At 36.9% G+C, this 72,089-nt stretch overlaps 2 protein-coding genes across 3 annotated transcripts in view; both read left to right on the top strand.

The window, feature by feature from the left end:
• The window catches only part of LOC148950763 (recQ-like DNA helicase Blm), a 225,769-nt gene extending 223,930 nt beyond the window's left edge, over positions 1–1,839 (top strand). For both annotated transcript variants that reach the window (XM_089091738.1, XM_089091737.1), the window contains one exon: positions 1,555–1,839. In XM_089091738.1, the coding sequence (XP_088947864.1) occupies positions 1,555–1,738 (184 nt within the window). In that variant the 3' untranslated portion in view covers positions 1,739–1,839. The remainder of the gene's footprint in view (positions 1–1,554) is intronic.
• A 28,932-nt stretch (positions 1,840–30,771) lies between these two features.
• Positions 30,772–63,673, top strand: LOC148950762 (uncharacterized). Its single transcript, XM_089091939.1, has 3 exons — positions 30,772–30,857; positions 38,595–38,678; positions 63,210–63,673. Exons 2-3 carry the CDS (start codon positions 38,648–38,650, stop codon positions 63,671–63,673), a joined length of 495 nt encoding a protein of 164 aa, XP_088948065.1. The 5' UTR covers positions 30,772–30,857; positions 38,595–38,647.
• The last annotated feature ends 8,416 nt before the right edge of the window (positions 63,674–72,089 follow it).

Raw genomic sequence — 72,089 nt, 5'->3', positions numbered from 1 at the left:
AATTGTATAGATAAACAATCCTTCATCGGAGACGGTGGAGAGGGGGGGGTATTCCATATGCCGCAATGTTAAAACGTCTTTCAAAACGCTGACGCTCAGAACGTACATTTCAACTAAAATCAGTTTTATAGTTAAAGGGGTACCAGCAAGTTTTGATATTTCGTTATACACTGCAGATCCAACTAGGTCTTGATCAGTTGATAAAAAGCATACTGACTGAGGGAATTTTCAATCTGTGAGACTCAGTTCGCAAAATCACTAACCTGGAGGTGAAGTTCACTTGTAATGTCAGTTCTTGTCTTGGAAAAGGGTTTGAGTCAACTGAATGGTTGTGGCAAACTCCTTGACATCACACTGGAAAATAATCAAGGAATTATCCATAATAGACGTTGATTTTACTATCAAAGCCTGGTCACTGCTGGGGGGAGGGGAAGGATTAACTTTTCAAGCTGGGCAAGACCAGGTACAAGTAAAGGACTGTATCACTTTGCTTAACAGTTTTTATATTCACCAGGAGATAGGTCGAAACACTCACCACAAATCAAATTTTTAAAAATGTCAAACTCTATGGGTAAGGATCTTCCTTAGAACTAAGTAGAGCATGCTGTATACGTATCATGGCAGTTAACAGGGCCGATGTCTTTGCCCTGTGACTTGCTGTATATAATAATTCTAGCTAGACCTGGTTATTTTAAAACTAAATTTTGGCCGGGTAGGGGCTAGGCTCACCATCTCGTTAATTTAAATTATTTTTTCGAATTTTCTCTTAGATTAATTAAAATATTTCTCTTAAATTTGCTTCTCAAAAATTGCGAGCTCATTAATTATTGTGTTGTATCGGATTAATGACGCTTCTTGACTGCTATGGTCCTTGTGTCGGCCCTGTGGGAATTGCTACATCCGGGTTCGATCTTTGGGTCCTGTATCAAGAAGCTAAGACCAAATCCACTGCGCTACCACAGGACTTAGAAATTCACTAAAGGATGTTCAAGTCTAAAATTTGAAAGAGACGTTAGAAATAGTGCTACGTATTCAGCATAAATAATAGCATTACATATTCAGTGGAAATACATGCCGGTTTTTCACCGTATTCGTCAATTTTTTTTTTTTTTTTTTTTTTTTTTTTTTTTTTTTTTTTTTGCAGATAATTAATCCTGACAGTAGCTACTGGAGCAAAGTGAATAATATTTCAAATCCAAAGTAAAACATTTGCTTGGTAAATTCTGCAGCTCTTGATATGTCTTTTCACTGGCGTAAACCACTCAGTCACACCAACAAGTATTTGTGTTATAAAATTCGATTACTAGCCTCAAGGCAATATTTTAGTATTCTTGTCACTTGATGATAGTATTTGGGAAGCTCTTCTTACGTACTATTTTAAGGTTTTTAACAACTAAACGCACTTTCTGGAGCACAAATTCATCCTCGGGCTTTTAATATATTTTGAATCATATTCGGAGCTAAGTAACAGCAATCAAGGATTCTTAACATAAATTAACTGCCTTAAAAATGTTTCGTCAGAATTTAATCAGCTAAAATTAGTGTATCTTATAGTTTATTCGCTGGATCAAGTGGTTTTGGCTCTCCTAAATCCAAACGTGGAGCTAATGGCGGATCTAAAAGAGGTGGATCAAGGTCGAGCTTGGTATCTCGGATGCTCATTCCTTCAAATCCAGCTTCAGATGTGCCAATAAAGAAACCAGGCTACCTCTGCAAAAAACGGGTCATAAACTTGTGAATAGTTTTGCCCTGACACATTTTTTCGTTTATCATGATTTTTCTTATTATATATATTTGAGCAAATAAATATCATATTTGAGCAAAATTATATATATTTGAGCAAATAAATGGTATATCACATACTAATTAAACCTATTTGTTATTGTTTAAGTTGTTTTGCTATCAACGTTTGATGTTTTTTGCTTCATAGATTCGTTTGGATAGCTTGGTGTGTCCACAGAGTTTAATTGGTTTGCCCAAAAATAATATGTAGCAATTATGTACGGCATACTATCCCACAATGTAAACAATTGCTGGTTCTAAATTTAAACCTATTTTCTAGTGAAATCAATTGTTTTAAAAGCCAGCATAACAACAAAACTATTTTGTCTGCAAGAAAATGCTTAAGTGGAGAATCATCGAAGAGGGACTCAATCTTCTGGAACTAAGAAGATGCAGCCAAATTTATTCCTCTATATGTATGTTGATTAGCGAACGCCTGCCAAAGCTCAAGCACTGGTCTTACATTTTCTACCAGAGCAAACTTCATCAAACTAAAAACATGAGAATTAATATGGATTTTCTCTCTAAGGGAGATGGAATTGCAACAGGTCATCTAGGACAGGGGAACTAATTCTACTTGAATTATAGAACTTTGCTTTAAACCGTATTTGAAGATTGTTTTTTATGAGAAAGAAGTACTATCAAAGGACATCAGAGGGAGGTATTGTCCTCCTTCAATGAGCAATTATCCATAATAAAAAAAGTTGTTCAATCGTCCCTTATGACTAAGGTCACTAAGAACTTAAGGCCTTATATGTTTTTAGTCACCTTTTTTTTAACTAACGCGATTTTTCTTTTGAATTTTTGCCTGAGGTAATCGACGGATAGATTTTCATGTATACCGTAACCTTGGAGATCGTTTCATCGTTTCAGTGCTACAACTCCCTCTTAAACCCGTCTTTTGGATCCTTGCGATATTTCTATACGGTTTTAGGAGCTTCTGCATAAAGCATGTGTCCAAATTTAGCGATAGGCCTAATGCAAGACTTACGAGAGATGATTTACTAGGAGGTTAAACATTGTCCCCCTCCTTTAGCTACTCCTAAGCTATTTTGATTACCTATTTGGGTAAATCTATATCAACAAACCAAAATGTCTCTAATCTGGTGGTTGTACACGTAACGGCTAATTCAGCTTTGAAAACCGTATTTGAATAATTGTGCAACTTTTCTTAGTGTGTTCGAGTTTCCTATTGAGAATGTTTATCTCTCTGAAGCAAATCATTGTTTTTTATTCTTACGTAAATTAAATAGACACGATAAAACTTAAAACTAACAGGAATTACCGTTAATGTCTAACTGCTTCTTAGCCCCCTGCTCTTAATAACAAAGTTATGTCGTGATCTGCTATAAAACATTTTGAAACATGAGCTTTTTAGAAATGACGAATTTTTTGGTTTAAAAATAATGGGACAATAATACAGTAGTAAGTTTCAGCATTCATATATTCAATATATTCCAATAAGTTTCCAGCGAAATATGTGGTAAACTTTAGCGTATAGAGCAGAAAGCTGAAAGTTTGACCACAGCCTTACACGTTTACAGTACTCCTGTTCGTCTTAACTTTGGATGTTGCTCTTTAATTTCTTGTCTTAAAACTGATGTTTGTTTTTATTTAATTCAGAGGCTATTTTTAGTTTGTTCAGAAAAAAAACAAGATCAGGATTACTCTATAATATCTTTAAGAAAGAAGCCCATGGTCACGCATGGCTGTACTTCAAAAATTCTATGGATTTTGGTATTCCAAGAATTTCGGAGATAATTTCTTTCTGCAGCAGGAACTGGCAAAAAACAGTAGTTTGTGCAGATGTGAATTTTTTTTTTCTGCCTAAAAAGGCCGTTGCAGTTAAACAAATTTTATTTGAGAGATCCTTTTTCTGTTTTCGTTCGTTGCAATTACCCTTAAGAACTTGTAACCTTAAGAAAATTTATGAGGAAGTTTGAAAAATGAAAAAAAAATCTCCAAGTTATAATTTTCCAGGGGTGCTGGGTTTTCTTATAAGTCTTATTCTTGGAGGATACCCTGCTCTTTACACCTTTGTGAAGCGACATATGTGAAAATAATCTTCTTTTTCAAGCTCAAAACATTGCCGAAGTAACTGGGGCATGAACAGCCTCCCTACGCACTTGTCTGCCAAGAAGCGTCATTCTTGGGTGCTCCTCGATTTAATAGTATTTTTTCCGACCATGTTGATACAATTTTCTCTTCTAATATTGTAAATAAATAAATATGCGCACAATTTATTATTTTTGTTTCACGATAACGCTTAGTATAGAAGGATATGTCGTAGAAACTTCAGAAGGAGCTTATTCGATTGGAAATTGAAAGCTCTAGTGCCCTTTTAAAGGGCCTAAAGTGATTTGTGGACACCCAGTCCTCCTCCCACTCCTAAAGATCCATTAACTATGTCTCTGAGGAGGTTAACCCATACAGCCCTCAGGGCAAGGGCTGTAATTTGAGCAATGCGTCCATTGTTTTTACGTTGTACTTTTTACTGAGAAAGAGACGTTCAGAAAGACCAAAAGCATTCAGAGACTGTTGAGGGGAGACTTGAACTAGATAAAAAGAAACATTATGCCCATACAGGTTTTCAAAAGGTCATAACTCAGGAATGACTGAGGGTATTAACTTGGAAATTTTAAAGAACGATGAGGGTGATTATCAATTGACCAAAAAGGCAATATTTGCATGCTACTACTATTACTACTACTATCACCACCAAAACTACTGCTTCTGTCGTAAATACTATTAAAGCTGAAGATATTGAGGTAATAATTTGCTGAAGTTGGGGGAAAGTTGAATTAAATCCAAACATACTAAATGCATACAGAATGTCAAAGTTTTGTATCAGCAATGTGTCAGTACCGGCTTACCGTATCAAGCTGAAAGTTCCTGGGCATCATAGGGGGGGGGGGATGTATAACTGACTAAAAGGCAATATGTGCACACAGCTACCAATACTGCTGCTACTACTGTTACTACTACCACTAATACAATACTACTATTAATAGTAAGTTTAACTAAATCAATAAAAACTATATGCATGCAGGTTGTCAAAAGGATGTTTTCAGGAATGGCTTAAGGTATTAATTTGAAACATTCAAAGAATGCTTGACCAAAAGGTAATTCGTGCACGTTACTAATAATACTACTAACACTGCTACTCCACCTACCACTTATATTGCAACTATTACTAAGGCTAGAGTATTAAGGTTAAAGTTTTAGGATCTGTTGAGGCGAAAGTCGAACTGAATTAAAACCCACCCTGGGGATACAGATAATCATATTGTATCGGATTAACGAGACTTCTTGACTGCTAACCTTGTGTTAGCCCTGCTGTTTGTTAATACAGTAGGATTGATCTCTGGCACACAAGTTAGCAAAAGGGTATATCGGCAATATCATAACAACATTTTATAGTATTAATTTCAAACTTCCAGAACTTGATGAGGGGGATATTCAACTGACCAAAAGGCAATATGTGCCTACTACTAATACTACTAGAACTACTGTCAATACTACTTCTAATTTTATTTCCCCTACTAGTAGTAATACTACTGCAACTATTGCTAAGGCTTTGAATATGTAAATCTCAGAGAATATTGAGGAGGAAGTTAAACTGAATCAAAACACACTACGTGCGAGCAGGTTGTCAAAAGAACGTATTAGTATTATCTTAGGAACGGCTTGGAATATAAAGTTGAAACTTATAGGGCTTGTTGTAGGGGATGTTGAAATAGCCAAAAGCCAATATCTGCATGCTATTGCTATTACTGCTACTAATTCTATAATTATTACTGCTAATGTTGCTTCTGAAGATAGGGGTATTAAGGTGACAGCTTCACGGGATGTTGAAACAGAGTTGAACTAAATTAAAACAAACTATGTGAATTTTAGCGTGTGTTGAAGGGAATGAAAAAAAAGGTGCCACATACATACTACTTATAATACTGCTGCTACTACTAGAGCTAAGATTATATATGTGAAGCTTTCAGGGAATATTTAGAGGAATGTTGAACTAAATAATAACACACTATGAGAATGCATGCTGTCAAAGGGGTGCACTAACGATATCTCAGGAAGCGCTTAGATTATTCAGTTGTAACTTTCAAGGTATGTTGACGTAGAATTTGAACTAACCAAAAGGTGCTATGTGCATACTACTACCACTGCGATTACTACAACAAGTAAGACTACTGGTGTTAATAAAACTTCCAAGGTATTTTGAGGGGGAATTTGTACTAACCAAAAGACAATATGTACATGTTACCAGTATTGCTACTATTACGAGTGCTACAACTTCTTTTGAGGCAAAGGGTATTAAGGTGAAACGTTCAGGGAATATTTAGGGGGTATTGAACTAAAACACAATCTGTGCATTCTGGCTGCCAAAAGGATGTATGAGCAATTTCTCAGGGAGTTCTTAGAGTATTAAATTGAAACTTGTAGGGCCCATCGAGAAGAATGTTGAAACAACCAAAAAGCACTCTATTCATCCTAACACTACAAATAATGTTGCTTCTTCTCCTACTGTTGCTATGATTACCACTACTGAGGCTAAGGGTAAGAAGGGAAAATTTCAGGGAATGTTTAAAAGGAGGTGTTGAACTAGATAAAAACACAGTGTGCATGCTGGTTTTCAAAAGGGTATATCAAGAATATCCGAGAACTGGTCTACGGCAGTGGTTTCCAAAGTTGATAGGGTTTCGAAACATATATATAAAAAAAATCCAATCCTGGGACCCACCTTTAGCTCTCTTAGAGAAAATTGTTAATATTGCTCATGCTCAGATTCCGTAGTGACAAGTTGAATTTATTTTTTCTAATTAAAATGAAAAAAAAATTACTAGTGCTACCCATATGAATGAAAGACTATTGAAATTAGAAACAAGACTTAAATAATTTTTTATTACTTACATAACTAAACCTGCAATTATTTGACAAAGTCATTTCAATGGAAAGGATGTATTTGATTCTGATTTTTCCTCATCACAGTTTCAAGACCATTTTCAACTTTAGTTACTTTTAATCGCAGTGAGTTTGATATATCCAATTTATTTCCGTACTTATTTTTAATGTAAACAACAGCCGAAAATCCAGCTTCAGATAGATATGAAGTAGGAAAGAGGAGGGAAACTTTTTAGCTTCATCAAACAGGAATGGATAGAAATCAGCAACTGAGACCCAGAATTCGATAACTGTTTACTATTACAAATATTTTTTCATTGACATATCTTCTGAAGAATCAATGAGTTTGTCATTTGCTTTTGTTGACTCACTAGTTGGTAAGTCCTCTTGATATAGGTTAAGAGTCCAACTCAACGAATAAAACTTGTTCATTTCTTCCCCAAGACAGTCGTCAAAATTGTTTTTTAACAGTGATAAATGACTGGAAATTTCAGACAGTACTTTTATCTTAGGCTGCACTTGGTTTTCAATAATAAAAGTTTTTAGTGTTTCAAAAAGATCATGCTTTCCATTATAAATGCAGATTTTCCACAACAATTCATTTCTGATCTGGCGATTCTTAAGTCAATAAGAAACGAGTCATACGCATTTTCAAAAATATTCGAAATGGGAAACAATATTTTTAGAGACGTCATGTTCAGCAATTGACGTTGAAAAAAATCTAATGATTTGTTTTTACTGTAAGAATTCATTGTTTCTATATGACGCGTCAACTTACTTTGGTGCATACTTTCGTTCACTAATGTTTCGGCGCAATTCATTCACGAATTGAGGAACTAGTTCTATCGCATCATGATCCCAAATGAATCCTTGTTTTAGATATGCAGCTTGCATGTTGGGTGTGGCAGTTGAACAGTTGACTGTTGACTGGTGTATGATGGTTCCGGATGATTGTGGTATCTTGTTGTGGATGTTGTATGTGGCAGCTGGATAGTTGGCTATTGAGTGGCTTACGGTGGTTCTTGATGAGATTAATGGTTTCGGCCAACGACCATATCGTAACAGTTGGTCTGTATAAAATGACCACTGGAGTCGCTTCGCCCCTCCTTGTCTTCCTAACTGGGTAGGGGGAGTTCTGGGAAGTCCTAAAAAAAATTAGTTTCTTTTTCATGAAAAAATATTGAAAACATCAGTCCTCATGAATAGGAGTATGGGTATGCACAAGAATATGTTTTAAAATTTAAATCAAAAGTGTCATTCTATTTTTCTGATATGATTTTAATGCATTGAAAAAAAAATTTCAATTCCAAAAAAAATAGTCACTACAAACATTATTTTTCTAATAGTAAAGGTCACGACATACATATCTATATCATCCCCATTTTGAAGTTGGAAAATATTAAATGTGATTTTTTTTATGTTTTAAGTATGTTTCATGTCATTCTAAGAGATGTAAAAAAAAGTTAAAAAAATGTAAAAAATCATGGTTACTAGAAACATTATTTTTCTAATAGTAAAAGTCGCGACATACATATCTATATCATTCCAATTTTGAAGTTGGAAAACATTAAATGTGAATTTTTTATGTTTTAAGTATGTTTCATGTCATTCTAAGAGATGTAAAAAAAATTTGAAAAAAACTCCAAAAAAGGGGGGGTTAAAAGTAGGGAGGGAGGGGAGGGGGTTTGAGGGCTGGGGGATAGAGGGGGGACTTTGGGCCAGAATAAAAATAAGTATGATTTACCTCATGTACTAAGCTCGCAAATCATTTAAATGCAGTGTTTACACACTTTTTTTGTTTTGATATTGCTCTTTACCGACCTCTGAAGATCCAGATTCAAAAATATTTAACAATTCGTTAACTATAATGGGGACTGTATGAACCACTCGATAAATTATATTAGAATTAATTTCTTTACCCACTAAGAATATAAATGAATAACTTACTTCTTACTTATAGCTTTCATTAATATTACTTTTGTTAGAATGCATGGTGTTATTTCAATTGCCAATTTTGAACTGAGATAATAACTTATTATTAGAGTTTCTATACCCGTGTTCAAGGCGAAACATAAAAAAAACCACGCCTAACATATTGCCTAGAATTTTGTAACCATTAAGTTCGTTTAACTATACCAGGAAAACAACCATCGATGTTGAAAACAGTCATGACTTTTAACAAAAACATGAAATTTTAATATAAAAATCATTGTACTGTGAACAGCACGAATTTTCATGGTATGTTGATTAAAATTACAACATAATAAAAAAAAACAACCAAAGATATGACTTTTTAGAAGTGGGGTTTGTTTTATGATACATGTATAAAAGGTAATATGGATTTTTTTTACCTGTATTATCTCTTAGATTAATACAGTAATGTCCCACCTGCCCGCTCTGTTTCATTGACATAGTAAGGGAGTACTGTCCGCTTCCTTTAATTGACACAGTAATGGCCTATCTGCCCTCTCTCGTTAATTGATACAGTAATGGCCCACCTGCCCTCTCTCTTTAATTGACACATCACTACTGATGGGGTGTCGGAGAGTACCAGGTGGGCCAAGTAGTCAGGCTACCACCTGAGAAGGATACTCCCACTGAAACCCTTGGCCAGTCGCCCTTCCAACCTACTTCTAAAATTCTTCCTAGAACCCCCCCCCCCCAACTACGCGGTCCAAAACAGTTAGCCACTTGTCAGGAGTTCAGGCCTTAGCCGCAACTAACTCTAAAGAAAGAGGTGAGATGCCTGGCAAAAAAAGGAAAAGGGATGAAACTCGTTCACCAGTGATAGTGCAACCCCTCCCTTCAAGTGTCCCAGAAACTAGTACTACAGATTATCCTAATTATTATACTGTCTCAATCAAGAAAACCAATATACAACCCTTTTCAAAAGATCGAATAATGCAAATTAGGAAAGCTGTCCTTCTGATCGCCAAGGTCAATTTTGAACTTGTTTTCAAGCAGGAAGAGTCTATTGACTTTACGTCTTCTCAGGCCGCAGACCATGTCCTGTCAAAATACAAAGAAATAATTCTTGATGGCTCGAAAATTTTAGCTACAAAAAAAAGATGTGGAAAAGTTACACAAATATGTGCTTTATGGTGTTGATACCAGTGTAAAAGTGAAGGAAATACAAACTGAACTAATAGATTCTTCAGGCCTTCTCATAAATCCTTCAACTGCAATAATGCGAAGTTTAAACAACGAAGGAGTCCTTCACCCAAGCTGTTGAATCCTCATTTCCTGCAAAGTTGAGCTAAACAGAGAAATATTCTTGTACGGTATGTCCCTTTTTTACAAGATTTATAAGCCTAAGCTCCTACAATGCTCCACTTGTCTGGCCCACGGCCATAGCAAAAAACACTGCAAACAGTCCCATCCGTCTTGCTTTAAGTGTGGGAAAGCTGGCCACGCTATTAGTGAATGCCCTGAGTAAGACCCTTTGTGCGGAAATTGTAACCGCAAGGAACACACAGCCCTCCAAAAACAATCTTTCCCGGCTCACAAAAAGCAAATCGTAGGCTAATCCTTAGAACATCGGATAAAATGAACCAACCCTACTCAGTTGTAGCTGCAAGAAACCCTCGGCAAACCACACCCCATCGGCCCAGTAGAAGCCAAGCAACAGTTGTTGTAGAAGATGCAAATACAGTATCATTTCCCAAAGAGGCAAACAATGTTCATACTCAAGGTATTAGTCAGTCTCCACATCCCTTACCTAAGTTTACTTCAACATCCTGCCCTCCAAAAGATTCATCCGAGAGTTGCCAAGAATGGCAAAGACTTGCAATATATCTCAGAGTCAGTCACTTAATTGAGGTTAGTAATGAACCTGAGGAAACCAAAAAATATTCTCAAGAAGAAAGTTATCACTAAACTCCTAGGTGATGACATCTTACAAACAGCTATAGCTCAACTATCTTCCATCAAAAAGGACATAGATTCCACATCGAAGCTAGTTAAGCCAGTTGACTCAGCTGCAAATCAAATCGGTGCCACTTTCCAGGTCAAAGGCAAGAAATCTAAGAAAAAACGGCAAACTTTCCATCCCAGTCTAAAATTACCACCAATGATAATTCGTTGGCTGAAAAAGAATTTCAATATTCAAATCAAGCAAATGATGAAACTCTGACCACAATGGATATTTAAATGTGTACTATGCAAGATTTTACGTTTCTCACGAATTTATCACTGTGCAAAAATGTTGTTTTTAACTATTACAATGACCAAAATAATTTGTCCACCAACCCCTTAGCTAGCCCCGATAGCCCCTTAAACCAAATTAACTGTGAATATCTCGACACTTTTGATTTTGTAAAAAATGTAAAACCTAAGCTAATGAAGGAGACCCAACTTAATATTAATTGCTTTAACATCAGAAGCATACGAGATAAGTGGACTAATTTTAAAGATTTAATTTTAATTAACGGTTACTGCCCTTTCGACGTAATTGGAATAACGGAGAGGTGGCTTCAGAAATGGATGATACTAATGAATTTTCCCTCCCTGGCTTTCAAACAATTCATATTGAAAGAAAATTAACCAAGTCCTCTGGTGGCATTTCTCTTTACATCAGGTCAAGTCTAGAATTCACCAGGCTATTAGATTGTGAATCATAATTCTCGCAACGTATAAATAATTCAATTCAATTCAAAATTTTTATTTCCTCCGAATACGAATAGTAAAAACAATAAATAAAAATAATAACCGCTAATCAACAGGCCATACAATTATTTTAAACTATATAACAACAAGTATGCAAAGGCCTTCAATCAAAATTACCACACAAATTAACACTTCATTCAATAGATAATAAATTAACACTTTACAAATTAACACTTCATTCGAAAATTAAATCAAATAAAATAAATGAAGCTTCGTGCGCAGCTCTATATAAATTATGAGAAAAAATATTTAATTTGGATAAAAATTTCTTTTGCTTTTTCTCCAAAACATCAACAGGGTTTTATATTTTTTATGTATTCATTAAAAAAGTATTTGATTCAGATTTAGAAAAGCGGCAAAGGAACTTAGAAAAGCGGCAAAATTAAAAAAATGTGGTTTTTACATGCGCAATATTACTAATTCTAAAAAACGGGAGAAGCGATGAAAAAACTAAATTTTGAGGAAAAGCGACTGTATTATATACCTGAGCCAGGGATTTCCGAGAAAGAAGATCGCGAAGACAAATTACTGCCCCGAAAATAGACGCTATTCTACTTTTAACTGCTTTAGAAATAGAAGCACGGCATAGAGCTAAAGTTGGTCTATAAGGCACACCAAGATATAAAAAATATTCCAAAGGTTTTAAAATACTATCATAAATACGGACAGAAATTTCTGAATTAACGAGATCATTAGCCTTAGGACCAAGAATTAAAAACTGACACTTTTCAGGGCGAAAACGAAGTCCAAGCTCACAAAAAACCTTTGCTAAAAAATCTACATTTTGTTCAAGTGACTGAAGCGATCGACTCAAACGGAGTAAATCATCTGCATAAGCAATCTACAACAGAACATAGCCTTTACCATAAATAAAAGTCAACTGAATTTGATCAAATAGCCCCGAAACAGTAATATTGAAAATCAAAGGAGAAATAATGCTTCGTTGTCTTAGCCCCCTACATAACTTAACATTATAATCACTAAACTGATTCTTCCACTTAATACGAATACGAGAGGAGCCATACCACTTTTTTAAAACCAAAACTACTGGTAGTGGGACATTATTCTTCAGAAGCGCAGTCATAGCCCAAGAATGGATAATACGCCGCCGCAAAATCTAACGCAAGTGTATAAACTCTATCCCATTGCTTACAAAAGACTATTATTCTTGAAAGGAGGGTATGAGCAACATCCATGCTTAGACCCTTGCGGAACCCAATTTGATTCAGGCCTTGGTTACAAGACTCCAAATACTTTAATAAAACTAACTCAAAAACTTGGCTAATCTGGCACGAAACAGTAATCGGCCTGTAATCAGAACATCGATTCGTATTCCCTCCCTTTTTTGAAAGGGGTGAAGTGGTAGCACGAGAAAAGCTAGTTGGAAGAACTCCAGAAGAAAGTATAGTAGTAAAAAGAGTAGCGAGGAGAAGGATTGCTTTGGGGGATGGCCATTTTATATGGTTTGAATGTATACTATCATGATCAAAAGAATACTTACTTTTTAGAGCTTTAATTGCTACCGTTACATCATCAACAGAAACAGATATTTTACTATTTGGGCGGGGCTTTGAAATTTCTTCCGATAATAAAGAGGCAAGCCGTGATTCAACTGCCGCATCACCGGATGAAAAAACTTGATTATAATGAGTTATCCAATCATCTAGTTTCGGAGAACTATTAGAATCTGGTGAACAATTATTATTACGACGTCTAGAATTAACCAAACTCCAAAGCGCATTCCTATCACTAGTAATCCTTCAACCAATTTCATCTTTTATAATTTCATTATGCAAACGCAACTCAGCCCGAAAAACGCCTTTTTGTTAATTTCATACCATCATAAAATGGTCCAGATCGCGGTTTTCCCGCGCAATTCCAAAGGTAACAAGCTTGAGATGCATTCTTTTGGCTTTGCTTTAAAATCGGGTTAAGGTTCCAACCTAAAACACGAGATCCACGACGGAAAGAATCAGTCGTAAATTTTTTATTAGCCCCGACTTTTAAACTATGAACAATTTCAAGGTAAAATAGATCAATATCAATTTGATCAACATCCTTAGAATAATTTACTATTATTTTAGCTGAAAGTGCATCTGATTCTTCATGATATTTGCACATTTTTTCCCGATCCCAGATCATTTTATTTACAATTTGACTAGAACGATAATTTGGATAATTTTAAAAGATGGAATTTGAATATTTAAATGAAAAGAAAGGTAAAAATGGTCACTAATAGGCATATCCAACCCAACATGAACAGGCTGTGGTAATAACGCTGCATTTGAAACCAGCACATGGTCTAGATTAGAACAAGAACCAGAATTATGGACATACGTAAAATCCGCATCTTTTGAAACTATAGTAAAAACCGAAAACAAAGATAAAAGAGCGGAGGAGCGGACATCAGAGATAGCAATGTTGCAGTTAAAATCCCCGCAAATAAGCCACTGGAAATCTGATGGAACTTTCGCCACAAATCGCGAGAATTCTAAACATGCAAAATTGAAATCAAAATTCGAATCAATAGTATGATAATTTGTTGGTAAATAGCACGAAAAAACAATAATCCCTGGGATTCGAACAGCAACAAAATAACGATTACCGGCAAACACTGAAACTGGAATATTCTCTCGAATAAAAATGCAAACGGCTCCGGATGGGCGTCCACCTGTAGGTGTAGCTGGAGATATAAAACACTTAAACTGCTGCGACAGGCTCGAAAGAAGACTAGTAAAGTAGTCCAGAAGATGATGCTCTTGCAGACACAAAATATCCAGATCGCGCAGCATAGACTGCAATACATGTTGTTTATCATCAAAACCATTCAGATTCAGAGATATAATCTGTGCACTAATAATTTTTTATTCTTTGCAACTTTTTCGGTTTACCGTTTGCAGCGAAAGCTAAATCCAGTATGCTCATGAGATCCACAATGGAAGCAACAAGGTTCATTCTGGCAAGGGTTGTTCCTAGAATGAGAGTGTCCACTACCAAGGCACTTGAGACAACGTTCCACGCTAGAGCAGCCTGACGATATATGCTCTAGCGACCCGCATTTGTAGCACATTCGCGGTAAAAACTTATAATCAGTAAGCCAGAAATGTTCGTAGCCAATGTGAATCCCATGACGCAAATAATAAGACTTGGCCGTCACCGAACGGAAGTATACACGATATGATTTCTAAACACCGATGCGCTGTATCTCTTCGATACCTTGGTTAGAAGCACACACACTCTCTGGATTGATCGGGAAGTCCACTCGTGATAATAAACCAACAATTCTCGATTTGCGAACCTCAGTTTTACCGACCTTTTCATTCAAACAGGCTTTCAATTTTTGGCGTTTTGTCTTTTCGTATGAATGACCCATTTCTGTTGCTGGAATCCTGATTCCTTAGAAAGTGAAATCCGCACTATACCATTAGCTCCATCCAACGATTTCAGAAAAGCTTCACGCTTTAAGGGATCATCACAATCTTGCGGTGGTGAATCTACTACAAGACCCACTGTTTCTGAAACGTTATTCAGCGGAGGCCAGGATTTATCATTGAGTTTTTCTTTATTTATACAGCTCAAAACCTCGCTCTGTACTCCGTCACAACACTCTTTCTCCAAAGCAGGAGTCTCTGCTACCTTACTTGTGACGTAATCAAGTTTATCAATTATTCTAAAAAGATGCCGGTCCTAGGTTTGAATGGCACGGCTAAAGTGAGCATTTTGATCCGTATCTATCGCAGGTATCGCATCACTTGCAGTCATAACGAATTTCAGATTTGGCAAGCGAGGGGTTGCATCCTCAGAAATAAGAATGTCTAAAATATCCTGTGATAGGCTTTGCTTAGCAGAGGGGCCGCGACGTGCAAGGAGTTTATGCGTGGGGTTCACTAGAGATGTTAGGAGGCTTCTAGCTTGATCAAGATGATCATTACAATAAAAGTTTGTACACCAAGATATACAGGTGGCGGACAAAATTCCTGACTGTAGACAGTGCCGGAAAAAACTTAAAACTGGTGAATAAACAAGAGTTTCTTAAGGCGGTGGGATCTTCGGGGAAGTAGGTTTATCAGCAAATTACTCGCCGCAGTCAGAGCACTCATATATTATAATACTGTCTTTCTCAATACTCTGAAGAATTTCACAGCGGTTATGGCGGAGGCGACCACAACCCCCAGCAGATGTGTTGGAAATAACTGGTCCTCTGGTTGTGAGGCTGAAGCTCTCTTTGCAAACTTTGCACCCTGTCTTGTGAAACTTTTCAGAAGTCACGGCAGCCATTTATCAATTAGTAATAATAACATATAAATATTGACTTGGTACTATGCGCTAAGGAAATGCAAGGGGGCTACCCCAAACCACTACCCCGCCTTCGCCTGAGTAAAACTATTACCAGATAAAATCTCTGCTTACGGAAGGTGTTCTCCTCGGTGATCTTATATCCAAAAATAAAAGTTCATAAACGCTCACAATCTATCACCGCGGGTCGCGCCAAAATTCATTTCATTTCACATAGCATCCTCCTTCACGCAATTTAATTTACTGTAATTTATTTCAAACTTAATCCTTATTCCAAACTAAGTCGCTGAATTAAATTCTAGCTCAAGCAGTGAATTAATGAACATGAAGAAACTAGGTCAAGTTCAGGTCAATTCACCAAAAGTCGACTGTTATTTATTCCAAACTAAGTCACTGAATTAAATTCAAGTTCAAGCAGTGAATTAATGAACATCAAGAAACTAGGTCAAGTTCAAAGGAACTGAATTAATATATTTATTCAATAATTGTAGACATAAGTGTTGACGACAATTCTTTTATTTTTTCATTGTTTTATAAACCACCCTCATTTCCGACACATTTCTTTTGTAATCTGTTTGATGACTTTTCTAGTTTTATTAATTTACCACAAAAGAAGGCAACAGTTTTTGGGGACTTCAATTGTAATTTACTAAATGTTAGCAATAATAATGATTGTGATACCTTCTTTGAAACATTTACCTCAAGTGGTCTTTTTCTAACTATCCTTTTTCCGACTGGAGTTGATCCAATGAGGTCTACCGCTACTATAATTGATTATGTATCCACTTCCCAGTGAAACCACCTGTCGTCCAAAATAATATTCTCTGACCTGTCAGACCACTTTTCAATCTTTCTCTTCCTACCCTTCCTACCAACTACTCAACCCTCTAGAACTAATACCCCTATATCTAATAGAATATATAATATTGTGAATATGAAGCGGTTCACGGATCGTTTGAAATCCTTTGACTGGTCCAAGGTTCTGGATTATCGGGATTTTAATTCAGCCACAAATGGTTTTACGCAGGAACTGAGTGATCTTATCAGTTCAACCTTTCCAATCCGTAATTTAAACCGAAAAACTACCCATATACACCCCTGGATGTCTACTAGCCTGATAATCTCTTCATACCGTAAAAGTGACCTATATAATTATCTTTTGTACTGTGCTGTGTTAGATTGCGCAATTAACTTACGGATTTAATTGTGAGGGATTTTCCACTTCATACAAAGTGAGTTATTATTTATCATAGTGAATAATTTAGTTCCATAACTGAATATTTACTTTTGGTCAAGTAACCTTGAATTAAGACTGATTAACAGTTCGTGAATATGCGGTGTCTCGTCAGAATAAATGTCGGTAAAAAAGCAGCCCCTAAGGCTACCACCTGAGAAGGATACTCCCACTGAAACCCTTGGCAAGTCGCCCCTCCAACCTACTTCTAAAATTCTCCCTAGAACCCCCCCAACTACGCGGTCCAAAACAGATAGCCACTTGTCAGGAGTTCAGGCCTTAGCCGCAACTAACTCTAATGAAAGAGGTGAGATGCCTGGCAAAAAAAGGAAAAGGGATGAAACTCGTTCGCCAGTGATAGTGCAACCCCTCCCTTCAAGTGTCCCAGAAACTAGTACTACAGATTACCCTAATTATTATACTGTCTCAATCAAGAAAACCAATGGACAACCCTTTTCAAAAGATCGAATAATGCAAATTAGGAAAGCTGTCCTTCTGATCGCCAAGGTCAATTTTGAACTTGTTTTCAAGCAGGAAGAGTCTATTGACTTTACGTCTTCTCAGGCGGCAGACCATGTCCTGCCAAAATCCAAAGAAATAATTCTCGATGGCTCGAAAATTTTAGCCACAAAAAAAAGATGTGGAAAAGTTACACAAGCATGTGCTTTATGGTTATGATACCAGTATAAAAGTGAAGGAAATACAAACTGAACTAATAGATTCTTCAGGCCTTCTCATAAATCCTTCAACTGCAATAATGCGAAGTTTAAACAACGAAGGAGTCCTTCACCCAAGCTGTTCAATTCTCATTTCCTGCAAAGTTGAGCTAAACAGAGAAATATTCTTCTACGGTATGTCCCTTTTTTACAAGATTTATAAGTCTAAGCTCCTACAATGCTCGACTTGTCTGGCCCACGGCCACAGCAAAAAACACTGCAAACAGTCCCTCCGTTTTGCCTTAAGCGTGAGAAACAGGCCACGCAATTAGTGAATGCCCCGAGTCAGACCCTTTCTGCAGAAATTGTAACCGTAAGGGACACACAGCCCTCCAAAAACAATCTTGCCCGGCTCACCAAAAGCGAGTCGTAATCCTTAGAACATCGGATAAAATGAACCTACCCTACTCAGTTGTAGCTGCAACAAACCCTCGGCAAACCACACCCCATCGGTCCAGTAGAAGCCAAGCAACAGTTGTTGTAGAAGATTCAAATACAGTATTATTTCCTAAAGAGGCAAACAATGTTCATACTCAAGGTATTAGTCAGTCTCCACATCCCTTACCTAAGTTTACTTCAACATCCTGCCCTCCAAAAGATTCATCCGAGAGTTGCCAAGAATGGCAAAGACTTGCAACATATCTCACAGTCAGTCACTTAATTGAGATTAGTAATGAACTTGAGGAAACCAAAAAATATTCTCAAGAAAAAAGCTTTCACTAAAGTCCTAGGTGATGACATCTTACAAACAGCTATAGCTCAACTATTTTCCATCAAAAAGGACATAGATTCCACATCGAAGCTAGTTAAGCCAGTTGACTCAGCTGCAAATCAAATCGGTGCCACTTTCCAGGTCAACGGCAAGAAATCTCAGAAAAAACGACAAACTTTCCATCCCAGTCTAAAATTACCACCAATGATAATTCGTCGGCTGAAGAAGAATTTCAATATTCAAATCAAGAAAGTGATGAAACTCTGACCACAATGGATATTTAAATGTGTACTATGCAAGATTTTACGTTTCTCACGAATCTATCACTGTGCAATACTGTTGTTTTTAACTATTATGATTACCATAATAATTTACCCACCAACCTCTTAGCTAGCCCCATGAGACCATTTAACAAAATTAGCTGTGAATGTCTCGACACTTTTGATTTTGTAAAAAATATAAAACCTAAGCTAATGGAAGAGACCAAACTTAATATAATTTGCTTCAACATCAGAAGCATACGAGATAAGTGGACTAATTTTAAAGATTTAATTTTAATTAACGGTTACTGCCCTTTCGGCGTAATTGGAATAACGGAGGGGTGGCTTCAGAAATTGATGATACTAATGAATTTTCCCTCCCTGGCTTTCAAGCAATTCATATTGAAAGAAAATTAACCAAGTCCTCTGGTGGCATTTCTCTTTACATCAGGTCAAGTCTAAAATTCACCAGGCTATTAGATTGTGAATCATAATTCTCGCAACGTATAAATAATACATACATTTATTTAATAATCGTAGACATAAGTGTTGACGACAATTCTTTTATTTTTTCATTGTTTTATAAACCACACTCATTTCCGACACATTTCTTTTGTAATCTTTTTGATGACTTTTCTATTTTTATTAATTTACAAAAAAAGAAGGCAACAGTTTTTGGGGGCTTCAATTTTAATTTACTAAATATTAGCAATAATAATGATTGTGATACCTTCTTTGAAACATTTACCTCAAGTGGTCTTTTTCTAACTATCCTTTTTCCGACTGGAGTTGATCCAATGAGGTCTACCGCTACTGTAATTGATAACATTTTTGTATCCACTTCCCAGTGAAACCACCTGTCGTCGAAAATAATATTCTCTGACCTGTCAGACCACTTTTCAATCTTTCTCTCCCTACCCTTCCTACCATTTACTCAACCCTCTAGAACTAATGACCCTATATCTAATAGAATATATAATATTGTGAATATGAAGCGGTTCACGGATCGTTTGAAATCCTTTGACTGGTCCAAGGTTTTGGATTGTCGGGATTTTAATTCAGCCACAAATGGTTTTACTTAGGAACTGAGTGATCTTATCAGTTCAACCTTTCCAGTCCGTAATTCAAACCGAAAAACTACCCATATACACCCCTGGATGTCTAATAGCCTGATAATCTCTCCATACCGTAAAAGTGACCTATATAAGTTAGCTTGTAAAACCAGTAGCGTTATTGACCTAACTAATTATAAAAATACAAAAACTTATATACAAAACTGGTCTGGGAAGTAAAAAAATTATTATTATTCAAAAATCTCTCACTGCAAAGGGAACTTGCAAAAAATTTGGTCCACAATAAATGAAATTCTTTAAAAAAAGGAATTCAAGATCTATATCTATTAACCTTAAGGACGTCAGTGGCAGATTAATTGACCCAATTTCAGTATCGGATGCTTTTAATAATTATTTCACCAATATTTGAAATGCTAACTCCTGTTCCCCCTCCGAGTCAGTACACCCTAGCAAGAATCCCAGATCCATGTTTTTCTCTTCAACTGATAGTAAAGAGGTGCTTCGAGTTATCGAATCTCTCTCTAATGGTAGTACACCTGACTTCTTTGGCATAAGTAATAAGCTTCTTAGGACCGCATCTTTTTATGTTTGTGAACCCATTGTGCACATAGCAAACCTGTCTATGATCAATGGAGTCTTCCCAGAAATATTTAAATCAGCAATTGTTACTCCGATTCATAAAGAAGGCGATCCGTCTGAGATAAGTAATTATCGTCCAATTTCACTTCTTGCAGTTATATCCAAAGTACTCGAGAGAATTATCTTCCGACGTCTTTCTTCCATTTTATTTGGGATTAATCCTTCAGATTCGTTGATTTCTTCTCATCCATATGGCTTCCGTTCCAAATTTTCAACTGCTCATGCACTAATCGACGCCACACAGTTTATACGTTCCGAACTTGACCTTAAAAAATACTGTATTGGGCTTATTTCTAGATTTTTTTAAGGCCTTTGACATGGTTGACCACAGTGTTTTATTAAGTAACCTCAAGAACATAGGGATTCGTGGAATTCCTTTCTCATGGTTCGGCTCTTATCTCTCTGGTAGAGTACAGAGTGTGAGTCTGGGCGGCATGACCTCGCATCCCCTACCTGTCTGGAGGGGCGTCCCGCAGGGCTCTGGACCATTCTTGGACCATTAATTTTTCTCCTTTATATTAATTATTTGGTTACGGACCAGGGTCCATCAGTGCACCCAGTACTTTTTGCTGACGATAGCAATTTTTTCATCACCGGCCCTAATTTACTATCCGTCGTCACCTCTACTCAAATCCTTTTGAATAGAGTACAAGAGTGGTGTCTCGTTAACTTCATGACCATTAACAGCAAGAAAAGTCAGGTTGTATTATTTCGAACCCCTCACAAAAAAAATGAAGCTTAGCAAGCACTCGGCCTAAAATATTCCACCAATCTCCTCCCGCAGGTCGAAGTTGCCAAGTTTCTTGGTGTCCACATAGACTCCTCCCTATCAATTGCAACACATGTTTCCTACATCAGAGCCATAATCTTGCGACAGGTAAGTATGATTAATCATGTGAATAATTTTCTTCCTCCTGATATCCTTGTCACCCTATATTACTCTTTTATTTACCCATATATCCCATACTGTGGATCTGTTTGGGGCAACACTTATCCTTCAGTTACCAATAAATTAAAATCTGCCCATAACCGTGCCATCAAAACAGTTTTTTGGCTGCCCTGACTATATCCCATCCAGAACTTGTACTCCGATTTTGGTATTATCCCTTTTGAATAAATCATTAAAAAATTAAATCTCTCCCTTGCATACTCCGCTTACCATAAAAATCTTCCTCCCCAATTATTACCTTATTTTAATTGTAATAATTCTGAAGGCCTCTGTCTTCGTTCATCCATCCGTTCCTTTAGTGTCCCCAAGCGTGTCTCTAGCTCCACCCAGCGATCCGCAATTTATAAATCTATACTTCAATGTAATATAATACCCTCCAGTATCGAGCTATCCACAAGTTTTCGCACGCTGTATAACAATGTTACTAAACTTTGACATTCTAATTCTCTAAATTTTTAATCAATTTTTAATCAATTTACCCGTGTCTTCTGTTTCTTTTTTCTTTCTTTTTTTCTCTCTTCTTCATGTTCAATTTTTTGTTGTTATGGTCCTCAACAAGTTCGCTTCCAGGACCTTATTATTATTGGTGTTATGTTCCATTTTTATTTGAATAAATTGAATTGAATTGAACTGAAAGGCATAATTTTTAATAGGAAATGCCTGAAAGATGTCTTGGGGAAGACATGGCGATGTCAGAGAGGTGATGTATGCCATCCATATTTGTATGGATACCAAGGTGGTATGCATTGCTAGGACTAGTATACTCTAGAGCTTAAAGATAAGACGGGAGGCGTTAAACGAATATTTCGGTAGAGTGGGAGTGAAATCTAACATTCCTATCTAAGAAGCGATCCATTTCATTAAAAAAGCTCTAAATATAGCATAAATTTAACCCTATTATCAAGGCAGACCCCTATCCTCTCATCCTTCTTTAATTTATGCATGCTATTATTTGTATTTTATCCCTTTGTAAGCCTTTTCATGTTTTGTTTTTTCTTTCGCATTGTCCTGTCTCAAAACAATGTATTTTTGCTAAGAGCTCTCTGAAATATCTCTTAAAACACTTTTAATCTAACTCTAATATCACTCCCCCACCCCCCTGCCCCTGGGTTGCATGCTAGGATGTGGTTTTCTATAATAGTTGAATCTTTTGCATATATTACGATAAACCTTTTTCACCCTTTATTTTTTGTCGTGTTTTTAACTGCCTTTTTTGTCCTGAATATTGTTTGTAAATTTGTTTGAAATAATAAAACCCTTATTTACAAAGTTTGTGTTTTTAAGATTTATTGTTTTGGACTGTCAATGTGATTATACAATTAAAGCACTGCTTAGCCTATATTGCTATTAATATCTTCAGAGCAAATTTCTCAAGGAGCGTGTCAAATTTGGGACATAACACACAGGTCTAACGATTGCCAAAAATGGGGAATCTCAGGTGCCGTACATTAGGTTAATTTTAGAGTATGATGAACAGGACAAAATATTGTAAATGGCTTGTTAGTCCTCCCGGTTAAGGTGCAAATCCTTTGGAAGAAAATTGACCTTTTGAGTCCTGGCGTGTTAAAAGAAACAACTAAGGAAAGAAAGAAAAAATGTGTTGAACATTTCGGGTGAAAAATGAGATGTCCAAATGGCTATTATGCGACAGTGATTTGCAATCATTACGTTATAAACGGGGATTCCCCCATGGGTTCCTGTCGCAGGGTTGCATAAAATTGCGTCAAGCATATTAGACCTCTGTTTGAAACGGGCTAAGTCGTGTGCCGTCACTGGAGTCCAGAGGGGCATGTCATATCTGCATTGCAGAAGTGTGACGGCTTGAGGGGTTGGCAGCTCCACAGACTCCCTATCTGACCCTTTAAGATCCCTTGTTAATTTCCTATTATTACTACTTGTGTATTATCCTGACCACGCTCCAACTAATTGAAACATCCGGTACTCTTGCCATGGGTGGGAATCTTGCCAGGGGCTTTCATGGGAATCTTGCCATTTCATGGGAAACATCCGGTACTCTTGCCATGGGTGGGAATCTTGCCAGGGGCTTTCATGGGAATCTTGCCAGCTGGAAACAGGGAGTGTGCTTGGAACCTTGCCAGGGGCGAGAATCTTGCCAGTGTCTCTCATGGGAATTTTCCCTAGAAACAGGGCATGCGCTCGAAATCTTGCCAGCTGACCGCTAGCAAGTTGTGACGTCAGGGGGCATGTTGTCGAAATCCTATGGGAAAAGGGAGGACATGCGTTTAAAATCCTCTGCTATCTTCTCTATCTGTGCCGTGACCTCAGAGGGCATGTCACAGAAATCCTAAGAACCTATTTAAAGCGCGAGGGTGTGTCGCGTGATATAACAGGGCATTTCCTTAAAATCCAAGGCTAATTTCCCCATGGTTGCCGTGGCGCCAGAGCGCTCCGGTTGAAACAGCTGACCGCATTTTACAGTTGTGAGGGAGTCCATTTATTTGAGCTTTTGTGTTATCCTGACCACATTCCATGTAATTGAAAAATCTGGGAATTTCACCTAGAAACAGGGTGCGATCGGAATCTTGCCAGAGCGCTCACGGGAATCTCGCCAGCCGTCAGCTAGAAACAGGGATGCCGTGACGTCAGAGGGCTGCCATAAAAATCCAATGTTATTTTTTCCTAAGGCTGTCTTGACGTCAGAGGGCTGCCGTAGAGACCTTGGGAGGGTATGTTCTTATAATCCTACGGAAAAAGTAAGAGCATGTGCTAGGAATCTTGCCAGGGGTGGGAAATTTGCCAGTGGTGTCACGGGAATTTTGCCAGGTGTGGGAATCTTACCTAGAAACAGGTGGTGTACTTGAACCTTCTGCTATGGGTGTGCTTGAAAGCAGAGAAGAGATACAACTATTTGGCCCTTTCGGGAAATGATGAGGGAGATGATCAACTGATCAAAAAGGCCATATTTAACGGTACTAATACAATAACTACTGCTGCTTCTACAGCTACCACAACTACTAAAAAAAGTTATATGTTTTCACTTTTATAGCTTTAATAAATCAAATATTATTAACATTTTAAGGAATAAATGTCAGCATATGTACATTAAACGGACAATGCACACTCACCTGTATTATGTTCTGGCCTTGGGAAGTCATAAGAGTTTTGAGCCCTGCTCATGTTAATTTCTGCTCGTTTTGAGTTTGACTTGGTTATTTATTGTAGTTTCTGTTCGTTTTGGGTTTCATATATTAATCGATGCCGATTAGTGGTAGTTTTACACTTGGTAGATTATTTGATTCTAATGTTGCTCATTTTTGGTTTAATGTAGTTCTTTACTTTTCTTTGAAAAACTTTTTTGTGGATATAGTTTATTAATTAATTAATATAAAAGAACTAATAAGTTGAAATAGATCTTACAACTGTTGATAACCTGCAGTTGACTAATGGTGTACATGATACTTAATTTTGAATATTTCACGCAAAGGGCATTTCTTTTGTGCTGCTATCGTTTGCCCACTGATCTGCTGAAACCGCTGCCCGGAAAAAGCTACGTTTGTCAGGCCCTTTACTTCTGTTTCTATCTCTGTTTCTTGCTTCATTTTTCGGACCCACTGCTTCTGAGATTTTTTAAACAACAACTGTTTTACAGAAAAAAAAAATTCTTTGTTAGTTAGTACGGTTAGGTAGACTCAAAAAAATTTATTTTGCGATACATGTATTTTATGAGATATAACAAAAACTTAAAAATTATTTTCTGGTTTCTGATCAGTTTATAATTGTCAGTTCTGTCAACAAGAAAAGTTCAAGCATTTGAGAAGTAATAAAAAATGAGACATGTAGGCAAGGTGAACTTTAAACTACTCAAGTCGAACACCTTGATGAACTGTTTGTTAAACCAAAACAATTTTAATGGTAGGTTTTGAGTTCTACTGCCCTAGAATTTTCACTGATGATGATAATTCAGGAGTATATTTGGGAGGGGGGAATTCAAACCATTGAATCCCCTCCCCTACACATAAAGATTTGTCTTTGACATGATTTGGGGTTTTGCCTTCGTACCAGAAGACTGTCTTAGGAAGAGACAACGAGAACCTTCCAGCCACTTCATTTTTACCACCACAGATCAAGCTAGTTCTAAATTAAATAAAAAAAAAGTTTTTTTCAACTCAAAGTAAGAAGCAACATTAAAAGATGAAAAGAACAGAAATTGTTTCATTAATTAGGGGGCTGCCCCTTCTTCACTTCCTCTCCCTCAAGTTTGACTTTTTTCCAAATTCTTTAAGTAAAACTACTAAAAAACAACTACCGGCTGTTTAATTGGAACAAGAAGCTTTTTTAAACAAATAAAAACCATGTTGTAACGAGGGAATAGTTATATACGGAATATAGTTGCTCTCTATATATTTATTCCCTTATATACGGAATAATTTCTGTTGGTTTTAAGTTTTAATGTTGCTCATCACTTTTGGTTAAAAAAAACTGGTTTTTTATTTAACTTCAGATCGTTTTTTCAAATTACAACGGGAAATCCGTAAAATACCCCACGAGAAACTTTCTCCTGCTAAAAATTCTTCCATGGAAAGTTTTCCCGCGCTAAGTATATCCACAAAATTCCTCCCGGACAAAATTCTTGTTGAAAATCACCCCCCCCCCTGAAAATTTAATCTGGAAAAATCTTCATAGTTTCATTCTAAAAAACTTTGTTTTTATTTAATTTCTGATCTCTTCTCAAATTATGCTGGAAATTTTCCTTCCATTCCGTGGAAAATTCACCCCCTCATGGAAAATTGTCACTGATTTTTTTTTTGTAAATTTCACCCGATCTTCTAGGCTATTGGTTTGATACGATCATCCCTAGAAAAAAACAAACTAACGAATAAACACCCACCCGTGATCTTTCTTCTGCCAAAAAACACAAAACCCCACATCTCTAAAGATATGAGCTTGCAGCCTCTACTGTAGGGTTCTCTGATATTTTGAATCTTATGGTGTGATTTTCATTAATATAGCTTTACTTTTTGGGGTTGTTTTCCCCTCTTTTTAAAAAATTTAGCAAATTTTCTCAGCCTCATAGCTTTTGGTGCGTAACATCAACCTCAATGAATTATATATATTTGAAATCAGTATGAAATGCTAATTCTTTTAATGCATCAATTGGTATTAAAATTCCTTCTTTCTGGAGTTTTGGTTACTATTGGGCTGAGTTACTCCTTACTTACAGTTCGTTATCACGAACTGCTTGATTTTTATCGGTAAGCAGCTGGTTGGAATAATGTCTTTCATACATTTCTTATATGTAGCTTTCCATTGTTTTGCTCATGAAATCACTGAAGGCTTAATTTAGGTTTTCGAACATTCATACAATCGTTTAGAACAAGCTTGAAGATAAAAAAAGCTTACAAAGCAAATTTTAGTACAGCAGCCATGGCAGTTGAGATGTTTCGAAACTAAGGCCGTAAAATGGGCGAAACCTTTTTTTGTCCCTGATCAGTTTTCAACCTATGACCACCAGTCCTTTGGGATAGAGGAATCTAGATTTAAAAATAAAATCGGGAACATAGCACAGCCCCCTTCCTCATAAAACGGGTTTGAAAAATGGTCAAAACACATATGTTGCTCAAAACATACATTCTTAAGTCCCCAGAAGACTAAGGTGACCGAATGAAGGAAAAAAAATATTGGTTTTTATCAAACCGGGACCAGAAAAGGATCAGAGAAGGGACTAAATTTCTTAGATATTTATCTCATAGCTGTCGGTAAATACATTTCATAAGTTTTCGAAAAACCCTTGAATTGGCACAAATTTCTACTGAAATAACGAGAAATGTATTTTCAAAAGCAAAAGTCAATTTAAAAGATATTTAAAACTTAAATGTAGGTCAGAAATTTTTCAGAATTCAGGCCAATAAACTTGTCATGTATGCGACCTTATAAGCTGTAGAAAGAAGAACAGGGTAGAGCTAGTGCGTCGGTAATGCCTTCCCAGGATAGATTATTAGCTCTGGAATCATTCCCGAAAATTTCTATCACCTAACTCAACCACTATTCAATCCTTTGCGTTGGAAATAAACTTTACCCTCACCACCCTTATATGCAAACATAAACCTTGAACTGTATATATGCACTAAATTCTTCTTAAGTCACTGTTTTCTTCAAATAGATTTAAAAGTTATCAAAATAATGGAAAATTTATGGCATATAGACATTTCAGAGCCATGACTGCACATTAGGTGGATGAAATTAGGGTATCCGAGTTACCAAAATAGTGCTAAAGCAAGGATAAACTATATTTCCACCGATTTTGTTATAGATCTTTATAGAGTGACTTCCAACAGTGGCGTTCTACAAGTTGGCGTTCTACATTCTTACAGTAAAATATTTCCAAGAAAATATTCTTCTTTCAACCCTTACTTTTTCCTGAGAGCACAAGTCTTGCTTGGTTAATTAAACTTTAAGAAATAGATCTGTAACCCAAATTTGGTCCTGCAAAGGCTCCAACATTAAATTCCTTCCCTCCCTATTTTTAGGGTATAAAATATGAACAGTTATATTGAAAGTACTTCTTCTAGTCACAACCAGCCAGACAAGATGAAAAGCCTGTGACTCCCCCGTGCTGTGTGTCGCGCATTCAGCAACCAACCAATATCTTACACACCGGTTAGTGAAAATTTGCACCATATCCGTAATTAGGGAGCCAAATAGCCTCATGTACATCAGGGGTCGCGCCTTATACCAACCACGGATCTAGCCCATAATTCCAAGAGTGAAAAAAAAATCTCAGGGGCTAGGGTAGTAAAAAATATACAAAAAAGATCTATTTTTATTTTTCAAAATCGGAAATGTCCAAACCCTTAGATGTCTGAGCCGTATCCAACTCACTAATCTATTTCGCCAAATTTGTACTTCAAACTTCTTTAGACATCCCCTAGAGTAGCCAAACGATGATTTTGGAATATGAGTGAAACAATTTTTGGGTGGTGCAGCTACAGGGACTGCGAGAACAATATCCACATCCCGGGTCCTTAAACTATTCAGATTGAAAATTCTTATGTGACTCTTATTTCAACAAGTGGTTAAAGGTCTGACATTCTATCAAATATTTCCAGGAAGCCGATGCTCTATATCGGCTATTCGAATAGTTTTGGGTCCTTGTCTCAGGGACTACACAGGCCATTGACCCTGTAAATCAGTTTTGGCTATTTAAAAGCAGTGGAAATATTAATTAGGAAATGTCATTCATGCAAATGAGAAAAAGAAAAACGGTACTTGTGTAGAATCCGACGTACACGCGAGAAGTGAAATTTTGTTAATGCTAATGAAATAAAACAAAATAGGATGAAAATATAATAGTTTAGAAACAAATTTGGGCTATATATTTGCACATTAGGGGGGGGGGGTTAAAGCATAGTATATATTAAATACGTAACCTAGCCTAAACTAGGTACTTTTCCCCCCTAAAGTTTCAACATAGTTCTCGGAGTGAGCAATATCTCACAAGCCAGCAGAAACCCAGCGGAAACCTGTTTTTTCATTGGATCTTTGAAATGCTATGGGCGATTGTTCTCGTGTGTTTATCGGATTGTACATAACTACCAGAAAAACATTCTAACCTGTAGAACATACCTTACTGTCAGTAGTATGGATATGAATATGTTGCAGAAGGGAGGGGAGTACTGACCTCAAGAGTGTAAAGGGGTCAGTTCCTCAGACTCTCCAGCCTCCGTGCCTCATGATGTACACAAGTGTCCCTAAAATTCCCGAGTTGGGTTCAAGGGTCATGCCATACGGTTTTGTTCTCCGGAAGGTTCGAAGCATGCACCTGCCCAGAAATCGCAAGTAGTAGCAATAGTAGTCACAAGTCATTGTAGTACTAATTGAAAGAAGTAGTAGCAGTCGCAATTAGTAGTCCTAGTCGCAGGTAGTAGTAGTCGCAAGTACTAGTAGTAGTAGTAGTAAAAATGGTAGTTGCAGTAGTACCACTGCGATGTAATAGTAGGGCCTAGCTGTCCTCTGTTGTAGTACTATGCATAGTATTGTTTGGTCAGTTTGACAGCATGCCTAGAAATTTTCAAGTTTGTAAATTAGATGTTCCTGAGACATTACTAATGCACCACTTTGATTACTCCAGGGGGTCTGGGGGCCTATGTCATCCTCAAAGGCATACTAATTTGACCTTTTCGGTTTTTTTTTAATAAAATGGGTACATCAAAAGTTTTGATTGGATGTCTTTGGGTAGAGTAGCTAAAAATGGCATGGAAAGCGGTTGGTTGCCTTCTGATCCCTTTTGAATCTTAAAAAGGGGACTAGAAATTTTTATTTATAGTCAGAAGAGCCCCGTCTGAATTTTTTAAGACCACCCCTTCCATATAAAGTGACCAGGAAAAAAATGGTGCCTCCGTATAATCCAGAACACACTCGTGAAAATTGCTCTGTTGCATCTGAGATAACCGGTTTAAGCTGTCTGTATTCGGAGATGATTAGCTTAGGTTCAAGGAAACACTACGTTGTAGTTATTTTTCAATTAAATATTTAATATATAGAGTTGATGTTTTGGTTAGGTATTTAATATAATGCGTTCTAGGCGGCCTGCTTTCCATAATTGTTTGCTGCAGTTTCCTTAATTTTGTCACTAAAGTATTATATTTTCATAAAATTTGGTATAATTCATTATGATTAACCTAACTTCACCTTTTGAGGGTGTTCTGGATTGTACGGAAGTAGCATAAAAAACTTATAAATAAATAAATAATTAATACATTGAAGGATTAGGGGTCTCGGTACTGTTCTATTAGCTAAGCAACACGCAAGACAGCCACTCGAGGTCGATAATAGCCAAGATGAAATAGTCATTACCGGGTAATTCCTATGGGACGCTTAGTAACAAGGGGTTCCTCACTCCAAGAAACTTAAACTTTAGTTTTTTGGGGTTTAGGGGGAAAAAAGGTGCCTAGGTTAGGTTAGGATAGACTACGTATTTAATATATGCTATGCTTTACCCCTACCCCCCTAATGTGCAATATATAGCAGAAATTTGCTTCTAAACTATTATATTTTCATCAAATTTAGTTTTATTTCATTAGCGTTAACCAAACTTCACTTCTCGCGTGTTGCCTAGCAAATAGGACAGTAACGGGGTCTCTACTACCGGTTGTTACTTGAAATTACTAAAATTAAGTAAATTCAATTTAGATTTTCTGTAGGTCGGTTACTTGATTCGTGGGTGGATTGAATAATAAAAGATACCGACCCAGTCAGCATGTTCCTTGGAATAAGACTTTTTAAAGATCCTATCCCAGTGCATTTCCATACGATTTGCATATCATTTACATTGATTTTCCTTGTGAGAACGGTCCTTCTATACCCCCCAAATGATTCCCCTGACTTCTGTCCTTCCCAGTCGCTATCTTGTATTACATCCATGCCTCCTGTGAACCAGTACCTAGTACAATACCCTTTGTTAATCATCAAAAATAGTTGAATACGTGAAATATCAATCTACCCTATTTTCTTTCAATGATCAAATCTTCCTTTAACACAGATTAGATTCATTTCATTCAGTTACAAGTTTTGATGTTTTGAACATAGAAAATAACCAATTTTCTTTAGTTGAGTTTTGCAGTTGTTAGGCATTAGACAGTCAAGTTTGAAGTGCTACGAACAATGTAAGTGAATTTTGTTTTAATATCAACTGGCTTTGTTTTTCTGCTGAAAAAAAAGCTTTATTGAGCATAAATTTAAATCTGCATCTTAGTTATTCTAATTTCAAAAAGAAGTGTCCTTATGAACAAATATTTAAATCCAAAAAGTATTTTTCAACTAGAAGCTCAGGTGAGGTGCTTTCACTGTCTTGGAAAATGGTTGATCTAAGCGAGAAAAAGTTTAAGAATGACAACCCATAGTTTTAAAAACAATATTTCAAAACTTGATTCAATGTTTAATGTTTTTCGTAAGAGAGGAATAGAAATTGAAGCATTGTTGACGAAACTTCTTGTTTTTGGTAAAATTCGGACATCCACCATATGGCTAATATGGGAGTAAAGTTCATTTGTGATGCAAATGGATGTTATATTTAGAATGATGATGCAATTCTAGGTATATATTTGCGTATTAGGGGGGTGGGGTATATATTCTGTGAATATATAGGTTGTAAGAAATTCCATGAATTTCTTAGAAAAACTGGAAAAACAAGGAAAGAAGTGAAGATAAAGGCTCTACCCCTGCAAAATGTATTAGCTAGGATTATTCTGCATATTGGGGAATAAGAATTGTTTTCTTAATGTGTTTCCTTATGCCCAGCTGGACTCCTAGGCTTAAAATAATGGTTGGCCGGTTGGCTAATTTAAATGTATATATGTATATATATATATATATATATATATATATATATATATATATATATATATATATATATATATATATATATATATATATATATATATATATATATATATATATATATATATATATATATATATATATATATATATATATATATATATATATATATATATATATATATATATATATATATATATATATATATATATATATATATATATATATATATATATATATATATATATATATATATATATATATATATATATATATATATATATATATATATATATATATATATATATACACTGTCAAATTAGCCATCTTGTGGTATCCCGTAAATTCTACTTTAGCTACTTTTGGCTATCTTGTAAAAGGGTTAGGTTAGGAAAATGAAACTTTCAGGATAAGTCTACAGGCTAAAGTATGTCACGGGAAGGTATTTTAAAGTACCTACCTCCACTCCTTCTCCCTCTAGAGGTCCTGACCTTTGATGATATCTAAAAATTTGTGTGTTATAAAAGTAAAACCTTGGAAAATAGACCTTCTGCTTAAATGAAGTACAACAAAAAAATTTTCAGCTTTACGACTTTGCTCAATCCCAAGTTACAAGGTTTTAAAAATATGCAAATATGTTTCCTAAATTTTGAAAAAAAAAGCAAAAAAACAATGATATCGCTTAAATTCTACTCAAATACGAGCAATTGCATTTTCAGAACTAAAGCCAGAGAAAAAGAAACTGATTACTGAAAATTAAGGTAAAATGTTGTTTTGTCAAAATTTCAATAGGTATAAACCTGTCATGTAGACATATTTCAGGACCCTCTAGAGGGAGAAGGAGTGGAGGTAGGCATTTCAAAATACCTTTCCCGTGGCATACTTTAGCCTGTAGATCCATCCCTGAAAGTTTTATTTTCCTAACCTAACCCCTTTCCAAGTTAGCCAAAAGTAGCTACAGTAGAATTTTACCCTTGTTTTTTTTCTATCATTTTAAAAAAGAAAGATGTTAAAAATAAGATTCAATAGTTTTAGAATTTATAGCTATCGAGCTGTGATTTGCATCATTTTAAAGCACGTAGGTAAGAGTGGCCCAAGACGGTACTGGTGTATTATGCTGGCATCGCTATATACTGTATCAAAGAAACCAGTCATGAAACCGGTCAAACTGCTATTTCATTAGCAGACAACGGGTGATTTGCTAGATAAATTGATGGCAAAGCGTGGTTTCTCAATATTTAAACAATTATTTTTTGGGGTTTAGGAGGGAGAAAGGTACATAGGTTAGGTTAGGCTACGTATTTAATATATCCTCAGCTTTACCCCCCCCCCCCCATCCCCCTAATGTGCAAATATATAACCCAAATTTGTTTCTAAACTTTATATATTCATCCTATTTTATTTTATTTCATTAGCATTAACCAAACTTGGCTTCTTCGCGGTGCCCGCATAATGCACCAGTACCCCCATGACTACACCTGTAAACTTACTTCAGGGATACCACCAGATGGCTAATTTGCCAGTGTATATATATGTACAAATCTTTAAATTAACCAACCAGTATTATAAGCCTAGGAGCCCAGCTGGACATAAGGAAACATGTTAAGAAAATAATTCTTACCCCATAACATTTAGAATAATCATTGTTAACAACACATTTTGCAGGTTGGGCACCTTTATTTATCTTCACTTCTTTCCTTGTTTTTCCAGTTTTTCTTAGAAATTCATGAATTTCTTAGAGCCTACATATTTACAGAGTATATACCCCACCCCCCTAATGTGCAAATATATAACCAGAATTGCATCCTGATAAGGGTCTGGATAAAATTTAACTGAAAGTTAACATGAAATAAATATGGCTTCTCTGATGAATTTGAAGCAAGAATTGTGTTGTCATTTTAGTTATTTTAGAAAGGGGTCTTGCACCACTTCTACTGAAACTTGAAGCAAGGCATGTCAGGGGTATCGCTAGAATGTCATTTCCAAAAAGTCTAAATCAAGTTATTGTGTTTTTTGGGAGTGGAGAGGTTAACTAAAGAAATAGTATATACTAGCATTTTAGATTTTAACAACACATGCGCCACTTTAAATACTATTTGTCGTTTTTCGAAGGTGGTTTCTTAACCCACTAATGATTCCAGGAGGAATAATCAGGTAGATTTGGTTATTTCACATCATTCCAAGAGGGTTGATTTGACTAAAGATCATTCACATTATATGAAATATTACAAATCATGGAAAAGGTAGTAAAACTATTACGAATATGGAGGGGGAATACAGTCTTGGCCCAAAGACCATTCTCCTACTGTGGATGTGTCTGTTGTTTTTGACAAACCCAGCTTTGCGGTTATTCACAATTCAGTTTAGGGGAGGGAAAAGGTACCTAGGTTAGGTTAGGCTAGGTTTCGTAATAATATATGCTATGCTTTACCCCCCACCCCCCGAATGTGCAAATATACAGCCAAAATTTGTTTCTAAACTATTATATATCCATCCTATTTTATTTTATTTCAATAGCATTAAACAAACTAGCAGTGTATAAAAGAGTTCGTTTAACATAGGAGTACCAAACGTTTTAATTATAAACAGGCCTAGTTACAGATTGCAGCTTTTGCTTCATTAAAGCTGAAAAATTCTAGAGCAATTCTTATGGAGGATGTTAAAGTACACTATGTACACAATTTATTTATTTACGTGCACTGCAATTATCGGAGTGAATAGTGGGGGTTTAGTGTATTAAGAACTTGGGAAAATGACGAAAGTTTGTGTATAAATTTGTAATGCTTTATGGGGTTACCTGAAACTGATCACAATTTAAAATTGTAAGTATCTCAGCTCCTTTGATATTATTATATTTCATTAGGGTTTAAAATAAAGCGAGGGATGTTAATCATGAAGTTACTCAGTTACCCGCTTTCGCCACGCCCTTTCGCGTAACGTGCGGCAAACTTTTGCTTTTTGGGATGTGCGCCACCTGGCTTGCATCACTCTTGAGGTTTGCCAGTTCCTCGAAAGGAAATAAGCAGTAATTGATCACAATTTCGATAATTCTTTGATTATTTAAAAAAAATGTACTTCCCTATTATATGATCCACACTCGAGAAATGCAGTTTGGTTAATCATAATGAAATATACCGAAATATGATGGAAATACAATACTTTAGTAAAAAAAAAATTATTAAAACTACAAGTCTACAACAAAAAATTCTGGTGGAGGAGGAGGGCCGCCCAAAACGTATTTTATTAAATACTTAACAAACCCAATCAAATTATCATCTCTCTATATTGAATATTAAAAATATACCTACAACGTAAATTTCAACTGAGCCTAAGATAATTTTCTTTGGGTACTGTCAACCAAAAAACAAAATTTGTGGATCCACATTCTCGAGTGTGTACCATATAATACGGAAGTACCAAAAAAATTATTGGGTACTGTTTTACTTAATGGTACACACCGCTAAAGACTATTAAGGAAACTAATCAAACGGGAGGGTCAGATACCCGTTTATATTGTTTTATTAAACAAATTGGGGATATATATTTGCACATTAGGGGGGGTGGGGGGTAAAGCATAGCATATATTAAATACGTAACCTAACCTAGCCTAACCTAGGTACCTTCCCCCCCTAAACCCTGAAAAACAACAGTTTAAATATTGTAAATTCAATGAGAAACCACGCTTTGCGATCAATAGCAATTACCCGCTTTACCGGTCTCCATGCTAAATTTATATAGAGTCTATAGCGGTTTATACAATTAATTAAGACATTACCAATTTTTTTAATGAAATTTTTTTTCTACAGATTATGGCAATAAACTCGTCCATACGGGGGAGCCTTCACCTTTATTTTTTTTAATTTTTTTTTTAGAACCTAAAGGAAATGGGGAAGCATCCGGAAAGTTTGGCCTATTGCAAAATAAAATATTTATATTAAAAAAAAAATGAACAATTTTTTGGAGGTGGTTTAATTACAAGACACACATATGGGTCCGTAAGTTAGGCAGAATAAAAATCCCTTAACAAATCTGATTTCAGAAAGTTGTTAAAGGTCCAACTTTCTATCTAACATTTTCAGAAATGTTATGCTTTGTTTTAATTATTTAGATAATGTTTGGTCAATATCTCATAGACAACACTTGTCATTGCCTCTCCGAACAGGTTTGGACCCTTAAAAAACACTCTAGAAACTTCAGTTAGCAATCAAATTAGCCTGTCTACTGCACTCCTTTCCAACCCAATTTCAGGAGGAAAAATTTTGGCTTGACCACACGGATAAGTTTTTGAATATCAAATGTTACTGTATAAAAATAAGATAAGGTTTATTCTTCATTAAATACACATACAATATTACATTTTACTATTCCCCCAAAGGCTCATTGGCCTGTAAAGAAGGAGGAAGACTAATGAGTTACTCAGAGATGAAAAACAGAAGGAAATTTAAAATGGTCACTTACTCACAGACAGAAGAGCAAAAGAAAAGAAAAGAAAATATAAATAAAAACTACAGAAACAAAAATAAAATAATAAATAGACTAAATTAATTAACTAGATTAAATAGACTCCAAAAAATAATTAAATAAAAATATAACACAAATAAAAATAACTTCTAAGAAGCCAAAGAATTTTTAATAATTTTTTTAAACAAACCGAATGAGTAGCACCCTCGAGCTGATTCAGACAACTTATTTCATACAATATGACACGCCATTAGAGGATTAAAATCTGACCTTATACAAGGAGTAAATGGAACTTGAATATGATTTGTGTCATATTGCGAAGATTATAGTTATTTTCATCAGAAGTAAAAGATAGCGGAACACTTAGGGGCTGAGGGAGGTCACCATGAAGCTGATAAAAAGTAAAATATGCACATGAAAGAATGTTTAGCGACTCAAGATCATGTAATGGGAAATTAAATAAAAAAACAAGTTTTTTTAACTGAAAGTAAGGAACGGCGTTAAAACTTAAAACGTACAGAAATTATTCCGTATATGAAAGGGGCTGTCCCCTCTTCAACACCTCGCTCTTTACGCTAAAGTTTTTCATTGTTTAACAAAAATAGAGTTGTCAGAAAGTTAAACTTTAGCGTAAAGAGCGAGGCGTTGAGGAGGAGACAGCCCCTTATATATACGGAATAATTTCTGTTCGTTTTAAGTTTTACCGTCGTTCCTTACTTTCAGTTAAAAACACTTGTTTTTTTATTTAATTTTTGAACCTTTTTGAATTAACGCAGGTTTTGATTTTGGCTCACCGTACACGAATAATTAAAACCAAATTTGCATATTAATTTTACTTTTATTTGGTTAAATGGCTTTCTCGAAACTTGTTTAATTTTATTTACGAACTTTTTATTAGTAATAAGTATACGTAACTTACAAATTAACTTATGTACCGAACTTCTATATTCATAGATTTTTAATACGTATATTAGGGGGTTCGCCCCTAGTCAATACCTTGCTCTTTAAGCTAACGTTTGAATTTTGTCCCTATTCTTTAAAAATGACCCCTTAATCACAAAGGCCGTTAATTAGAATAAATAGCTCTTAGGAAAGTACTAAAAAATCTTTGGCTTAAAGAGCGAGGTGTTAACTAGAAGGTGAACCCAATCATATGCGTAATATTTTCTGTTCGTCTTAAGATTTGGTGTTGCTCCTTACTTTCAGTTGAAAAACTTTTTTATTTATTTAATTTCTGATCTTTTTCTTTAATAATGATGGGAAATCCGGCGCCCCCTTCATAGCAGTGTCCCTTCCCCCATGAAAACTTCCTTCATTAAAAGATCCTCCCATATAGCCCCCAACCCCCACCCCCCCACCTACCAGAAAAAATCCCCCCTGAAAACGTCTGTATGCTTCCCAATAACCAATACTATATGTTAACATTGGGTAAAGTTCATAACTTTCAGCCCTCCCCCCGGGGATTTCGGGGGATTAAGTCATCCTAAAAGACATAGTTATCATATTTTCGATCATCCTGAACAAAATGGCTATCTCAAAATTTTGATCGGGTGACTTTGGGGAAAAAATGATCGTGGGAGGGTGCCTAGTTGCCCTCCATTTTTTGGTCACTTAAAAAGGACACTAGAACCTTTAATTTTCATTCAATGAGCCTTCTTGCGATATTCTAGGACCACTGGGTCGATACCATCACCCCTGGGGAAAAAAAAAAATAAACACGCATCCGTGATCTATTTTCTGGCAAAAAAATGCAAATTTCCACATTTTTGTAGATAGGTGCTTGAAACTTCTACAGTAGGGTTCTCTTATATGCTGAATATGATGGTGTGATTTTCATTAAGGTTCTATAGCTTTTAGGGGGTCTTTACCCCTTTTTTCTAAAATCAGCCAAATTTTCTCAGGCGCGTAATTTTTGATGTGTAAAACTAAATTTGATGAAACTTATATATTTGAAATCAGCATTAAAATCTAATTCTTTTGATGTATCTATTGGTATCAAAATTCTGTTTTTTAGACTTTCGGTTACCATTGAGCCGGGTCGCTCCTTACTTACAGTTCGTTACCACGAACTGTTTGATAACTAATGAACGATTAGTTTCCTGAATGAGGTTTCTAGCTTTATTGTAAACCTTAGAAAGTGGTTTTAATAGTAAAGGAAAGGTTGGCATCCACACTATTGGACAGTAAGAAACGTAAGATTGGATCAAGCAATGAAAAATGATTTTCAAAATTGATCCAGGAAAAGTATGTTTAAGTTTCCTTAAAATACCGAGACTCCTGCATATCTTCATTTTAATAAAATCAATCTGACGTTTGAAAGATATGTTTTCATCAACAAGAATGCCCAAAAAACGAACATATTGGTCCTTAGATGTATGACCGATAATACATATGTTTTTTTTATTGTTCGCACCTATAGAAAGTACCATAGTATTAATTATAAGGATATAAATGTGTTGTCTATGCGGGGGGTGGTGCTACTGGCCTCGTAGAGTGCACAGATGTAGATACCTTCGACTCTGCAGCCTCCATGCCCCCTGAAAGCGTCCAGCGAGTCACTCTTTGAATTTGGTTTTGAAGGTGTCTATTTCTTTTGGTTCTAGGTAAATGGTCAGAAAATAAATAAGCAGAAGTTCCACATAACAAAATTCGTATCATGGAAGACCGCTTAGTTCAAACTTCAAACGGTAAGCTAAATCAATATATTTTGTTAGGATTTATACATTTGTTGTCATTCCGTTACATCCCATTTTACCTTTCTGATTCTCGCCTACTAAATATTTCTAATTTTTACTCTTCTGAGCACTTTCCAGTTTTGATGAAAAGGGTAGACAAAAGTTAATAAAAAATGTAGATATAGTACTAATATTTTTGGCGATGTGGGTTATTCTATACAAGGTTAAGTAATCCATGGCACTCCATAACGGGTACTTACGCATTATACCGAACAAACTCGAGAAGTGAAGTTACGTTAATCATAATGGAATATACCAAAATGTGATGAAAATATAATAGTTTAGAAACAAAATTAGGGAAGCTAGGATAAAGAATTATGGAAAGCAGGCTACCCCATAGTCTTATATTTTGAATATAAGCCATTTGATAGACTTACTACTTCCATAGATACAAGTAAACCTGCAAGTTTTGATTTGTGTACTTACTTTGTTCTGGTTTTATTTGAGGATCTCGACTCTTGGATCATGGGAGACAATTACGAAAGTTGTGTGTCCTGGAAACTAATTACATCCTTCTTTTAAACTTAATTTTTGCATGGAAGATATCAAAAATAAATTAAAACAATAAAACTAAATACATCATAGTATACCCCTCCCAAGACTATATGGCTAGGAAGGCAGAAAAAAAAACTAAATTGTCCACTGATCTTAAGGTAACTGAACTGAAAGTAAGGAGTAACTCAGGAAAGGAATGAAACAAAATAGTAACCATAACTCTACCTGAATTTTGGTAAGAATCAATACATTAAAAGAATCAGCTTTCTGAAATGATTTTAAATAAAGTTTATTAAGTTTAATGTTATCCCTGAAAAGCAAATAGCCTGAGAATATTTGCCTGATTTTCGAGAAAGGGCAGAAAACATTCCAAAAATTAAACAACTTTGATGAAAATTAAACCGTTAAATTCACCATTTCAAAGAACATTATTGTAGAGGTTTCAAGCTCCTATTTACAAAAGTATGAAATTTCGCTTCTTTTTTCCAAGGGGTTTTTGCATCGAAATAATAGCCCTAGAAGCTCGGGTGGGGGAATATTTAAATGAAAATAAAAGTTCTAGTGTACTTCTGAAGTGAGCAAAATACTTTATTACTGGAAAGTGGCGTTTTCTTTCTCTTCAATGGCTCCAGATTAAGATTTGACCCCAGAGAGGACCAAGTTGCTATCGTTAGGTAAGATAAACAGTCAATTTAAAGTATCAAAAAATTATATATTGAGCTTCCCGGTTGCAGAAGAAGCAGTGCTGCACATACGGTGGTGTATTCAGTCCTGGAAAACTATGTAATCGAAATAAGAAAAAATTATCAATATGGATATTCATCTGACGACTTGATTTAACTAAGCCGGTTCACGGCGTCGTTGTTAAGCCGGTTCATCGGAAGTCGTTCTTAAAGAATTGGGACATAATTCAAACTCTTGCGTAAAGAGTGAGGTTTTGAGGAGGACCCCCCCCTCATATGCGTAATGGTTTCTGTTCGTTTTAAGTTTTAATGTTGCTCCTTACTTTCAGTTGAAAAAACTTGTTTTATTATTTAATTTCTAATAGTTTTTTAAGTAATACCAGGAAATCTGGCTATATTTCCACGGATAAATCCCTCCTTCCCACAGATTTATTCACTAGACAATTCAATCCTGGTGGATAATTAACCTTGACAAATACCCTTAACATCTCCAAGCGTAAAATTGAGTCGGCAATGAGAAAGTAATACATGAGAAGAATTTCGTAGAGGAATTTTGACAAATTCTCCAGGTGTAAAACTTACTCCCTGGAAACTACCCTCCCCATGGAAAATTATTCCCGTAGAAAATCCATCAGCAGAAAATCCCCACCCCCGAAAAATGTAGGCATACTTCCCAATAAAATTACTATACGGAAACAATAGGCAAATTCTGTAACTTAAAGACCTTTCCCCAAGAGCTGGGGGGGTTCATAATATCTTCAAAGACATAGTTCTTCGGTCTTTCAACTATGCTGAACAAAATGGCTCTCTCAAAATTTTGATCGGACCATTTTAAGAAAAAAGGGGCGTGGTAGGGGGCCTAGTTGCCCTCCCATTTTGGGTTTCTTAAAAAGGGCATTAGAACTTTTAATTTCCACTCGAATGAGCCCTCTCACGATATTCTAGTATCACTGGATTGATTAGATCATCCCTGGAAAGAAAATAAAATAAATAAACACGCATGTGTGATACGCTGAGTCTGAGTCTGGTGGTGTGATTTTCATTAAGATTCTCTGATTTTTTGGGTTTCCTCCATTTTTTCAAAAATCAAAAATCAAGATAAGAACTCAATTCTTTTGATATATCTACTGGTATCAATATTCCGTTTTTTAGAGTTTTGGTTACTACCCTTACTTACAGTTCGTTACCAAGAACTATTTGATTGTGTTGAGCTATGCTATTGCAGATCGCCTATTATGAAGGAGGGGCATTAGGTCAATTAGTGGGAGTCAGATGCCTAGAGTGCATTCCACTGCCAAAGTTGTCTAACTGCCCATGATACTTCAGATAAATGCAGAAAAAGGTTTTTTTAGGAGGGGGGGAAGGAATAGAAGTTTAATATCTCATCTCTCTTTAATTAGACTAAGCCTGAATAATGGTTCTGCTGGGTAATGTCTCCCTTCTTATTGCAGAAAAGTGTTTCTGATTCTTATTTTAAAGGTTTATATTCGACTAGACTGATTTACTTCATATTTCATAAAATTAGACACAGTGGCGTGTAAGTGCACATACAATATTACAAAGAAGGAACGATGGGTAATTTCTTACGCATTGAAGGAGAGGGGAATAACTGCCCCAAAGAGTATATTTTAATGCCTAGATATCCTAACTCTGATTGAACCTTCAGTTTTTTAGTCTTTTTTTATTCCTTTTTTTTGGGGGGGGGGAGGTGATAAAAATTGATATCCAATCTCTCTTGAAACCTGGGAATATTTTGTTCTACACCTTTGTTGTTAGTGTTGGGAGGGGGGGGTAACAGTGACCCTCCCACTAAGACAGTCTTTTTCTATGTAGCCTAAAACATTACATTTGCCTGCCTACCAGCACAGAGGTGGAAAAGGTGGGGCTGGGCCTCACAACCCTCGCTGGGAATTTTCTGCAGGGGAAAGGGAGGGGAGGTGGCAAGTGTGACCAGGAGGTTTGTTTTCAGTGACTTTAGATGATATCCTTTTTTTCCTATTTATACATAATATTTGGGTTTATTTAAACGTGTATATAAAATGTATTTAGACATAAGAAAACCTGATTGTCCAGGTTGCGATAGCTTCAGCTGTGTAGAAGATCAAAAGTCGTGCAGAATTTTCATTCATATTAACAACCGTAACCCTTCTAGTCTACCTAAACTGTGTAGTTAAGATTTTATTAAGGGCCTGTTCATCAAAGCTACTGCTCATCAAAAATTTTGACTAAATATTTGAATTTTGTCAAATCTTTAATTACGATCCAACATTTTAATTTTTAGCAGAAAAACTGAATAAGTGGGATGCTACCATATAATTTGTAATTATTATTACGTTTAATTTATCAGCCAGAAATCAGGGGGTTATTAGCCAGTATCCAACATGATATCTTATTTAGGCCTAGATATGATTTGAAAACTATCTGCAATTAAATAAAAAGCGAAGTTTTTTCAACTGAAAGTAAAGAGCACCATTAAAAATTAAAAAGAACAGAAACTACTGTATCATATATATGAGAAGAGCTGCCCTATCCTCATCAATCTCGTTGTTTACGCTGAAGTTGGGCTTTTTGTCCCAATTCTCTAAGAAGGACTTGTGAAAGGCAAGGGTTGTTGAATTGGAAAAAGAAGCACTTTTAGAGCAAAAGAAACTAGTGTAAAAAATGGTACGTTGAGGAAGTGAGAACCCCCTTAATATACAAAGTAATTTCTGTTAGTTTTAAGTCTTGATGCTGCTCCTTACTTTCAGTTGGAAAAAATTGTTTTTTAAATTTAATTTCCTTTTTATTTAATACAGACTACGATTTGTAATTCAAGTGCTAGCATTTTCTATTTACACCTTTTTTAAGATTTCTTCCTTTACCGTGATTATTCATCAGTAAATTTTACAATGTTTACTTTAGTTCTTACAAGTCATTTTTAGTATTGCTGTTTGCCTCAAAATTTCAACCTTATTTTAGAAGCGCTAGAAGTGCTTCAAAAAATTTTCAAAGTTCTTACAAAGAAGAGGGGTGAATATGCTCCCCTTAAAATATATCTTGAGCTTCGGTTTAACGCCCAAAATTTCAGTGGGCCTAGGCGTTTCTCCTCCAGACAATCCCCTCGCAGGCCGAAAATTTTTCCCTGTGAAAAATCCCTTATATAAATCCCTTATATATATCCCTTATATATATATAAAAATATATTTATATTTTTATATATATGTATAAAATCCTTTTATATATATATAAAAATCCCTTATATATATATATATATATATATATATATATATATATATATATATATATATATATATATATATATATATATATATATATATATATATATATATATACATATATACAGTGTTTTACGTATAGCTTTGATAATCAGTCTGTAGTTGAGGTTACGAATGCCCCTAATATAGAGTCATCAGCGAGTACCATGAACCATTTTAAGAGAAATTTGGGGCAAAAGTTTCACTGTGAACCTGGGTCTTTATCAGTGCCACAAAAAAGTTTAGTAAAGAGTTTTGTTTCTGAAAATAATCGGTTTAAACTGGAAGAATCTTGAAATTCAAGATCGCGTTCTGGATCTTCATTCTCAATTCAATCTTTCTTTAGTGTAGTGGAGGAGCTTGGTAGTGATAACGAAATAAATGGGGTAAACAGTGAAACTCCTGTTATTAAAAAAGGTTCCACATCAACTTTTCTCGGGCCTGTGGGGGCTCCCAAACGCAACAGCCAACAAATTATTAGCCCAGATGACCACCTAAGACAGAAGAGCAAGTCGGTTAGAGCTGACGACCCTAATAAAATGGAGCCTAGGCGGCTATTTAACTCGTCATAACCCATTGGCTCAAATAGTGGATAGGATAAGCAGGGCCATGGCGCAAATTACGAGTGTCATAGCGCATTGGAATGTTCAGGGTTTTTCGTATCTTAAAGCAGAGTGTCTTCTTAAATGTTGTGATTTTTCAGTTGTATCATTAGTAGAAACGTGGCTGGAAAAAGAGGAGAGAATAGAAGGTTTTTCTTATTTTGGATCACAAAGAAAGCGATCGCAGAATAGTAGAACTTATGGAGGAGTGGCATTATTGATAACGAATAGATGGCGAAATTTATCTCGGTTGAAAAGTGTTTCATTTAATCTAGTATGGGTGCGAGTACATTTAGGTAGTAACTCGTTTATCTTTTGTTCAGTGTATTTACCGCCGGAAACTAGCACTTTTAGTGATGAGGATACCTGGGAGATATTAGAAAATGATATGGATCGTTTTTCAGAACAGTTTCCGTCCGATTATTTATTTTTTAGGGGATTTTAACGGATATACAGGGGAAAACGAAGAAGCCCGTGAGGAGGAGGTGGGTCTCTTACTTACTTACTTACTTAAAGCTCTTGCTCGGCTGCGTCGCCAACGTAGAGGGAACCAGTCGTCAGCGCCGTCAGTCTTCTCCAGAATGTTTGGTTCAGGGCGAGGGTTATCGCTTCAGCCTGGTTGATGTTTCTGGAGGCGAGCCGATCACAGATGACGTCCGCCCATCTGGTGCGTGGTCTTTCCCTAGGACGCCTCCAGCTGTTTGCAGCTGGGTCGAAATCGAAGATGAGCCGGGCGGGTGTTTGGGCAGACAGACTGAGCAGAGAACCATACCAACGCAGCGAGCGAGACTCAAGCTGCTCGGACAGGGGTGGGAGTTTGAAGGACCTGAGGATTTCCGAATTTCGTACCCTGTCGGACCATCGGGAGCGTTCGATTTTTCGGAGGTGTTTCGTCTGGATCTACCTTCAGCGTCTGGGTCTGAGTCAGCGACCAAGTCTCGGCAGAATAGAGCATAACGCTGGCAACCGAAGCAGAATATATTCGTGCTTTGGTGAGGCGGCTGATCTGGGGTTTATGGAAGACTGTTTTTAGAAGGCGACCGAAGACAGAGTTTGCTTTTGCCGCTCTTGCTGATATTTCGGCATCTAGGCTTCCGTTTGAGCAGACAGTTGAACCAAGGTAGGTAAACTGCTTGACTACCTCTACAGTTTGGCCAAAAATTTCCACAGATGACAGGGGGTTGGACGGTGTCTTCTCAACGGGCATTATCTTGGTCTTCGACCAATTTATTTTCAGACCGAGTTTCTCAGCGGCAGAGGCCAGTGTTTCCAGTGTAGTTTTTAGGTCACTAATGTTTTCGCATATTAGCGCCACGTCGTCGGCAAAGTCGACGTCTGAAAGAACTCTTCCAGCAAAGCCTATGCCAAACGGCTGCACCTGCTGTGTTTTTTCAGGATATGGTCTATTACATAGTTAAAGAGCTCAGGTGCAGCGGCACATCCTTGCCGGACACCGTTTTTAATTTTGAAATATCCGGAAGGCCGTCCATTTACGATCACCGCACTTTCGGTGTTATTATACAGCTCTTTGAGGAGACGGACGATTTTCGTGGGTACGCCAGCAGACTGGAGGATTAACCATAGGGACTGCGTATTGACAGTGTTGAAGGCAGATCAAAAATCGACAAAGGCAATGTACGCCTTCCTCTTATATTCAAGAGTTTTCTCTACTAGCTGTCTAATCGTATGGATTTGCTCGGTGGTGGACCTGCCTGGCATGAAGCCAGCTTGCTGTGGGCGACAGAGGGCATGGAGGTAGCTTGTTGCCCGTTTGAGAAGCAGCATAGTGAAGAGCTTTCCAGGAACTGAGAGTAAAGTTATGCCACGATAATTGCTACATTCTGCTTTGCTCCCCTTCCTCTTGTAGATTGGTACAAGTAGGCCCTTCTTCCAGTCTGAGGGGATTTTTTCAGAGTACCACACAAGGTTAAACAGCATTTTTAGCCAGAGGATCATGGCTGGACCCCCATTTTTAAGGAATTCAGATGTTAGGCCACATATTCCTGGCGCTTTGTTATTCTTTAGCTTGCGGGTGGCAGCTTTTATCTCCTCAGCTGTAAATTAAGGACCATCAGGAGCAGGTATGGTAGTAGCCGCAGCAGCCGCTAGCTCGTGGTCCGTCTGGTCTGGTGGATCTGAGTTGAGCAGTTTCTCAAAGTGGTCCTCCCACTGGTGGAGGCATTGTGATTGGTCGTAGATATTCTCACCGCTAGCGCTTCGAAGGTATGACGTAGTTTGAGTGTGCTGACCTGACGGCTCACGAAGAATCTTGTAGGTGGCTCCACTGTCCTTTTTCTTGGCGGCCTCTTGCAGTTCGGATGCCTTGCTCTCAATAAAAGCCTTGCGGTCTTTATGCAGCATGGAATTGCGCTCTTTGTTTAGCAGTCTGTATGTAGCCATGTCCCCGCCAAGACGTGCTTCTCGCCTGAGCTCTATGATGGCAAGGGAGTGATTATTGATCCAGTCCTTTTTCTTCCGTTGCCTCATTCCAACAACGTCAGTTGCTGCCGCAAGAGTGTTCTCTTTGAAGGACTTCCATGCAACTTCACTATCATCGCATTGGCCGAGGACCTCAAATCTGTTGGATATCTCCACATGGTACCACTCAGCCAGAGCGGGGTCCTGGTGGATGCGACCGGCATCAATTTTCCGAGAAGACTGGCTGTTCTTCATAGCTTTGAGGCGGAGCTTAATTTTCGCTGCTACCAGACGGTGGTCGGTGTTCCCGAGCTCAGCACCACGGTAGGTGCGGCAATTCTGGACAGACGACAGCCATCGTCGACGTACGATGATGTAATCGAGCATCTTCTTTGTTGATCCATCATTGCTATACCAGGTGTACTTGGCTATATTTGGTCTCTGGAACCATGTGTTCGCAATCGTTAGATTGTGGGCCAGACAACAATTCAGCAGCCTCTCTCCATTCTCGTTTAGGCTATCCACTGTAACAGGTCCAACAGCGAGATCCCACAGGCCTGATTCATTTGAAACACTTGCATTCAAGTCTCCTAGGAGGAGGAGGTAGTCATGGGGAGGTACAGAAGATAGTTCAGAACTAAGCAGGTTATAGAAATCGTCTTTGTCTTCTTCATCACCGTCGTTTGTGGGGGCATAGCACGTAATGACAGTTATTTTGCCGTGCTTCCCATCCATTCTTGCGGTCAGGAGTCTAGGCGATACTGGTGCGAATGACAGGGGGGCCCTACGTGCAGCACTGTTCAGTACTAGGCCAACGCCTCCTCTTCTTTGGCTACCGCCAGACCACAGCAATGTGCGTCCTTCACCTATGTCCTCTTCACCATGTCCAGGGAGGTGTGTTTCGGTGACTCCAGCTATTGTGACTTTATATTTTCTTAGTTCTTTTGCTCAAAGAAGCTTCGAACAGGGTTTGTTCAGCGTCAGGACGTTCCAGGTGGCAACATTGGTGCCACCTTAGTCAACGATGTTCAGAGGGGATCGTCCTTGGGCGGTCCGGGGTCGAGCCGGGATTTGAGAAGACATATCCGAGGCTGAATTATATCTGATTCCATTCGTAGCAATAAGGGTTTCGGGAGGAGGGCTGCCAACCCAACCGTCCCTAGGTGCATTTGGTTCCCCGGTGGCTTGCCGGATATCCAGAGGCACGTGGAGGGTCATTCATCATGCGCCAAATTGCATGGGAACTATCTCCGGACGAGTCTCGAACTAGGAAAAACTAATAGAGTTTATATGATTGAGCCGTCGGTTAGGAGGAGGACGAGTAAGGACGGTCATAGGAAAAAGAATAATTGGGGAAAAACATTATTGGATTTTTGTGGTAAGTAGAATTTGGTTATTTTGAATGGGAGGACAGGGAAGGATAAAGGAGTGGGGGATTTTACATGTTTTTCGGGTAGATCTCCAAGTGTTATAGATTATGGGGTTGTTAGTCTGGGGCTTCTGTCTTGTTGTGTGGATTTTGAGGTGATTGCGCTGGCTGGGTCGGATCACGTGCCTATTAGGGTTGAATTAGGAGGGGGAGGATGGGCTGAGAGCCGGAAAAAGAAGTTTGGGGCTAAGGGAAAGATCGGTAATGAGCTTGATTGGAGGGAAGGTTTAAGGTTTGATAATGATAGTGAGGATAAGTTGAAAAAATTACTAGTTGAAGATAGAGGGCTGGATTCATTTATTCAGAAGAGTGAGGATATGGCAAGGGAAGGGGATATAGCAGGGTCTGTTGATTTTTTGTTGGGGGTTTGTATAAGATTGGAACTAAGGTGGCACGTAGGAGAAAAAATGTTAGGAGTTCTGGCTTGATGAGTTTTTTTGATAAGGAGTGTGATCAAAAGAAGAAGGAGGTTTTAGTACCTTTCAGATTGCTTAAGGCTAGTAATACAGTTGATCTGAAAAAAAATTTGCGGATTTATAGGGACAAGTGAAGGGGATATAAAAGGCTACTTAAGTGAAGAAGAGACGTTCTGAAGAGGAAGAGAGCCAAAAAATACGGGAGAAATTTAGCGTGAATGATACAACGGAGTTCTGGAAGTTAATTAGGAAATTAACAGAAAATAGAAAGTTGACTGATTCAGTCCCTCACGCCGATACCTGGCCAGAATACTTAGAACAAAATATAAAGAGATATACACCTAAAAGGACGAAGAGAGAGCTGATGAGGAGATGAATAGCTTAGAAGAAACAGCCGATTTTGAGTTGGATTCAGAGGACGCTAAACTACTGGAACCGGTTGGACAGGAGGAAATATGGCACGCCTTGAAAAGCATGAGAGGGACCTCAGCATCGGGCATCGACGGAGTACCAACTAACCTGTTGAAATGGTCAACAGCATGGAAACTGCCAGTGCTCGCATTGCTATTCCCGGCGATTCTAAGTACACCTCTATGGCCTCAATATTGGCAGATATCGATTTTGATCCTATTATATAAGCACGAAGAAGTAAACCTGCACAAGAACTATATGGGGATAAGTTTAGGAGGTTCTATCAGTAAGCTATTTTTTAGAGTCCTTTTTAATAGGATGGATAAATGGTTGCATTATAAAGGTATATTAATTGAATGTCAGGCAGGGTTTAGGGAAAACTATAGTACAATTGATCAAATATTTTGTTTACAGGCTTTAGCTAGTAAATATACGAGGCATAGGAAATATAGGCTATATACGGCGTTTTTGGACATTAGGGGAGCATTTGACGAAATTTCAAAGAGTTTGTTGAATGCGGTGTTGGTGAAATTAGGATTGCCAATTAGGTTAGTAGAAGTTATAACGAAAATATATGAGGTGGTTAAAGTAGTAGTCAAGGTGGGTATTTCTTATTCTAGGCCAGTTTTAAGTAATGTAGGCCTCAAGCAGGGATGCACTCTATCACCGCGTTTGTTTTCTCTTTTTATTAATGATATTGGGCAGTATTTTAGAAATACAAATGTCCCTATGTTAAACTTAATGTCACTGGAGCTGTTTTGTTTATTATTTGCAGATGACATAGTATTGCTTGCGAAATCGGCTCCGGATTTGCAAAAGATGTTAGAGATTTTGGATAGTTATCTGGAGAGTAAAAAATTAGTTTTAAATATTGAAAAATCCGTTATATTAGTTTTTGGAAATGATGAAAGGGAAAAGAATAAGTTTTATTTTAAAGGGAAAGAGATGAAAGAAGTTAAGGATTATATTTATTTGGGATGTAAGTTCACTAGTTCAGGAAAATGGAGTGATCAGGTGCAAATAGCGAGTTGGAAGGGTCAGAAGGCTTCATCGGCGTTATTGAAGAGTCCCCTTAGGCATCTAGGACCGGCAGATATTAAGCTACAGAAGAGAATTTTTGAGACGAAGGTAGGCCCAGTATTGAGTTACGGTGGGGATGTTTGCGGTTTTGAAAAAGGGAAAAAATAGAGAGAATTTATTTAGGACGTTTCAGGAGACTTTTAGGGCTAAGCGGGAAATTTAATAATCTGGTGTTAAAGGGTGATCTAGGATTGTTTTCATTGAGGGTAAAAAGATTGGTTAGAATGATAGGATACCGGGAAAAGGTGATTGGTTTCCAGAATAATAGGTTAGTAAATGCAGTTTAACTGGAGGTGTTGCAGGATAGAAGGAAATGTTCATGGACTTCCCAGGTGAAATCAATCTTAAATAGTTGTGGGTTATCAGGTGTTTGGAATGAAGGGAAGGGGATAAGTCTGGAAGTAGGAAATGTAGCAAAACTTGTAAAGGGGGTGGTTGAAGATCAGGAGATTCAAAAATGTCAGTTTGCAGTCGTGGCCTTGGTGTCCCTCGATGTTGAACGGCAATTGAAGGAAGTTTGGGGCTTTGATAATTATTTTAAAGCGGGTTTAAACAGTGAAAAAGTTAAGGGGCACATATAAAGGAGGGGAAATTTTCTAGCACTTGGGGAAAGGAAGAAATATTTAGGGAGGGTAAGGGTAAAGGACGGTCCTTACTCATGCCCTACGTGCGGAGAAAATGGTGAGGATCTGCTTCACTTCATGGCCCTTTGTCCCGAATTACAGGATTTAAGGAAAGAACTATTTTTTGTTAATGTGGGGACAAGTGAGTGGTTGGTTTCAGTAATGGGATCAAAAAATTATGGGACAATAAGAATGGTAGCAAAGTATATAAAATTGGGTATGTCACATAGAGATAGATTTTTGTAAAGGGGGTGGGGTGAGTGTGGAATTTATAGTTAAATGTGTGTAAGTTGATTTCTTGTTTGTTATTTTTGTAGTCATGGCACTTGATAGATGTAACATAAATCTATCTATTTATGTTAGTTTAATGGTATTGTGTGCTTTATTATGTTTTTGTAATGTTTTGTAATTTTGCGTTGTTATTGTTATGTAGGCTACCATACTTTGCTATGAGTGTTATAATCATGTGCTATTATTTTGTTGATTTTTCTTGTTTTGCCATGGCCCAAAGTGGCTTTTATTGCTTTTATGGCTTAGAGTTACCCATCAAAGTTAACGAGCCTGATAAAATTTGTCTCATTTTCAAAAAAAGGGGAAGCACCCCCTAAAAGTCATAAAATCTCAATGAAAATCTCACCATCAGATTCAGCATATCAGAGAACCTTTATTCAAAGACTTCAACATCATATCTGCAAAAATTTAGAATTTTCTAATTTTTGCCAGAAGAAAGATTTTTTAGGGGTGATTGTATCGACCCAGTGGGCCTAGGACTTCGGGAGAGGGCTCATTCTAGTGAAATAAATAAAAAGTTCCGGTGCCCTTTTTAATCATCCAAAGAAATTGGAGGGCAACTAGGCCCCCTCCCACGCCATTTTTTTCCCAAATTCGTTCCATAGGAATTTTGAGATAGCTATTTTATTCAGCATAGTTGAAAGACCCAATAAGTATGTCTTTGGAGATAACATAACCCCCACAGCCCCTGGAGAAAGGTCTAAGTTATAAAATTTGGCCATTGTTTATGCATAGTATTTGTTATTTGGAAGTGCATACATTTCTCGGGTGGGGAGGGGAGACCAAATTTTTTATTTTGGGAATTTTGCACGGGGAGAATTTTTCATGGAAAGGGAAGCTTCCAGGGGAGGAACTTTTCAGGGGACATTTTATACTGCAGAAATTTGCCAGAATTCCTTTACGAAATTCCTTTATGTCTTGCTTTCTCTTTACCGACTCAATTTTATACGTGGAGATGTTAAGGGTAATTGACCGGGTTAAATTCTCACCAGGATTGAATTATCCACATAATACTGCTTTGAAGAGGGGGATTTTCCCATTGGGTGGAGCCTGATATCCTGGCGTTATTTAAAACACGATCAGAAATCAAATTAAAAAGTAAGTTTTTTCAACTGAAAGTAAGGAGCAACATTAAAACTTAAAACGAACAGAAATTATTACGTCTATGAGGGGGTTTGCTGCCTCCTCAACACCTCACTCTTTATGCTAAGTTTAAATTTTGTCCCAATTCTTTAAAAATGATTCCTGAAACACAAGGGTCGTTTAATTAGAACAATAAGTAACTTTTTTAAAAGTGCTGAAAAACTTTAGCGCGAAGAGCGAGATGTTGAGGAGGAGGAACCCCCCTCATATACGTAATAATTTCTGTTCGTTATAATGTTGCTAATTACTTTCATTGTCTTTAGTATATTAGCAAATACACTTTGTGCTTGGTAGAAGGCAGAACAGGTTTGCACAATTAGTTTTTTAAGTTATGGATCATATGATCATCAAACAGTTCGTGGTAACGTAAGTGGTAACTCTAACTGAGGAGCGACCCGGCTCCTTAGAGTAATCGAAACTCTAAAAAACAGAATTTTGATACCAATAGATATATAAAAAAAATCAAATTTTCATGCTGATTTCAATTATATAAGTTTTACCAAGTTTAATTTTACCCATCAAAAGTTACGTGCCTGAAAAATTTTGTCTTATTTTCGAAAAAAAGGGGGAAATACCCCCTAAAAGTCATAGAACTTTAACGGAAATCACACCATCAGATTCAGCGTATCAGAGAACCCTACTAATAGAAGTTTCTATAAGTTTCTACTATAGAAACTTCTATAGTATACTATAGAAGTTTCAAGCTCTTGTCTGCAAAAATGTGGAATTTTGTATTTTTTTGGCCAGGAGAAAGATCACGGATGCGTGTTTTGGTTTTTTGTTTATTTTTACCTGGGGTGATCGTATCGACCCAGTGGTCCTAGAGTATTGCGGGAGAGGGCTCATTCGAACGAAAATTAAAAGTTACAGTTTCCTCTTTATGTGACAAAAAAATGGAGGGCAACTAGGCCCCTCCCACGGTCATTTTTTTCAAAAGTCACCAGATCAAAATTTCAAGATAGCCATTTTGTTCAGCATGGTCCAAAAATGCAATAACTATGCCTTTGAGGATTACTTAGTCCCCCACAGTACCCGGGGGAAGGTCTGCAAGTTATGAACTTCGCCCAATGTTTACATATAGTATTGGTTATTGGGAAGTATACAGAAGTTTTCAGGGAGGATTCTTTCTAGTAGGTAGTTGGTAGTGGGGGGGGGGTATCGGGGTTCAGTGGGGAGAATATTTCCATGGGGGAAGTTTTTATGGGGGAAGGGACACTGCTATGAACGGGGCACCGGATTTCCCAGCATTATTTAAAAAAAAGATCAGAAATTAAATAAAAAACAACAATTTTTTCAACTGAAAGTAAGGAGCAACATCAAAACTTACAACTAACAGAAATTATTACGTATATGATTGGGTTCACCCCCTAGTCATTACCTCACTCTTTACGCTAAAGGTTTTTTCGTTCTTTCATCAGAGCTATTTATTTTAATTTAAGGCATTTGTGATTAAGAGGTCATTCCTGAAGAATTGAAACAAAATTTAAACTTTAGCGTAAAGAGCGAGGTATTGCATAGAGGGTGAACCCCCTAATATACGTAATAAAAATATACGAATATAGAAGTTTATTAGGTAAGTTAATACGCAAGTTACGTCAGAAAAAAAAATTGAGAAAGCCATTTAGCCAAAAAAAAAAAAATTAATATACAAATTTTGTTTTAATTAGTCATGTACGGTGATCCAAAATCAAAGCTGCATTAATTCAAAAACGTTCAGAAATTAAATAAAAAAAGAAGTTTTTTTAAGTGAAAATAAGGAGCCACATTAAAACTTAGAACGAACAGAAATTATTCCGTATATGGAAGGGGCTATCCCCTCCTCAACACCTCGCTCTTTACGCTAAAGTTTGACTCTGTCTCACAACTTTATGTTTTAAAACAGTAAAAAACTTTAGCGTAAAGAGCGAGGCGTTGAGTAGGGGACATCCCCTTTCATATACGGAATAATTTCTGTTCGTTTTAAGTTTTAATGTCACTTCTTACTTTCAGTTTAAAAAAAAACTTTTTTTTTAATTTAGTGCAGGGAAAGTGTTGAGGATCTGAAAGATGCAGCTAGATGGCATAATAGTAAGATATTGTATTGGTGTGTTAAGAAATTGGGAAGAAACAGACGGTTCGGACGTTAAATATCATTCCTGTCAAAATAGGAATGGAGCCTCAATAAAGAATTAAGAAAGTGGTATAGAGAAATGGATCGAATATTTTGAAGATGAGTAAAACCTTGTTGGAAAAGGAAATCTTGCTGGAAATGAGGAAAAGAAGAATGAGACAAGTTTTCAAGAATTTGGAATCAGAGGAAGAAATAGTTTGCGTTGTGTGGTTAGAGACAGCACTAAGAGAATTGACAAATAACAAGGCATCAGAACCGTGTATTTTGTTGTGTGCAGAATAGTTTAGTTTTTTATATTAGTTTTGAAACATGTGATTACAAGATAATAAACAAAATACCGAAGATTGTGAATACGATTTTTTTTTAGAAAAAGGAAAGTACATCGTGTTGTTTTTGGAGAACATTAACTTGGAGAACATTACTTTGAATGATGATACTTATTAGACCAATGTACTCCATAAATAAAGTGTTCAGAGAAGAACTGTGGTTTTAAGATGAGGGTTAAATAAAAGAAAATTTAGTTGAAAGCAAAGAGCAACATTAAAATCCCGAAACATGCAGAAATTAATTCGTATATGTGGGAGGTTGTCTCCTCATTAACCCCTCGGTCGTTCTGCTAAAGTTTCTTAGTGCTTTAAAATGCTATCTATCCCAACGCAACGGGCTTTGTGTTTCAGCAGTCGTTCTTTAAGAATTGGGACACAAGGTCAAACTTTAGCGTAAAGAACGAGGGTTTGAGGAGGGGGTAGCCCCCTCTGTGCACTTAATATTTATTGTACGTTTTAAGTTTTAATTTTGATGCTTACTTTAAGTTGATAAAACTTTTTTCTATTTAATTTCTGACCGTTTGTCAAATCATGCCCAGGCCTAATCAAGATGTGAAGTTGGATACCGTCCCTATAAACTCCCTATTTCTTGTCTGTAAATTTGTTATATCAATAATTGTAAATTGGTTGGCAGCATCCCGCTTTTCCAGTTTTGTCTTTTTTAGAATTAAAATGTTAGATTTTAATTCTTAAAATCTTAAATTAACACACAAGGATGCAGTTCATGCGATTCGGTAGTCCCGGCTTCGGTACAAGGAGAAATTTGCCACCACGGTTCGACATGCTCCGGCAAAAAGTTGGAAGAAAATTGTCAAGGAGGCTTTACCGTCGTCCAAGTGGACTTTAAATCCTTCTCTACAGATTAACGGGACTGTGGTACAAGATCCACATGAAAAGGCTGAAGCTCTTGCTAAAGCATTTGCCAAATTCTCGAATCTGGATGAAGATGGTAGTGAAGAATAGTCAGATTAGTTAATCTAAGTTTCTCGGACCTAACTTCTGATGTCCTGGATCGTTCGAATTTTTCTGCTCCTAAGATCCTTCGCATTTTGTGGCATCTTGATGCCACCAAAGCCACAGGTCTTGACAACATACCAAATGTTGTCCTCAAATCCTGCAGCGCCAAACTAGCTGGTCCATTGTCATATTTTTTTTCGGATATGATTTCGCTCCACAACCTTCCCCCAAACATGGAAATCCGCTCGTGTTATACCTTCCCTAAAGCCAGATGGCGATCCAACGAGTGTGGGCTTCTATAGGCCTATTAGCCTCCTCTCCTGCGTTGGCAAAGTCTATGAGAGTATCGCCAATAAAACATTTCAACAGTTCCTGGAATCAAATGACCTTCTAGGCGATCACCAGTATGAATTCCGGAGGAAATGCTTATCATTGACTGCCTAGAGGCCCAGCATCAGGAGTGGATCGAACTTATGGCAAGGGGGTACGGCATTAGGCTGTTGTCATTCGACATTGCCAAAAGCTTTCGACGGAGTATGGCACCGTGGCTTGCAAAAGAAACTCCATGCGTACCATGTTCATGCTTGTCTGTTAAGAGTGACTGAGAGCTTTCTTTCAGATCGTTCACTGCGAACTGTCCTAGACAGGTTTATTGCCCGTAAACATTCAGTGAAATCAGGGGTTTCCCAAGGCATTGTCTTGGGACCTACGCTCTTCCTTATATACATAAATGACATGGAACACAACCTTGAAGGCACTCAGTATCATTTTGCCGACGATACCAAGACACACTCAGCCATCCCAAAACACGAAGACCCAACACAAGCCTCCCTTTTGATGGATCTTTATAAAATCGAAAAGTGGTCTGATATATGTATGATTAACTTTAATGCATCGAAAACAAAGGAGCTTTTTATCAACCGATCAGAGGTTCCGCGTGAACACCCTAGTTTCATTTTCAAAAGTGAAACTGAAAAGAGAGTCGAAGAGCTTCGGTCTACGGAGGATTTACTTCTCCACCGATCTCTATTGGAACAACCACCTTGATCGGGTGAGAACCTCCTGCGCAAGAAAGCTCGGAGTTACTCTTCGATGCAAAAATCTTCTTCCCTTCAGCTCGGTTATCCCACTTTACAAGTCCTCTATCAGACCCACAGCTGAATATGGATGCCCGCTATATGCTGGTGCCCCGAAAGCACTGTTAGAACCACTCAAAAAGATCCAGAATAGGACAAAGAGGGAGGGCTGCGCCTCTACACATGAGTCGCTCCAGCCTCTGAATGAAAGGCTTGATGTAGCCTCGATGACTGTTTTCTGCAAGTACAGGAATTCGCCTCCCTAAAACGAATTCTCGCATTGGTCCCCCCTTTGTCCAACCGACAAGGCAGATACGATAGCACATTGCTCGATCCAGTTATCTAAAAAAGGACACGCCAATAACCTAGTACTTGAGGAAAAACTTCATCCGGTGTTGCACTTCTTATCTGGAACGATCGTCCTGGGGATGTTATTCCTGCAAATCCCTCTGTTGACTCCTTCAAAAGAAGGTTCAACAAACATTTATAACCACGAGGTTTCAAAAGAAGTAACTGAATAGCGGCATATCAGATATCTTTAAGTACCTAGCGCCGTGAATATAGGAATAAAAAAAAATAATTTGAACAAAATTGGAATAGTTTGTCAACATACATAATGAATAGTAGTTGCGTTGAATAAGTCAAAATTAATATTTTTACTAATGTTTTCAGGTGAAAGGAAAGGGATGTAATTGTTCGTATGCATGGAAATACTACAGTACTTTTGATCTTCTACGTGCCTGAAGCCATTGCGGTCTCTATAATAGGGTTCTCTGATGTTCAAATACGTACATTTTACAAATGTGTTTAAATACATTGAAACATTGTTTATAAATAGGAAAAGAGAATAAGGCCCTGTGGACTCGTTTAAAAAAACTCCTGGTAGTACTTTCCACCATCAGCATCCCTCCCCCCCCCCCTCAAGATATATCCTGTCGAGGCTCATGGTGTTCCTTCTTGCCTTTTCCTTCTTTGTGCCGGTAGGAAGATAAACGCATTATTTTATGTTACATTGAAAAGGATTATCGCAATGAGAAGGGGAGAGTTACCCCCCACCCCCTTAAAGGACTAATTATGAGGGTGTAAACCAAAAATATTCCTGATTGTTGAAAGTGATTAGATTTACATTTCTTACCACCCCCACCTCTCCTGCGTCAAAATTAATTTATAATCTATCTGAAAGCTCAATGAAAATTAGGATATTTAGGCATCAAAATACTCTCTTTGAGGTATCTACAACCCTACTTATAAAATGAATCACTACCCCTCCTTAAATAGTTGATGTTCACCTATGTATCACTGTTTAAAAGTTTTCAGGAACAAATGTGTATAGTTTTTGATACTTCTAGATCGATCGGCTATCATAGTTTTCAGTCGATAGCAACTTGGTCCTCTTTGGGGCAAAATCGTTGTTTGGTGCCACAAAATGGTAGAAAACGCCACTTTCCCTGTTGCCTAATTCTTTGCACTGTTAAAAAGCGTATTAGAACTTCAAGTTTCTGCATGAATAAGCCGTCTCCCGATCCTCTAGGATAATTGTTCTGATAAAGTCACCCCGAAAAAAAAATAACACACATCCTTGATCTTTCTTCTGGGAAAATAGCAGCAAGTCTGCAAATTTTCGTGCGTAGGAGCTTGAAACCTCTACTGTAGCATTCTCTGATATGATGTATCTAATATTGTGATTTTCATTACGATTTTTCCACTTTTGGGGGCTATTTCCTCCCTTTTTCTAAAATCAGTAAAGTTTTTCAGATTCGTAGCTTTTGATGAGTTATTTTAAATTTAATGGATTTTATATATTTGGATTCAGCATAAAAAGCCAATTGTGATCAAAATTCTTTTTTAGAGTCTTGGTCACTTTTTGCCCGAGTCGCTCCTTACTTACAGTTTGCTACCATGAACTGTCTGAAAGGTACATCATCCATATTTACTTTATTTACTTCCACACTTCATTCTTAGGGGGGGGGGCACTTTAATCCATACCATACGTACTAAATTCGTATATATTTTCCTATGTAAAGCTTAACAAGAACCAAGTGAAAATAAATTTGTATATTAAAATAAATATATTTCTGTAAGAATAACTATAATTATTTAATAAATACGCTTTTTAAGTCACTACATTATAATTTACATCACAAACAATGCTTTACACATTTAAAACAAAAGGCTAAGCCTAACATGGATGCAGCACCTCTCCTGTGGAAGATAACAGTTCTGGGTTGTCTTAATAAGACCGTGACTTCCCCTAAATTTTATAATTATGTCTTGATTGGATTTTAAACAGTGTCCAAGAGGGAGTACTTCTACATAATTCCTACTTTGCTTACATCACTCCACGTTTTTTGGATAATTTTTACGCAGTTCTCATAGGCACTCCTGTTGAAATTTTCGTTAACAATGTTAGTTGGCACCCCCTTGCATTGTTTTTTTTAATATATTTACTCATTGTATGGCAGCATGAAATAGACTTTTGGACCCTCAAGCACGTCTTTGGAGGTCTTGTTGCTTCCAGTTTCTTATTTAAAGAACATAAACTGATTTGGAGAACAGCGCTTCGCTAGCTTGGGACACAGTTCCCCATCCCAGCTTGCTTAACACGTTTGTAAGCTGATAATGTCGCCATTGGCTAAAGCCCCTGTTAAATAGTCGGCTTTCACCTTCAAAAGCAGGGAGTCAGTGTCTTTTAACCCAATTGTACCTCTTTTTTTGTTTTTTAGTTTGTTTGGCCGAACTATTTACAAATAACCATTAGAGATTAAAATTAACGTCAGAAAACTAAAAGCCGACGCTTACTTTGAAGGAAATCTCAGAAAAACCGATTTAACTTCTCTTGTTTTGTACCAGAGATAGAGAAATTCAGTTTTAATAAAACTTACATCGTCAGAAACCGTCAGTTTTTTTTCTATTAAATGGAGCAAAAACTTCGCTTTTAAAGTTCAGTAAAAGGCATCTCTAAAAGCGTTCTAGCATATCTGCTATGAAATCGCTAAGTCTCAGCTAAGAGAAAAATTCATTTGAGAAGTTTGGCAGTTTTTAAGCTCCCTGTGATGATGCCTGATTTGAATGAGCTTGTCAACAAAACGGACGTAAAATTTGACTATCTTTTCAATCAAATTACATAGTCAAACCACCGATTCTCAACAGTAGGAGAATTTGCTAATTGGTCCTGTGTGTTTTTGATGGTCAGCTGATGCTGAGACAAGAAAATGACATTTAAGAAAACTTAGAAAACTTGGAAAACTACATTCTCTTAAAACGACATTTCAGTTGTTTTTTTTCTGTTGCTAAAGTACTATGTCTGACCCTATGACTAAATGACGTGAAATTTGGATTGGTAATGATTTGTTCATATTCGTTCAAATCTGTTGAAATATCACACTGGCTGTGATTGTGAACAGATTCACACATTTTCCGAAATGTTAATTTAAAGTCAGTTTAAATTTGTTTTTTTTTCAACTTTAGATTCAGCTTCCGACTTTTTTTTAAAACAAAGGTGCATAAATGTTTTCATGTACAATTTTTAATTGAATCGGAGCGTTTTATGGGTGTTTCTAATTTTAAAAACATTTGTCACTATCTATTTGGACAGAAAATGACGTGCCAGAACGTTTTGTTTTGGTACAAGGTCTACCAAAGGTTTTGGCTTTTGTTTGATGCAATCCACTGCATTCCGCGCTCCACCAAGGAACGATTATAGGGGCTCAAAAATTCAAGAGTCAAGGTCTGATGATATCAGGCAAAACAATGTCTTTCACTGATTCATGGCGTTCTATAAGAATTTCTCAATCCCCTCCGAAAAACCACCTTGACCCATTCTCTTCAACAGCAGCAATGTCGGCCAGGAAAATTTGGACAAGACTAAAGTAACTCAACCTACACTGGTGAAACTGAACCCTGTCCAGGTGAATCTTACGAAAAAAGTTCATTTAGCCATTTGTAGTTGCAGCATGGTAGAGACTAATGAGATATTGTACATTCTTCATTGTAACGTCTGTTTGTTTGAAGTTTTAATTATGATATAACTATAATTCTACTCGTTTTTAATTTAATATATTTATTCACTTCGGTAAAAAAACTTTTTGGGAGCTTCTTTTAATCGATATCCCTTAAAAATCCAATAGTCTCTACTCACTACAGCCAGTGCCCAACCCGACAATACAATAACACCATTGGTTTCAACGAATCGATGATATATAATTACTGTTCGTTAATACCTTATAAGCATCTTTCAGATGATTTCTTATGGGGGAGGGAATCTTAAATACATTAAAAAAATTTTTTGATAATTATTTTTGCATTCTGCAAATGGATTTCTTACAAAAACACTTCTTGTAGCGGAGTACGATTAACGTTTTTGGATGTCCCGTTTCTGTTGCTAATTTATTCATGGATGGTTACAGACGAATTTGGCAAAGAAGTGGCAAAAGTAATTAAATGCTGGAAAATAGTATATCGTATTTTCCATTGCTGGAAAACATATTTACCAAAGGCTAGTGTTCTCATCCAAATTTTTTTTTTTTTTTAGCTTTGTCTTTTTTCCCCAAATTTGTCCTTTTTTAACCAAAATAGTCGTTTTTTTTATCACAAACAGTAGACGGCTCTCGTACTGCCTAATCTTCTTCACGATGGAAAAAGAACGAAAGATAAAAATGTAAGCTTGAATGAGCCTCCGCTCACCAAACCATCAAAGACTAGGGTAGTTATGAATTGCTCCATGGGATAATCCAAAAACAGTACCAAATCTAGTCGAATTACATGGAAAATGGTTCCATTGTAACTGAACCCTCGTGCACCTTAACACTGTGCAACGGAGCCCATGTAACTGAACCCTCGTGCAACTTTAACCCCGCGTAACTCAACCTCGTGCAGCCGAACCCTCGTTCAACTCAAACCAATTCAAAGGAGCCCTTATGTAACCCAACTCTCATGTAATTCAATCCCGTGCAACTGAGCCCTCGTGCAGCTCAATCTCTGTTTAACTGAACGCTCGTGCAACTCAATCTGTCTAACTGAACCCTCGTGCAACTCAACATTCATTCTGGTCTTTATTTCGGAAATTGTTTTTTAAGATTACTATTTAACATAGTTTGATACGTGTAAAAGGGGCAACCGCACACTGGTCCTTGCAAAACAGCCATGTTCTGTCAAGGGAAGCGGGAAGGGTTTACGGGCCCCTTTACCACCCGTGTCTGAAAGTCATTAAAACTTGTTTCCCCTGGTCCTTTTTCCTCACGGTAATGCGCCCTGAAAGTTGAAGGAACTTCACTTTAAAGGTAGCCACTGCCTCACCCCCTGATGAAGAATGGTTGAAAAATACTTTATACGCTTTGCTTGGGATTCTATAATATAGCTCAAAATTTGAAAGCACACGACAATATGAGCAGTTGATTGAGAGTTAAAATGAGCGTAATAAAAATTGCCAATAAATCTAATCAAAAACAAAGAAAAGGATAGATCTACCATGAATGTTCATAGTTTTAGTCAAACAGGGCTTGATTTAAATGGGGGTTGAGTTAAAGGGGGATTCAGTTAAATGAGGTTGATTTGCACGGGAGTTCAATTGCACGAGGGTAAAGGGGGTTGATTTAAACGGGTCTTCAGTTATACTGGGCTTCAGTTAAATGGGATTTCAGTTACACGAGAGTTAGGTTACCTGGGTTACACGAAGTTTCTGTTACACGAGGGTTCATTTATTCGCACACCATGGAAACTGTAAGAAACTAAAGTAAGATTAATTTTGATCTTAAAAACCGATAATGACGTTAATTATTCAGCTGGGTGAGATGGGAGGGGAGGGTTGTACGAAAGAGAAAGTTCTAAAAAATATATATTGTATTCAATTGATCAGGAACACTTCATTTAAGGGTTGTAGTGTAAATAAAACGTGTTACTGTATAACGTAATATTTTTGATTTCTGTCACAAAAAAAAACAGCTGAAAAGGGGAAAAGAATTTGGTTTTATATGTAATTATAATCATACAGAGAAAAACCAAAATCTCCTGACTTTTTAATATGTTGTTTCGCATTTATTTGCTCGTTTTTGAGTACAGAGAATTTGAGACCAGTATTTTTTAGATCTATTTTAATAACAATGTAATTATTTAATTCGTTTTGTGTAAAAAATTTAGAAGATGTTTAATTTAGTGGGCCTGAGAAGCTAAGCTTCAAGGTGGGTTTCATATATTAAAACAAACCTCGTAACCAGTTTCTAAGAATAAAACTCCCTAAACTGACTTAACACATAAAAACCTCCTTGCAGACATTGACAAAAGCGTTGATTAGTAGTAAAAGCAAAATGTGTTCATAATGAATGTTTAATCAAGTGACAACTGACCAAAAATATCGTAAATTTTACCAGTTTAAATTATATTGTAATTTGGTGTAAAGATCAATTCTATACACACCAACTTTCTTATTTGTTCAATAAAGTGACAACTGACCAAAAATATCGTGAAATTTGTCATTGAAATTATATTGTAATTTGGTGTATAGATCAACTCTATACACACCAATTTTCTTATTTGTTCAATTCAAAGTTTTTAATTTTTCAACAATATATGTTTAAACATTTGAATTACAAAAGTGCTATTTGTTGATCTTCTGTTTGTGAGACATTTTAAGAGCGGTTGTCATAGTAATGACATTTTAACAATTATGCAATCAGGCACGTACCAAGTATTTTTTTTCTTATTTTTTAGACGAAGGAGGCTAATGAAAACAATACTGCGTTTTTTTATAACTCGAATAAATTATTAAGATTTTTGGGAAAACTTGGAATTTTAGGGTCTAATACTGTAGACTTTTCTCCCTGAGGATGTTTCTGTCTGCAAACTAAATTTTTGGGGACTAAAAAAAATCCAAGGCATGTTTTTTCTTGTTTTTAGAAAAGTTAGATTCCCAGTCAGGTTTTGCCGAGGCCTAACAATTATAAACAATTTGAAATGTCGAATTTACAAAACTTAAATTAAGAAAATAATTCAGTTGTCATAGTTCTTGCACAAAGTATAGACTAGTAAAAGCAGTTTTGTTTTTATATAGACCCCGTAAAAATGTTATAACACCAGACAGCAAAGTTTGCCATATGTCTTTAATGAACACCGTATCGTATTGTGAACGAAAAACATAATAATGTAAAAATAAATTACTACGCCTTCTTTTGCAGATCCTCAAACACAAATGGATGGAGAAGCTTTTGAGGAGACAAACGGAATTACAAGTAAAGATATTTTCAATGGGAACTCCATGGCTCAATCAGGGCGGCTTCTTCATTTGGATAAATTTGATAAAGAAGACAGAGGGATTATACTTCTGCAAACATTCAAGGAGGAGAACCTAGTCAGTTTGTTCACCTTCGACTGTCCCCCCGCAACAGCCAGTGTTCCCTATAGACTTTTTCATCGTCTAGATTTGGATTTTTGTGATTCTTCTGATGCTGAACAGAAAGACTTCTTTTCTGTAGTGAAGGAGACAAACAAGTCAAAAAGGATCAATATTTGTCTACTTTTTAGTAGTTTTTCTCCTCGAGATAATATAAACATTTTAAGGATGTTGCTTGAATCAAGATATGCTATTTCGATACGTAACAAAGACATTATGGAGTTACTTAGGCCCGAAGAGCCTAATTAGGTTACGGGCCTCAAGAGTTACGGGCCTAAAAAAATGTAGGCCCGAAGAGCGTGCGGCCATGAAACAGGGGGTCGAAATGATGGCAACTTTCAAGGCATGGTCGGCCAAGTGCGGAGATATTACCAGTAAACGGTTCAAAAATCCTCTTGGCTGCGCACAAAAAGTTGTGTTTTTTGTACTCGAAGGCACAGCGTACAAATGGTCAAACTTGCAGTCTGCCGTCCGGGCAGAGCTCTTCTTCGACCTCTGTGCCGAGGCGGGAATGCAGCCAAGCACTCGATCCAAGTACGTCCAGGCATACCAACGGTTCCTGAACTACATCGTCAGCCACGGGGTCGATGGCCCATGCAAGTTTGCTGCGGACAACCTTGCCCAGGTCCTGAAGGCACTCGACCACCTCGACCAAAAGTATGTTTCACTTGCCACTACCAATAAGCGAAGGCGCGAGCAAGAAAGGGCCTTCGACCCGGCCAACTTCACAACCAAAGACTATCGGCAAATGAAAAAAGAGGTCGAGACCTTCATGGAGCCAGTACTGCAACGACTCGCGAAAAACCGTCTCATCGGCGACGACAGAAAGCTCCTGACGGCCTATATGTGCTACTTCATCTCGTACCTCTTTGGCCACCGGTCTGGCGTTGCCCCAAATATGACGGTGGAGGAGTTCCTCCAGAGAAAAATGATACAGCTTGAACAGCGAAAGCTTTACATTGTGCTGGTTGAGAAACATAAGAACGCCTCCATTCGAGCTGCAGGAGTGGCATTGGACGAACGCGAGGAGAAGATCTGCCAGCAATATCTCTCCTTCGTTCGCCCCTCACTCGTAAACAATGGAGAGACCGGTCCATCCAACTTTCTCCTAAACGCGACGTGTACAGAGGGTGAGACCATGGACCAGAAGGCACAAATTTGACTGTAGAGCTTAGGTAACATCAAGCTGCGTACATTAGTAGCCATCCTCAATAAAACCCGACTCAGACACTTAATTGATACCACCAATGACCGTGATGAAAAAACGACGGCGAAGGACAAGGAGATCATGAGTGAAGCCATGTGTCACAAAGGTCCAAGATATTTCCTATGTTTCAGGTTATATGTAAGGTAACTATATGTTGTAAAAGAGCACCTGCTGTCTCTGATAATTCTCCATAACTGTGTTTCCCTTCCTGTGTATAATTTTATATTTCAGGTATGTTCATATTGATATCTGCCATCATCACGAATCGACAATTTCTGCTATATATTATGTTCATTCCGAAAAAGACTTTACAATTAATTTAACATATTAGCTACGAAAATAAACTTTGTAAAATGATAAAATGACAAAGGTTAGAACTTCGATAGTATCGTTTATAACGGCCATGTTATTAGAGAGAGAGAGAGATTTAGTCTAAACAATAACAAACTAAAAAAAACTAGTAACTCCCCCACCAAGAAGTAAACTTGTCCAAGGGGGTGGCAAAAATACACTAACATAACAAAACAAAAAAAAAACGAAAAAAATAATAACCTATCTATATCACAGTCCCCAAACAGCACCACAAACCTTAAAACTTAACATTTTCATTAAATTTGCAATCATCTAAAGCTATGTTAATTATACTAGTCATTAATTCCTTCTTTTTCTTCGGCAGAAAAGACAGCCAAGAATCAGTACCGATATGAGCATTTAGAGAAGGTTGCGAAAGCTCGAGTGTGCATAGAGGGAACCACTGCACGGGCAACAGGAGTCTCCATCGACCAAAACCTTAAGGAGACTGACGTCCTACAAACAACGGCCGCTCCGATTGACGATGTCATACGCAAGAGGATGGTCAATGACGTAAGTATTTCTGAATTGTTTATTCTAACCTTTTCTTTCTAACTAGTTTTCAAACGTCCTGAAGCTAGAGTGGAACGCCTGTTAGTGAGATGACTAACACTCTGTACTACTAGTTTCCTAGTGACTAGATGACCATAAATTGAGCTGTGGTACTTTGGGTTGGTTTGTCGGCGAGAGATATTCTTTCTTCCTGAAATCCTTCACTCCTCTCTACTGTTTTGTAGTTTAGAGTATTAGTGTCCAGCAATCCATTGCCCATGGTCGTTTGTGGACCGTAAACGGGCCAATCCCTTTCTGTCTGTTCAGCTTGCGGTAAGTCGTTCATCCATCTTAATAGAGGTTAAACAGCCATGTTTGTGAGATGCCAGTCAACAGACAATTTTCTGTGCTGGTCTTCGTCTATCTAAAATATAACTGATTCTTAATTTTTTTTTCCAGGTGGTGAACAAGGTGGTCTCAGCTCATCCAGTGAGCTCTTCACCAGACCTGAAAACAATAACACTAAAGATGGTAAGAACCACCAACCCCGAGATGACCGACCCAGGCTTGATCAAGTCGGTAAAGGACCTATATGCGAAACACGTGAAGCACGTCCTTGCCGCAGAAGTTCTGAAGACCATCGCAGAGAAAAGGGGACTCGGAACCGACATTACTGATTCCATCACCCAAGAAAATCTGGGGAAAGCCATAAAGAAGCTGGGCTTCTCGGACACCTTTCCCACCTTGGAGCAAGTGAAGGCCATCCATCGGAGTGCAATAAGCCCGAGGATATATCTCGCTGAGCCGGTAGTCGACGACTACTTGATGAAATCGGTGATGACGCAGACTTGGGTCGGCCTGACCAAGGCTACAAGTCATTCTGCAGGAGCTGGAGACGGTGTCTTCACCGCTCTCCCGTTCTGGGAAAATCAAGTGGTCGTCGAGTACCACGGCCGCCGTTTGAAAACCTCAGCAGCAAATGCGCACATACCTCAAATCTAGTTTTACGACGAATATTCAAACTCAGAAAAAAAAACAAGTATCAGTAATCTATACACTAGAATAAGACAGTGAAAGAGTACCCTTTACCACCGGTGAGCATGTTAACTAATTAACACTCTGGCATCTACCGACACGGGACATATTTTTCTCAGAAGCATCGCGCGGCTGGTGGTAACCTCACCGTTCTGTGTTGCAAACCTACATCATCAAAGCCTGTGGAGAATTGAAAGTTGATTACGGCGTCTGACCAAGCGACTTTGGCGAAGGGCATGATGAGACCTTCCTGCTTCCAGAGAGCAAGCGGCGGAAGCTGAAAAACAGACGATATCCCATGCCATCCAACATCCCATCCGAGGAAGCATCGGAGGATGCAGCTCCAGCCGTCGAGAAGGAAACGGTGGAAGATGACCGCAGAAAGCAGAAGAGAAAAATAAAAAAGCGAAAACTATGCATCGCAGCAGCACCAGAAGAGGCATCAGCACCATCAACCAGCCAACCATCTGCTGCAGAAGCTAGTGCAGCGGCCGTTGAATCGGAAGACAGGTACTCGTCCAAAGAAGGAGTAACTATCCTCTATTTCTTCTTAAATAAGAAAAAAAAGCTTCCGCTTCTAAAACGAAGCGGAAAGAAGAGAAAGAGTGGAAACATGGCCCTTCATCGTGACCACCTCCACTATCGCGTCCGTCCCTGAAAACCTTTAGACACTGCATACACCTTTTTTTTCTAATGACTGACCAGAGGCTGTTACCTCCTGGGGAACCACTATAAAAAAAGTGTGCCTATAGCCTTGACTCCTTGGGTGGTGTGGAACAAAGGCAAGCATATCTAACCTAGTTCTAGCAAACCGTGGTATGGCATCTCTTAGGATAGCTTTGTTTTACTGTCAAACCAGGATACATGATACCCTATGAATACTCTGTTGTTTTCGAGGTGAAGATCACCTCTAAAACCACGGGGGGGGGACCTGGAACCAGACAACTATTTTTTGAAATATACAACGTCTTGACCCCATTCTTTCATCAGCCCCACCTATATCCCCTAGAGGCGACAATCTCTCCTATCTAAATCTGTCCGTGCTAGCCAACCTAGCTCTAGGAGACCATAGTAAGGCTACATAGGTATCAACTATAATTCGGAAGCACAAGGCGAAATGAGCTTTTTTTTAGATTGAGCTAGCCTTCAGTATCTAGGTGCACTCCATAACTGCAAGTCCACTCTTCTTATCGCTAGAGTCGAAACAAAAATTGAGACTAATTAATTGTTCCACCTGCCAAACAAGCTGAAGAACAATTAGTTCATCGTAAATAAGGCTAGAGACACTTAGTGCGATAGCCCTTGACCGTCTCGTGCACTTACAAACTATTTACAACGACGGAAGTGAGAACCTGTTATTTGAAGACATATCTTCAAAAGTTATCGTGAGAACCAGATAAAGAACAACTTCTCACGATAAATTTGAAGATATGTCAGACAAAGAACGGGTTCTCACTCCTTTTAGGCCCGTAACTCTACATTTTTGTAGGCCCGTAAATCAAATTTGGTTAGGTTAGGTTAGGTTAGCCTACGTACACGCGCGTACGTAGGCTAACCTAACCTAACCTAACTTCACCAAACCTAATTTGATCTAGCCTAACCTAACCTAACAAAAATCAAGAAAATGTAATTGTGTCCAGGTAAAGCACAACAAAACACATTTCAACGAAAGAAATCCACAATGATTTTTGAAAAATCAATATAATGTAACTGTGACAAAGTGAGCCACGGCAAAACACTACTGAAATATTCCAACTCTTGCATTTCAATGAAAGAAATCCAAAATGAACTTTGAAAAATTAAGAGAATGTAACTGTGACAAAGTTAACCACGGCAAAACACTAATGAAATATTCCAACTCTTGCATTTCAACGAAAGAAATCCAAAATGTGCTTTGAAAAATCAAGAGAATGTAACTGTAACAAGGTAAACCATGACAAAACATTACTGAAATATTCCAACTCTTCCATTTCAACGAATGAAATTCAAAATGAACTTTGAAAAATCATGAGAATGTATCTGTGACAAAGTAAACCATGACAAAACACTACTGAAATATTCCAACTCTTGCATTTCAACGAAAAGAAATTCAAAATGAACTTTGAAAAATTAAGAGAATGTAACTTTGACAAGGTAAACCATGACAAAACACTACTGAAATATTCCAACTCTTGCATTTCAACGAATGAAATTCGAAATGAACTTTGAAAAATTAAGAGAATGTAACTGTGACAAGGTAAACCATGACAAAACACTACTGAAATATTCCAACTCTGCATTTAAACGAAAAGAAATTAAAAATGAACTTTGAAAAATTAAGAGAATGTAACTGTGACAAGGTAAACCATGACAAAACACTACTGAAATATTCCAACTCTTGCATTTCAACGAAAGAAATCCAAACTGAACTTTGAAAAATTAAGGGAATGAAGCAGTGACTTGGCAAACCATTACCAAACCCTACTTAAGTCTCTACTCCGTATCTTTTAAGCGAATTATATTCGAAATGTTCAACGTAACATTACTGGGCTGTCACAGTGACTAGGTAAACCACAACAAAACACTATTAAAACAATCCAACTTATGTATTTCTGGGATTTAATTCGGTAATGACCTTTGAAAAATCAGACAAAATTAACAATGATAAGGTAAACCAGAACAGAATACTATTGAAATATTCCAACTCTTGCATTTCAACGAAAGAAATCCAAAATGAACTTTTAAAAATCAAGAGAATGTAACTGCGAAAAGGTAAACCACGCAAAACACTATTAAAGTATTCCAGCTTTTTCATTTCGACGAAAAAAACCAAAAATCAATTTTGAAAAATAGAGAGAGAGTAACTTTGACATGGTAAACTAAGCCATAACACTACTGAAATATTCGAAGTCTTGCATTTCACCGAAAGAAAACCAAAGTGAACTTTGAAAAATAAAGAGAATGTAACTGTGACAAGGTAAACCACGACAGAACACTACTGAAATATTCCAACTCTTGCATTTCAATGAAAGAAATTCGAAATGAACTTTGAAAAATCAAGAGAATTTAACTCTGACAAGGTAAACCACAACAAAACACTACTGAAATATTCCAACTCTTGCATTTCAATGAAAGAAATTCAAAATAAACTTTGAAAAATCAAGAAAATGTAACTGTGACAAGGTAAACCACGACAAATCACTGTTGAAATATTCCAACTCTTCCATTTCATCGAAAGAAATTCAAAATGAACTTTGAAAAATTAAGAGAGTGTAACTGTGACATGGTAAACCATGACAAAACACTACTGAAATATTCCAACTCTTGCATTTCAATGAAAGAAATTCAAAATGAACTTTGAAAAATCAAAAGAATGTAACTGTGGCAAAGTAAACCACGACAAAACAGTACTGAAATATTCCAACTCTTGCATTTCAACGAAAGAACTTCAAAATGAACTTTGAAAAATCAAGAAAATGTAACTGTGAAAAGGTAAACCACAACAAAACACTACTGAAATAATCCAACTCTTGCATTTCAGTGAAATAAATTCAAAATGAATTTTGAAAAATCGAGAAGAATGTAACTATGACAAGGTAAACCATAGCAAAACACTACTGAAATATTCCAACTCTCGCATTTCAATGAAAGAAATTCAAAATGAACTTTGAAAAATTAAGAGAATGTAACTGTAACAAGATAAATTACAACAAAACACTACTGAAATAATCCAACTCTTGCATTTCAATGAAAGAAATTCAAATGAACTTTGAAAAATCAAGAAAATGTAACTGTGACAAGGTAAACCACGACAAAAGACTGTGACGAGGTAAACCACAACAAAACACTAATGAAATATTCCAACTCTTGCATTTCAACGAGAGAAGATTAAAATGAACTTTGAAAAATTAAGAGGATGTATCTATGACAAGCTAAACCTTTACAAAACACTACTGAAATATTCCAACTCTTGTATTTCATAGAAAGAAATACAAAATTGTCTTTGAAAACTAACGATAATATAAGTGTGACAATGTAAACCACAACCAAACACTACCGAAATATTCCCACTCTTGCATTTTAACGAAAGAAAAACCAAAATGAACTTTGAAAAATCAAGAGAATGTAAGTGTGAAGAGGTAAAGCACAACAAACATATACTTAAATATTCAAACTCGCTCATGAAAATGACGTATGTCCGAGCGGAACATTGAAAAATGCAGAGTATAGAAATAGGACGAGGCTAATCCCGACAAAACTCTAGTGAAACATTGCAATTATTATGTTTAAATGAAAGAAATTAAAAATGAACAGTGAACAATCGTGATACTGTACTTCTGACGCTTTATACTATGACAAAACACTACTGAAATATTCCAACTCTTGCATTTCAAAGAAAGAAATTCATAAAAGAACTTTGAAAAATCATGAGAATGTAAGTGTGACAATTTAAACCATAAAAAAACACTACTGAAATATTCCAACTCTTGAATTTCAATGAAAGAAATTCAAAATGAACTTTGAAAAATCAAGAAAATGTAGCTGTGACAAGGTAAACCACAACAAAATACTACTGATATATTCCAACTCTTGCATTTCAATGAATGAAATCCAAAATGAACTTTGAAAAATCAAGAGAATGTAACTGTGACAAGGTAAACCAAAACAAAACACTACTGAAATATTCCAAGACTTGCATTTCAACGAAGGAAATTCAAAATGAATTTTGAAAAATTAAGAGAATGTAACTGAGACAAGGTAAACCATGACAAGACACTACTGAAATAATCCAACTTGTGAATTTCAACGAAAGAAATTCAAAATGAACTTTGAAAAATCAAGAGAATATAACTCTGACAAGGTAAACCACAACAAAACACTACTGAAATATTCTAACTCTTGCATTTCAATGAAAGAAATTAAAATGAACTTTGAAAAATCAAGAGAATGTAACTGTGACAAGGTAAAACACAAAAAAACGCTACTGAAAAAATCGAACTCTAGCATTTAAGTGAAAGATATTCAAAGTAAACTTTGACAAATCAAGAAAATGTAACTGTGACAAGGTTTTACCACAACAAAACACTACTAAAATATTCCAACTCATACATTTCAATGAGAGAAATCCAAAATGAGCTTTGAAAAATCAATTTAATATAACTGTGACACTGTAAACCAAAACAAAACACTACTGAAATATTCCAACTCTTGAATTTTGACGAAAGAAATTCATAAATGAACTTTAAAAAACCATGAGAATGTAACTGTGACAAGGTCAACCATAACAATACACTACTGAAATAATCCAACTCTTGCATTTCAATGAAAGAAATTCAAATGAACTTTGAAAAATCAAGAGAATGTAACTGTGACAAGAAAGATCACAACAAAACACAACTGAAATATTCCAACTCTCGCATTCCAATGAATGAAATCCAAATTGAACTTTGAAAAATAAAGAAAATGTAAATCTGACAAGGTAAACCAAAAGAAAACACTATTGAAATACTCCAATTCTTGCATTTCAACGAAAGAAATTCAAAATGAACTTTGAAAAATTAAGAGAATGTAACTGTGACAATGTAAACTATAACAAAACAC

Source organism: Artemia sp. Qi Xiang Cuo, chromosome 7, assembly GCF_049724085.1.
Source record: "Artemia sp. Qi Xiang Cuo chromosome 7, ASM4972408v1, whole genome shotgun sequence".
Taxonomy (NCBI): domain Eukaryota; kingdom Metazoa; phylum Arthropoda; class Branchiopoda; order Anostraca; family Artemiidae; genus Artemia; species Artemia sp. Qi Xiang Cuo.
This window is presented reverse-complemented; position numbering and strand designations above follow the sequence as displayed.

Bases quoted from the DNA above. Each gene is read 5' to 3' on its own strand.
- LOC148950762 (XM_089091939.1), top strand. From the start codon at position 38,648: ATGGAAGACCGCTTAGTTCAAACTTCAAACG. The intron at 38,679-63,209 runs GTAAGCTAAATC...CTTCTTTTGCAG, and splicing joins CTTAGTTCAAACTTCAAACG to ATCCTCAAACACAAATGGAT.